At 38.2% G+C, this 52,393-nt stretch overlaps 5 protein-coding genes across 6 annotated transcripts; 3 read left to right on the top strand and 2 right to left on the bottom strand.

The window, feature by feature from the left end:
* Positions 1-6,130: 6,130 nt before the first annotated feature.
* LOC131316807 (pyruvate kinase isozyme A, chloroplastic) lies at positions 6,131-13,798 on the bottom strand. The gene is made up of 6 exons (XM_058346255.1): positions 13,098-13,798; positions 10,358-10,448; positions 10,044-10,237; positions 8,656-8,777; positions 7,578-8,056; positions 6,131-6,818 (listed from the first exon to the last, which is right to left on the bottom strand). Exons 1-6 carry the CDS (start codon positions 13,611-13,613, stop codon positions 6,517-6,519), a joined length of 1,704 nt encoding a protein of 567 aa, XP_058202238.1. The 5' UTR covers positions 13,614-13,798; the 3' UTR covers positions 6,131-6,516.
* A 6,836-nt stretch (positions 13,799-20,634) lies between these two features.
* Positions 20,635-23,692, top strand: LOC131316806 (uncharacterized). The gene is made up of 3 exons (XM_058346254.1): positions 20,635-20,952; positions 21,112-21,313; positions 23,163-23,692. Exons 2-3 carry the CDS (start codon positions 21,122-21,124, stop codon positions 23,520-23,522), a joined length of 552 nt encoding a protein of 183 aa, XP_058202237.1. The 5' UTR covers positions 20,635-20,952; positions 21,112-21,121; the 3' UTR covers positions 23,523-23,692.
* A 523-nt stretch (positions 23,693-24,215) lies between these two features.
* On the bottom strand, positions 24,216-27,677 carry LOC131316805 (guanine nucleotide-binding protein subunit gamma 2-like). Its single transcript, XM_058346253.1, has 4 exons — positions 27,275-27,677; positions 24,873-24,925; positions 24,715-24,759; positions 24,216-24,616 (listed from the first exon to the last, which is right to left on the bottom strand). The coding sequence occupies exons 1-4, from the start codon at positions 27,404-27,406 to the stop codon at positions 24,532-24,534; spliced, it is 315 nt and encodes a 104-aa protein (XP_058202236.1). The 5' UTR covers positions 27,407-27,677; the 3' UTR covers positions 24,216-24,531.
* Positions 27,678-32,044: 4,367 nt separating this feature from the next.
* Positions 32,045-34,286, top strand: LOC131316978 (vegetative cell wall protein gp1-like). Its single transcript, XM_058346558.1, has 4 exons — positions 32,045-32,414; positions 33,367-33,432; positions 33,605-33,828; positions 33,963-34,286. The coding sequence occupies exons 1-4, from the start codon at positions 32,045-32,047 to the stop codon at positions 34,284-34,286; spliced, it is 984 nt and encodes a 327-aa protein (XP_058202541.1).
* Positions 34,287-38,660: 4,374 nt separating this feature from the next.
* Positions 38,661-42,795, top strand: LOC131316804 (protein LIKE EARLY STARVATION, chloroplastic). Of its 2 annotated transcripts, XR_009197285.1 has the most exons (5): positions 38,666-39,233; positions 39,978-40,624; positions 41,228-41,418; positions 42,168-42,673; positions 42,765-42,795. XR_009197285.1 is itself a non-coding variant. In XM_058346252.1 (4 exons), exons 1-4 carry the CDS (start codon positions 38,705-38,707, stop codon positions 42,541-42,543), a joined length of 1,743 nt encoding a protein of 580 aa, XP_058202235.1. In that variant the 5' UTR covers positions 38,661-38,704; the 3' UTR covers positions 42,544-42,795. The 2 variants fall into 2 exon arrangements, 1 of the variants encoding a protein (XP_058202235.1); XM_058346252.1 differs by having other exon boundaries at positions 38,661-39,233; positions 42,168-42,795.
* Positions 42,796-52,393: the final 9,598 nt, after the last annotated feature.

The raw sequence follows: 52,393 nt of genomic DNA, 5'->3' as shown, positions 1-52,393 counted from the left end.
AAATATGCAGTCGTGGAAGTATGCAGCAGAGGTACATCTCTGCTGCACAGAACAATCCAGAATTCCAACGTCTCGATTCTACACAAGTTTTGTTTTGACATTGGAAACCATGTGCATCAAGATCACCGCAATCAAGCAATATCCTGCCTCCGTTAAAAAAAGAAAAAGAATGTACATATCCTGCCTCTCCCCTTCGGTGCCTATCCTCCATGTAAATTTTGAACTGTTATGGGCGCAACGGAGATCAGAACCAGCTAATGTGGATTCATTTTTGCAAATCAACTTGGTCGGACATCAATAGCTAACAATATCACACGTCGTTTGCATAAGAAGAAATACACTCCACAGCTACTACTATTTCAAACTTAAACCATCAACTTCTTTCCCGCAGATGTGATTCATTGTGTTCTGATAAGCTCGGTCCGAAAATGGTAAAAGACTCGCAAGACCAAAAAAAAAAAAAAGTTCATGGATATTAACAACAAAACAGAATCTGAGCAAAACAGTAGATTTTTATGGCGCATATAAGACTGCCCATAAAGTTGATCAATGTAGGTCTAACAACATATTATCGGCTGCTTAGCCTAGACTGCTTCCAGAGAAGCACGAGAGATCTGCCAAGAAAAAACAAAGGTTCGTGGACAATACTACTCTCCTTACAAGGACTATAGAAACTTTTCTGAGTCAAGCATCCAACCATCTATTCATCCTTGGGAGAAATGTCTGCTAGATCTATCACCAGTGTGCATAAAGATTTAACTACAAAGACTGCTTAATGTGTTACAGAACAGTTCACAGTAATCTCATCAACAAAAAGCATTACAATCTAGGACACACGAGTCTTCAGCTACATAAATTAAAGTTTAAGTACTGTTCTAATATCCATTAGTCCAACCAGAAGTGTCACTCAAGAACACAGTAGTCGTCCGTGATTCCTTTCCCTTGAAACAAGGACATCAAACAAAGGAAAACAATCAAAATAGGTTTTGCATTAATCCAAGCAATCACAAAGAAATGCGATTGAAACTGAACGGACACCAAAAGCACAAAATACTATTGAAACATCGTCTGTTCTCACCCCTCTGTAAACCAATTAAACAAAGTGTCCACCAATTTAAAAGGCATTATCAGATAAAGGCTTGTTTTTAACAAGCAGATTAAATTATATTAAAAAAACCCAACTGCACCTCTCAGTAGCTGTGGTGATCTCCTCCATGGCTGTGGCGATCTCCTCCAAGGCCTTAACCTGCCTCTCTTTCCTTTCTTTTGATTCTTTCAGTCACACAAAGAAATATACTGCACTACCAGTAATGGCCATGGTCTGCCAGTTCTGTGCCAAATTTTTTATGTCATTCTGGATTGCACCTGTCATTCCAGAACCGGAATCAAAGACAGTTTTCTCGTAGTGTGCATACGCATAGAAAGGGCGTGGGTAAACCTGTGGGATAAGTAGCTATAGCAGTCAAAATTAACATCTCTCCATTTTTACAACAAATATGCTTAAGGAATACATACATATGTTGATACTTTCAATTATAGGGTTCCTTCTTGTACAATCACTTCTGCTAGGGCATACAGTGAAATAGGTCAGGGGTTTTAGTCCATACTTACAGAAGTAAGAAAAACTGTAGTGTTCTAAGTCGAGCCAAAAAAAGATGCATTGAACCAGTGAACCGAAACCACCAAGAAGGATGTGACACCCCAACATAGGACTTTGATAGAAGCCAAAAAGGTTAGCTTCACAATCAAGGTAATGGTAGTACTTTGCCACCACTGTGGAAAGAAACATGAACTCAGATGCCTTAATACCTAGGAGAAGGCAACGGAAAATTCAGTAATTATAGAAGTTGAATAAGTAACTACGGCCGAGTGTCGACCATGGAAATGCTTGAAAGGAACACCGGAGTGTAGTATCCTCTACATTAAGAACCTTTATCATTAACCCAGCAAAATACTCCACGATATAGCGAAGGCAAGGGGGAAATTAATACAGTAGGTCCTGTGTATTTCTTTCTTATAGAAATCACCTCCACTCTTGGGTAGCCAGAAAATCATCTCTAAGAATATTGACCAAAAAAACAAGAAGCGTGAAAGAATCCTCAAAAGAAAAACAAGATTGAAAAAATTGTCAAGGAAATGCCAAGTGCTGGTGTCATTAGGCCCAGGGTTAGCCTTCTCTTCTCCTGTTTTACTAGTTAAAAAGGACAGCATGTTGCACATGTGGGTTGATTATAGAGAACTGAATAAGCTTACTATCAAGGACAACTTCCCAATTCCCGTTTTAGATGAGCTACTAGATGAATTGCATGGGGCAGTGGTTTTCTCTAAATTAGACCTCAGAGATGGGTATCATCAAATAAGAGTGGTGCTAGAAGACATAGCAAAGACAGCATTTACAACACATGATGGACATTATGAATTCCTGGTGATGCCTTTTGGCGTTACTAATGCCCCATCAACTTTTCAAAGCCTAATAAATGATGTGTTTAAACCCTACCTCAGAAAGTTTTTTTATGACATCCTCATATACATTATACAGCAAGTCTTGGTCTGACGACTCTGACCACCTAGATCACTTGAGGGAAACCTTGAGGTTATTAGAAACCAACCACCTGTTTGCAAAGCAGTCCAAATGTGTTTTTGGACAGAATTCTCTAGAGAATTTGGGACACATAATCTCAGATGAAGGTGTGAGTGCTGATCCAGTAAAGCTCAATGCCATGAAGAGATGGCCAAGGCCCACAAACATTAAGTCATTAAGGGGATTTTTGGGCCTAACAGGTTACTACAGACGTTTTGTACAAGGCATTAATGCAAACCATTAACTATTGGGAAATTTTTATAAATGGTCTCTCTAGTTTGCATGAATTTTCATTTTCGTCCCTCTAGTATCAATTGTGTTACTTTTAGTCCTCTAATTTGCATTCTGTCTCAATTTCGTCCCTCTCGCTTACGGCGTTAATGAAACAAATGGAATTGTCTTGGTCTTGTATTTTTTTTTTCAATTGAATTTTCACTATCGTTATTTTTTTTGTCACATGATTTAAAAGAAAAAGTTGTTCAGTAGTATTTAGAAATCTTATAATTGTGTTTAATTAAGCAATGAAACACTATTAAATATTAAGAGATCAAATACATTAAAATATGGGTATAAGTGTATTTATTTTGGGACTTACTCATAAGATCACTCATATAACAAATAAACATGGATTTTAAACATTTTTTTTATTGGGTGAAAAAATAAGAAGATTATAAGAACATGATACAAAGACATTAGCTAAGGGGTTGATTTGTGCATTTTCTAATATTTTTGTAATGTGTAATGAAATATAAATTTTTCAATATAGTTTGATTACCCAATAAAAAATAATTCAGTTGTCAAATACATTACTTATGGTCTTTTTTATTTTATTTGCAAAAAACGAAAGTAAAATGTAAAATTTTAAAAACAATCCCTCTGGTTTGCATAAAATTTCAATTTGGTCCCTCTGTGAGAGAAAATGATAATTTTGCCCTTCAATTCCGTTTGTTTCATGGACGGCGTCAGGGAGAAGGACGAAATTGAGATGGAATGAAAACTAAAGGGTTAAAATTGATAAAATTAATAGTAGAGGGACGAAAATGAGAACTCGTGCACACTAGAGGGACCATTTTTAAAAATTTCCCTTAACTATAACTTATTGAAGAAAGATGCAAGATGCCTTTGAAAGGTCTGAATCTGCTGAGTTGGCTTTCAAGGCATTAAAGGAGGCTATGTCTACCACACCAGTTTTGGCCATACCTGATTATAGCAAAGCATTTGTTCTGGAATGTGATGCTTCAGGGGTTGGAATAGGGGCAGTCTTAATGCAGGACGGGCTTCCTATTGTCTATATCAGCAAGGCATTGGCGCCTAAACGCCTGGGACTTTCAACTTATGAAAAGGAGTTACTAGCAGTGGTTTATGCTGTTCATAAATGGAGGCACTCCCTCTCGGGAAGGCACTTCGTCATCAAATCAGATCATTGTAGCCTCAAATACCTTCTGGACCAGAAATTTTCCAGCTTAATGCAACAGAAATGGCTAACTAAATTGATGGGTTATGAATATGAAATTGTGTTCAAGAATGGACAGGAGAACAAAGTGGCTGATGCTTTGACAAGGCAAGCGGTTGAACAAGAATGTAGTGTGGCAGCAATATCAGTAGTTCAAACAGATTGGCTAACAACAGCAGGTTTGGCAATCTGATGTGGAACTCAAAAAGCACATTGAAGGCCTGGAGTTATTTTTTCTTCTGTTGAGTCTTAGCTCGATGTATAAGAGAAAGAGGTGAGGGAGTAAAGGGCAAGTAATTTGTAATGAGAAAATAGGGACCAAACGTTCTCAGTTGTTCCAGATCCAATCTATCAATACAATTCCTCTTTCTCCTCTTCTTCTGTCTTCATTTCTGTTCTTGACTTCATTTCATTTCTATCACCAGGCTTATGAACACACACACACACACACACAGAGGTTGCAAAACACTTCGAATGTCTAATCTTATACATGATCATTTGAACTATGCATAAAATCATCATGCGAAGGTTGCAAAACACTATCAAATTGAGCTGATTCTCGCAAGGCCAATTTGGTTTTTTTTGTAGGTGCATGACCGGCTCATAGTAGTGCTCTAGTATCTAATGGGTTCAGATCACCTGTTTCCACTCTCCCTAACCCACTTTTCTGTACCAGTGCTGAAGATTAAATAAATTGACTTAAGGGGAAACGGTGGGATTTCCATCACCGGCGTTTTGGGCGTTTTGGGCCTTACAGCGTAGTATATGCTGTATATTCATGCAAAAAAATTAACTTAATTGAAAATCAATAGATATATTAAAATTTAAATTTTGGTTTATCTAATAGATGGTCATGGACGATTTCACTTAAAAGAATGAAACCTTCTTTTTTTTAAACTAAATTCAAATTTTGATAGATCTATCAATGTCCTATTAAGGCCCTGAGCTAAGTTCTTAGTATTTTCTAAATACATATTTTTTGATTTATGAGACAGGTCATTATCTCACAATACAATACCTTTAATTCAAAGAATCAGTACTTATTCGAAATCGAATAAGTACACGTATTTATTTTAGTTAGTGGAACACACCCTAAGCTTCTTCTTTTTTGGCGGGAAGATAAGTGGACTTTAAAAGACGAACGATTCGGATGATAATATTAAAAGTACGGTAGGACTCACAACGGCAGTTGTGAAAAACCCACCGTTTTTACCACCGGTAGAAAGACTCCAAGTGGTCGATGTGGTGAGAAACGGAAGGCGGCAACAAGTTTCCATTTTCGAAATCGTCGTAGGAGATGTTTAGCTTGAAGATTGGTGATCAAGTTCCAACTCGATAGATGGGTTGTTCATCGATGGGCACTCGTTGCTAATTGGTGAATCCAACATGATTGGGGAAAGTGACCACTTTGAAGTTGACCTAGATGTTGTTAGCCCGATAGATGGGTTGTTCATCGACGGGCACTCGTCATGATTGGGGAAAGCGACCACTTCGAAGTTAACCTTAACACAGAATCCATTCTTGTTCTCTCGTACCAAAGTATTCCGTATTTGTCAAAGATCGAAATGCTCACGCTGAGGTGTAGGTGGTCGCCGTTCGGCTTTGCGAATGAAATCTCTGATGTTCAAAAAATAAAACTAGGAAACCCAAAATCTAAAGTACTAAAGTATTTCTTACGTTTCCTTCCTAGCATCTTATAATAATAATTTCCCCAGTTTCTATATCGAATTCAGCTTAACTTTTAGCACTTCTTGTCCTTGCTCTTTTTTTTTTTTTTTTGCATTTTTTAGTTTGGTACAAAATTTTTGTAGATTATTGATTCGTCACAACGAAAAGAATAGAATAACCCAAGTTTTTTGACTTTTACCCCTTTTTTTTTTGAAATTATATCCCAGATTAAGCCAAGAAAGCCAACCTTTCGACATTTTTTTTTGGCTGAAAAGTAGATGTTTTCCAAAGGGTGAAGTATGGATTACCTCCTGAGTTTCATAAATCTCAATCCAAACATATCCTAATGGACTTCAACAGAGGTGGAAGTATATATTTCGAACATAGTTCTGCTGATTAGCTAAAGTTGGATAATGGACGCTGTAACGCAAGACAAAGCTTCAAGATGTTTTCAACTACTAAAATATTATTCCACAACAATGAAACCAACACTTCATAAACAAGAGATACTTACTAATCAAATTACATAATTGTAAGTTATATCCGAAAAAGCGTAACAAAATCCGAGAAAATTCAAGTCCATGCTTCTAGGGCAATATTCTGCAGGAGTATCACCCACCAATACGAAAGAGTCCCGTAAAAACCAATGCAGTAATGCCGATTGTGTCTCCGGGTCACTGAGCCAATGATTGAAAGTCGATAACAAGCGGGATGACTCGAGATTACTCTCTTTTTACTTTTCTAGCATGGACTAAATTGTTGAACTGAGGGCAGCAAAACTAAATAACTCGGAGCAGGGGGATAAATTTTGTTCTTATGGGACATTCATGACTTGAATGGATTGCAACATATCAGAGACAGCAATGACGAGGTCACCTGATTTGATCATTCCTCTGGCCTTGAGCAAGGCGAAAGTTCTATTGAGGTTGCTTTCCATATCGTCGGAGAAGCTCAGGCGGAATGGTATAAGACCCCACTGCAGGTTCAGACGCCTCCGAACAGTCGGTGCAGTTGTAAAAGCAAAGATTGGGCAGTCGGGACGGCAACGTGAGAGGAGAGATGCCATGTGTCCAGCCTTTGTGTAAACAAAGAGTGCGTCCACCTCTAGATTGTTAGCTGGAAATCAAAATCCACATTAGTAATTGTAAGTAAAGTGTTCTTCTATAAAAGAGAGAAGGATAACTTTAGCCACCATAGCAGAGTTACTAATAAGCCCTCAAAAACACGACCCAATAGTGCAAAATTGAAAGATACAGTACAAGGACATAACCAAATTCAATCTAATACCAGGTCACTCCAGACCATGCAAAAAAAAGAGAGGGTGCATCTGGCGCAACAAGTGGAACATTGGACTCGTGGGAGGGTCTCAAAGAGACATCCACACGTAGAAGAAACACAACCACAGTGGTTACATATAGAAAAACGTCCAACGCAATTGGGATTATAGGTCTGACATTTAAACCCCAGGTTGACCAATACTAATATGACATAAGTTCAAATTATGATTGAAACACCATATAATGGAACTTAGACTGCCAAAAAAGCGACAAAAGTTATCCAGGGAATGTGCAGAATTTATTACTTACACAAATGGAAATGTGCTTTACCATGAAGTCCACTCATACTGACTAGAAAACTGTCCGAGTACAAGATACATGTTTTATATGGAGCCCACACAGAATAGGTGCATGCAATACATTGAAATAGGCAGTGCAATCATTTCAGCTGACAATTAGCAAGTTCACCTAGCACAAATTCATCAAATTATACCTAGCATGTAATGAGGTGCAAGTTTTATTTATGTTGTCACATAAAGAAAGCAAAACTTGCAAGATTTACAATACTTCTCAGAAAATCAAGAACAAAACTTCTTACCCATCTTAGCGGCAGAATTGCAAATCTCCTCCGATATACTGTCCTGGAAAGAAGATGCTATATCTTGTAGTTCCATAGATTCGTGGCGTTTCTCGTCCCTCCACCACCGCTCAATTCTCAAACTCACACTTCTCAAAACTGACAATGCTTTATCAGGGAACTGGCCCATGGCTGACTCACCAGAGAGCATTAAAGCATCTGCACGTTGCCTAACTGCTTCAGAAACATCAGCCACTTCAGCCCTAGTGGGTGTGGGGTATTCAATCATAGATTCAAGAAGCTGAGAGGCTACAATAACAGGCTTATTCAACTGCCTGCATAGCTGAACAATCTCTTGTTGGGCTGATGGGACTTGTTCCAGGGGAATCTGAGCACCCAGATCCCCTCTTGCTACCATAATTCCATCTGATGCTTGAATAATCTCCTTCAAATTCTTCAATGAGTCAATACTCTCTATCTTTGCAATAACAGAAACATCGCTGCAACATCGCAGTAAAATGCAGATTCCAGGAAAATCAGAACGCAAGAAAAACTTATTTAAAACTTGAGTGAAGGATAAATGGAAGTTCTTTACTGTTTTGCTGGGATGATCTGAGAAGGCCTTGAATGATGATTCCTTGGCCTCCCAAGGGAATGGTCATTCACCTATATTGATGACTAATCATTCCTTTTATAGTGTGCATTGTATTGTCTTTTCAGCAAAACCAAAAAATCAAAAAGATATTCCAACAAAATGACTATTCTATTCTAGCTTCCCATTTCATTGAAGCAAACACTCTGTAGCAGTAGATCATGCACAATGGGATGATAAATAGCCTTGTGATCTCTCCATATAATCTGATCCTGCATTTTACTGATTTACAAAGAAATTGAAATGGTCCAGTTTTCCCAACTGGGCCCTAGCTTAGTCAATCCCAGCGTAGAGAGGATGCGTGAAAGACTATATGTTGAAGTTCTTGCAAAGGACTTCCTACTAGTACCCAGAAGAGGAGGAGAAGGAAAAAGAAAGGAACTAAAAGAATCACTTTGAATTATAACTATGGGCCACCGAGAACAAACATATAATAGATGTTCTTACCAATCGCGAGACCGTGCCTCAATATAGCTTTTAAGATGATTAATCACTTCAGCTGACTTGACAAAGGATATTGCAATGAAATCCACGCCCTCAGCAATCCCAAAATCAATGTCCAGCCAATCCTGGAGATACAGAATGCTTGAGAGTGACAGAATTCAAAACACTAGCCATTGAGAAAAATACTTGGCCCACAAAGCATTGATGCAGCACAAATGCCATCAACCATATGCAGACACAGTCACACAAGCACAATAACATCTTACACAAGAATGCACCAAGAGTATGTCCTTACAGATGCATCGCGCACCAAATACTGAGGCAAATGTTAAATAGACACCTGCTGCCAGTCAACCCAGCTAGATCAAGATAGGTTTGACTCCTTGTCCCATAGGAACAGGTACAACCCAATTACATTTTCTCAGCATGATTGAAGTTATTGTAAATGTGAAAAATTGCCAAACAAAAAAATTCCAAGCTGCACCAAAATTTTCCAAGAAAACAAATAGTGTAATGGTTATTACATCAGACATCCTGAGGAGAGAGGCTGAGAAGTTGATTAACGATCATCAGTTTTGACCACCCTAACCAGCAGTCCTAATCCAGCCTATTGCCCTCAACGCATACATAGTCACCACTCACCGCCAAATGCTAAGTAACAAAAAGGCTCCAACAGGAAACCTTGTTATAACTCATTACCATAGAGGAATTTAACTGTGCAAAATTTAAGTAATCCATATGCATGGCAGTGATTTAAACCTTCATTACTTCTTTTTGCCCCTAAACCTCTTCAAGAAGGCCTTACCATACCAAACCATGCAGCTCATTAAGTATCAAATTTGTAACTCCCCCTTAAAATTAGATTTGCGAATTGGTATCATGAATAAACTCCATATCCATATCTAACTTGCGATAGTATGGAAGACTCACACAAGATTAAAACCTGTAGTAGCAATATATACCATTCTCAAATGCCGCAACATAGAGACCTAACAATGTTACTCAAGTGCGACCAAATTAGAGGAGGATTGAACTTGATGATACATAAGAAGCCATCTCTTTTTTAGAAGACCACAAATACCAAAGGAATGATAGTGTCATGATGTGCTCTCCCTACGACCTAATCCCTAGCAAGTGAAACCATGTCCGGATGTCCCCTCCTTGACATCAAACATCGATAGGAAGTACTAAAGGCCTTTGTTGTACCTGCTATCTCAGGCTGTATGATCCAAGACAATTTAAAAGTAATACAACATTATTCACACTTCTTCATAACGATCAAGACACTAGATCGTGCCAGTTAGCTAAAAAGGTCAGTTTCAACTTTAAACGGGAAAACTTAACAGCTTGAGCAATAGAATCCCATTTTAGACAATGAAATAGGCACCAACCTTGGATGAAATAGTGGGAAGCATGGCATTACGTTCCCGCACCAAGCTCCCATCCCGCCAAAAAGTCAGATTGGCCCGAGGGAGCAAAAGTCCTGGATCAGTACACCTGCACTTGACATCTGGACCAATTTTCTCAATCACATCAAACCTCACCATTCCGCCATCCACTAGGAGTTCATCCCCCACTTTTACATCTGCCTCATAAAATTTGATTACGAAATCAGACCAAACTTAACATCTGTGCCAACATGTAATAGAAACCAAACAGTTGTTCACTCCTTGATTTTTACAACAGAATATGATAAAATTTTAACCTTCGGCAAAGCCATCATAGTTAACATTAATTGTGCGTTCTGGCAGAGGTGAATCAAGCGCACGAACAGTGAAAGTCCATATCTCACCATCCTGCATAAGAAGAGTGAATGATTGGAATAAGATTCATGATTGTGAACGAAGAATCAATATGCTACTGTAAAATGTGTGCCACATTGACAAAATTCCTATGTAAACTTTTACAGAAGAACAAGCCAGTACACATAGCCTCTTCAAGTTGATTACATAGATGTAAAAAGTTAAAATGAACGATTTTCCTTAATCTGGTAACCTTAGCACCCCCCTCCACTCTCCAAGCTTCTAAAAAAAGGAAGCAAAATGATGGACTTATATTTTCAGCATCATCTGTTTCCGAAGGATGAAAAGATGTCTAAAATACTGACTTCCACCGACCTCTTAAATTGTTTCCTATATGCTTCACTGTACCTTGGACTGTATATGGTTTCTCTCCAATGTGATTCCCGTCACTGGAGTAGATTCAACAATTTTTAGCGTACTCTCTATTCTTATTGGTGTTGGTAGGTTAAAAGGAACACAAGCTTCCTGGAGTACTAAAATCAAATTGAAACAAAGCACTAAATCATCAAACATCCTACGGACCTCCTGTAACAAATCAACTTTGTACAAACAAACAACATTTACAACCAAGCATAAATGCAGCATCTATCTACTCAGCTACAACAGAATTGCCTTGCTGATGATCACAACTGTCACACTAGTACTACCCCAACATTTGAAAGCAATCAGTATTTGACCAGCCAAAAGTTAGTTAACTTAGTTGTCCTATCTCTTTTGAAGTGGGTTAAGTGACTCCCAACTACGACTTATAAGAAGCAATAAAAGTAGTCCCTCTTAAACAAATACGTTCTTGAAGCACAACAGCCACTACACCTGTAGAAAATGACAAAATTTGCCTCACATAATTTTGAGGTAGTATGTTTCCAACAGAGCTCCCACTATGATTTCTGTAGGCCACCTTATTCAAAGACGATCACCAAGTGTTCAATCTTTTGCTACTTGGCTGGTGCATTTTTGGTGAAGAAGGAAAAACTCAAAACAACAAAAATCTTGGTGCAATTTGGATAATCATAATGTGTCAAAAAGGTATTCTACATGTTACAAACAAAACATGATTCTCTTCGAAATGTGCAACCTGTTCCAATACAATGCCTGCTGCCACTATGCTTCTAGACCAGTAAAAGCCGAAAAGGCATATTCTTTATATGCCAAATAAAATAAAATAAAATTCTTCTATCAGAACAAACCCAAATCAATCAAGGAACATCACAAATTGCAGCTAGCGTTTGCCAAAAATAACCATGCAGACGCTGAACAAGTCAAGAAAAGTCACAAATCAGCCTAATTTCAATCCACGGTTCAATTATCCATCAGGGCAGTGTTTGGTTAGCTGGAATGAAGCTCGAACAGAAAGTTATTGCGTTTGAATGCTCATCATTTCAACATTAGTTTCGAGGGAAATTGACAGAATGTTCATCACAAGTATACTTAATGTTGGCCAGTTTAGAGAAATGACCATTCCACTGGGGGCCAAAGAATGATCATTCCGTTCCTCCCAACATCATTCCACCAAACCAAACAGTATGCTTTAGTAATTTTTCTCAAGATTTAGACAAGAGAACAGTATTGCACCAGATTGTATCTCTAGTATTCTATGCCTTGGGCTTATAAACGAACCAAACCGCTCGAGTTCAAGTTCGTGTTCACTTTACAACGTAAACAACAATCCAAGCTGGAACATCTTTTGGAACTCGTTAAAAATTTCAAATTACTCATGATCGGCTCATCTAAAGCTTGTTTAAGATATCAGTTTGTCTATTAAACAAGCCAAGATCAAACATGTTTTGAAAGCTCGTTAAACCAAGCTTGAACAAACTACTGCTTGGCTTGTTCCACTTATGATGTTTAGAAATTCAAGCCACTCAAGATTGGTTCATGATCGGCTCGTTTAAAGTTCATTTGAGATCAGTTCATCTCAGAAACAAGCCAAGCTCGAAAAAGAAACTCATCTTACAGCAATGAAACTCATCTTACATCTATGAACCTATTTACATACATAATACAAACTTTATTGAGCTCAACCGCTCAAGCCTAGTCTAGCTCGTCTCATCAAATTTTCATTGGGCTAATGCTCGAGCTCGAATTCGCTAAAAATCCAACAAACAAACTCAACATTCTAAAGCTCGGCTATGCTAAACTCGTTTGCAGCCCTATCAGTAATTATTAAACTCGTACTTCTAAATCCAACAAACATTAACCAAATACTTCAACTACTAGCCTTATAAACAAACTAGGCTCGAAAATGTTTTCGAAGCTTGTTAAGTTTTTTCATATCAAGCTTGAACAACCACATGCTCTGTTTGTTCGGCTCGTTTATCACCCTACTTCTAAATCCAACATATATTAGCCAAATACTTCGACTCTGTCTTATAAAAAACTAGGCTCGAACATGTTTTCGAAGCTCTTTAAGTATTTCATGTCAAGCTTGAACAACCACCTACTCGGTTCATTTGGCTCGTTTTTCACCCTACTCCTAAATCCAACAAATATTAACCAAATACTTCGACTCATCTTATAAACAAACTAGACTCAAAGATCGTTAAGTTTTTCATATCAAGCTTGAACAACCACATGCTCGGTTCGTTTGGCTCGTTTATCACACTACTCCAAAATCCAGTTGATATTAAATTAACCAAATATCACCTCAGCTTTAGCCGATTGAGCTCCACCAAGGTCCCCCATGTGAATCTCACTCCCCTCCGTATCCATCATAACCGCAACCGCATACCCTTTCTCCTCGTTCAACCTCCTCACCCTCTCGATAACCATCTTGTGCCACTCCCTCGTCCCGTGACACATATTGATCCTCGCCACGTTCATCCCGCCCACCGCCAGCGCCTCCAGCTGCTCGAACCCGCACGTGGCAGGCCCGATGGTGCAGATAAGTTTCGTCCTCCTCGTGCTGCGGAACCCATTCTCCTTAAGCTCCGCCTCGGTCACCGAGTCCACCTCGATCGAGGTCGAGTCGGAGGGGGACCACTTCAATTGGGAGACGAGGGCGGAGAAGGAGGGTGAGTTGAGATCGGAGAGGGAGGCGGTGATGGGTTTTTTGGGGAATCTGAGGGAGAGGTGGGGAGTGGCGGAGGGCGCGATGTAGGGTTTGGAGTGGAAGAAGGGCTTTGAGATGGGAGAGGTGGTGAAATTGAGAGATTGCGACATGGTTGGGTGAAATGTGTGCAAGGGGGTGTGATAATCTGCGTGTGGTGATGTGAAGACGGAGAGAGAGAGAGGCGGAGAAAGCGAAGGAGAGGAGTGAGGTGAGCGGAGACGGAGCTTCGGAGTTGTCGCCCTGTGGAGTTAGGTGGCAACAGAGAAGAAGGGTTTGACAATGGAACCTTGTCTCTGTTTTGGTATACAAGTAGGGAGAGATTTTTAAGTGTCGAGCGGGTATATCCTACGTGGTACTCACTTGGCGCATCTGAGTAGTTTAATATATTTTTGGACGGCTCAGATTGAAACATTCTCGCTCCTTTCATTCCAACATTTTTCCTCTCCTTTTTCTCTCTTCAAATCTGAGCCGTTCAAACACGGAATGAACGGCTCAGATACGCGAGCATACACTACGTTGTATTCACTCAGCACTGAAATTTTTTTCACTAGTAGGAGTAATTTATTACTCTTGTCTAGGGAAAGGTATAATGGATCATTTAAACACACACACTACCCAAACTCCTAGTCAGCCCAGTTTACGCAAGCCTAAGAGTCTCACCACTAAAGAGTGGCACCACGACAGAGGGCCCAAGAGGCCTGCACGAGAGGTCAAGCACTCAAATCACAACAGGTAGGTGAGACTTGGTTGCTTTGGAGGATAGCAAGAGGGTAATTTTACATAGCAACTCACTTAGTAAATTGCTGACTAGATATTGCCTAGGTGACTTAGGGTGTTCGGATAAATAAGCCAAAACGGCTTATTTTTTGTCTTTATTCAAATTTTTTTCGTATCACTTGGCTTATTGTCATTTTTTTGGGGATTATTGCATCCTCATGACAAGAGGAATCTAAAAAGTAAAAAATTTTGACCGAAATCCAATTTTTTTTTAATAAAGACGAAAGTAGATCAATAAGCCAATTTTTTCGTCTTTATTCAAAAAAATTAGATTTCGGTCAAAATTTTTTACTTTTTAGATTCCTCTTGTCGTGAGGATGCAATAATCTCCAAAAAAATGACAATAAGCCAAGTGATACGAAAAAAATTTGAATAAGGACAAAAAATAAGCCACTGTGGCTTATTTATCCGAACGGGCCCTTAGTATGTAGAATTACCTTTTTGCCCTTCTCCAAAGTTTATTACTCCTGTCAAAACTAAAAAAGTGTTCCGCCCAAAGAGGCTGCAAACGAACCGAACACGAGCCGCTTGAAGTTTGACTTGTTAAGAGTTCGGCTCGGTTCGATGGCTTGGCTCGAGTTGGTGATCAATCCGAGCACGAGTTTTAAACGGATCGGATAAACGAGTCGAGTTCAACACTCTAATAAAACTCTGCTCGGCTCAAAAAAGCTTGACTCATTTATGATCGAGCTCGAGTTTTAGATTCATTTAGTAGACGAGTAGAACTCGAACACTATAAAGTTTAGCTCGGCTCATCTGCACACCTATGTGTACGGGTCACACCTTGATTACTAATTAGTTCCGGAGTAACAACTTCAGAGTCGGGAAGTCCATTTAAAATTGGCAAAAAATTCCTTATGAACGGCCCGGCTCCAAATCCAAAGAGGTTAATACTATTTAGAAGATTTTGAATTTAAATTTCAGAATAAATCTTTTAAGTCTTGACCACCGAACCAGCCAAATGTTAGTTGAGAAATTGGAGCTAGAACTAAAACAGGGGTATAATCGGATGGTGTAGTTTTTTTGCTTTTGTTAATTGCGTTTGGGTATTGGATTGGTTGAGGGAAGATTCTTTTTCCACAACCGAATGTTCTTCTCATGCGATCGGACCCCGCGTGAGTTCGAATTCCATTTTCAGTGAAATTACAGATCAGGACATTGAATAACTTGAACAAAAGCCTAACCGTATGCGTGTTTTTTTTTTAGCAAAGTTATTCACTCGCATCAAACAACTCTGAACGCAGTTATGTTTAGAGTTATATTTAAGATTATGTATGTCGACTCTTTGTTTCCTTTTAGTCCTAGGTAACTAGGTAAGATGGTGGTGAGTTAGTTTATTGTTAGTCGGATCAATGTCGATTCTTTTGCTTAATTAAAGATTCTACTATTGTGATTATATTGGATCGTTTAACCATGTATTCTTTAGTCTTTTAAGGATGTAAAATACAATTATTCAAGATCATTAAGGGGTGTTTTCAGTAATGAAAATTTATAAATTTTTATTTGTGATTGAGGTAGTGAATAAGTTGTTGAGAAATGTCAAAATGTTTCTGGTAATGAATAAATTGTTGATGGGTTTGTGAGTAGAGTTACTATAGCAAAAAAAGTTTTTATTGACAAATTTTATATTAATGGAAACGATATGGTAAAATGCTGAAACTTTTTTTTGTGAATGGAAATAAAATGGTAAAATGTGTTAAGTTTTTTGTAATTTTTGTTAGTGAAAACACCCCTAACTAATTAACTTGATTAATTTAGAGCCATTCATGATCATTTACTTGTTTTTCTTTTCTTTTCTTTCTTTGTGACGACTCATTATATTGTGCAAGACAATATCGAAATATTTATTGTGGTTTTTATGATGAGAAAAACCAATTCATGGGTTTATTGGCTGCTATTTGGCATTGGGTGTATTGAGATCAAAATCTTTCTTTTGGAAATGGTCCAACCCATTATGGACCGTCTTTTCAGATTGAGGAATCCAGGGTGTGAAACCAAAAAGTATGAAGAATAGGTTGTTGAAAGCCATGAAGAGAGAGAGAGAGAGAGAGAGAGAAGAGAATAGTACTTCAGAAGAAAAATAAACGAGAAAGTTGAACTGAACACAGCTGCTATTCCCCCCTTGACACACACCCCCGGCCCCACCTTCCCTTTTCCGGAATTACCCCCGCCTCTCTCTCTCTCTCTTCCTTTTCTTTCTTTCTTTCTTTTTTTTCCTTTTCTTTCCGGTTTGAATTTTTTTTTCATTTTATTTCATTTTATTTCTTTTTAGTTTGAATTTTTTTTCCTTTAATAATAGGTTCAAGTCTATTTCTAGGCTTTGTAAAGTAATTAAGAAAAAAAAAGTGTTTCAATTGATCATATTTATACGACTGTTTTATTTTTCTTTTTTTGTCCTTTATAGATTAAAAAATATAGTTACAAAAATAAGTGTTTCAATTTTCAATCCGTTTAAACCATTGCAAAGATGTTATTTTTTTGATCATTTCATCTTAAATGGTCGTAATAAATTTTTGGTTCCAATGTCTTTTCAATAGACATTCTAAGAGAGTCTTAAAACTAAAAAATAAGTCTTAGGGTGTTTTGTTGAAAGGCCTTAAAAAGATATGAGTAATTAAATAAAGAAATAAATTAAAATAATATGATCAGAATAAAAAAATCTTCACACCCGTTCAAACGCATTAAAAATTGAAGCACTTAATTTTTTAACCATATTTTTAATATATATAAACGGTCTAAAAAAATTAAGTGCTTAAATTTTCACTCCGTTTGAATCGGTGCAAAGATCTTGTCAATATAATCAGAATAACAAGATTTTTGCACCGATTAAAACGGAGTGAAAATTTGAGCACTTAAGTTTTTTTAGACCGTTTATATATATTAAAAAATATGGTTAAAAAATTAAGTACTTCAATTTTTAATACATTTGAACGGGTGTGAAGATCTTTTTATTTTGATCATATTATTCTAAAGAGACATAATCAAATTTTGTCTCTAGGACTCTCATAATTACATTTCTGCTCCATAGAATTGCAAATTGATGATGAGAATTTTTTTTTAACCCAAACGTTGCCATTTAGGGGTAGCAGAGCCCAGGGAATTAAAATGGCGGAGGGAGGTAATTAAAAGGGCTGAGGGAGGGTAAAAGCGGAAAAAGAGTGTGGGACCGGGAGGGGTGTGGTGTAGGGGGGGGGGGGGGGGGGGGGGTGGGAAAAGCAATTTACATACTCCAGCCGCGGATCAAAAAAAAAAACATATACTCTATCCATCCCAAATTCTTTATCCGATCCGCAAAACGGAGTGTTGAAAATAATACAATTTTTTCAAGAAAAAATTTAAACTTTTTTCACAAATTAAAAATACTCATTGATATCTAGTAAGTTGTTGGAAAACTTTTGATTTTTTTTTTTGCAAAAATTGTATTATTTTTAACACTCCGTTTTGCGGACCGGACAAAGAATTTGGGACAGATGGAGTATTTTACATATATCTTCTAATCTTTTTTATCTCTCTTTTCTTGAATTCCTAAAAGGAAAAAAGTGGAAGATGGAAATAAAATCAATCATTCTACCATCACTCGTTTCATACATAGTAAGAGCATCTCCAGCCTTGACCCATTATTTTGACCTTCAAAATTTTCTCTTCTCCAATGTTAAATCCTTATTTTTACCCAATTTTAATGTTTTTTTTTAATAATGTTTTTCCCTCAAACTTTGAATCAAAATGCCACGTTTGTTTGTAGATAGTAAAAAAAAGAAGGTGAAACGAAGTGTTGAGAAAAAAATGTTTTGATTTGGGTCTCTCCTCGTTTAGTTAAGAAATAAGGTAAAATTTAAAAAGCATAGACGAAAACAACGCTATTCGAGTTAAATTTTAGTGTTTTTATTCAAATTTTGAATTGAGTAGAAAGAATTGTATCTATTAGAGGTGTCCAATGGGTCGTGCCGTGCCAGCACGATCCGTTTAACTTCATACTAACTGTACTTCGTGCCGTGCCGTGCCAGTCCGTTTACTGTATTTACTTAAATCGTGTCGTGCTGTGCCGTGCCGTTTGTCAATCGTGTCGTGCCGTGCCGACCCATTTACTTAAATCGTGTCGTGCCATGCCATTTGCCAATCATGTCGTGTCGTGCCAGTCCATTTCTGAAATCGTGTCGTGTCGTGTCGGCTCATTTTCTGAAATCGTGTCGTGTCGTGCCGGCCCATTTTCTGAAATCGTGTCGTGTTGTGCCATTTTCAATCGTGTCGTGTCGTGCCGGCCCGTTTTCTTAAATCATGTCGTGTTGTGCCGACCCGTGTTCTTAAATCGTGTCGTGCCGTTTTCAATCGTGTTAAGATGTGCCGGCCCGTTTACTTAATCGTGTCGTGTCGGATCGAGCCATGCCGTTTTAGTCTGCCCTAACATGTGTGGGTTGATTTAAAGCATAACTAATCTTGCATCAGACATGCAACCATTGTATACATTTGGTTTTTTGACATATTGAAAACTCAGCGACATTGGGCAGGTGGTAGAGTTGGTCCATCATCATCCAAGTCAGGGTGTAAACCCTCGTTGTCAAAATGAATATTTTCAGGATTCATCTCCTATAAAAAATTGAAAACAAAACAGAACCTAGGGACTTAGGTTCAAGTTTGATGCCATTCAATGCGTTCATTTTATTGGATCCCATGATTAAAAACTAAGCACAATAAAATGAACGCATTGAATGGTATCAATCATCGTGATTGCGTTGCGATTGTGTAACTACTGCTTGATGGTTCCGTTTTTATATAATAGAACTATATATTATATACTAATTTTTCAAATATATAACTCAAGTTAATTGGTGGTATGGTGGTTTGTTTGTGTATGAAAGAACTTAGGGACTTAGGTTCAAGTTCTGGTCCAGCTAATCTCTTTTGTTTTTTTTCCCCTTTTATTTCTACTATGTATTTTTTTCTTATTTTTTGTTTGAGATTTTTTTTTCTTATTTCTCGAAAGATCTGATTATGAGGTAAATAATATACGACTCTTGCACATTTCCTTTCGTATTAAATTACTCTTGAACCAGAAATATTTTGATAAGTTTTTTTAATTTTACTTGTTATCTTGTAATTTTAAATTTACAAACCAGTTGTCCAAAAGTCTATTCACTAACAAAAACAAAAGAAATTTTTTTTACCAAATAAAATTTGATAAATCTTTAAAGGTAAAAAAATGATTTTTTAAAAACATGATTTTTTTAAGAATTTTTTTCTTAAAATTAAATATCTTAGTTGTTTACATTTAAATTAAATATTTTTTACCGAATAGAAATTGTTTACATATTTTAAATTATAAAAAAATGCCATTTGGTTCTTTTTTTTCAGTGCTGTGCCCGTGCTTGTGCTTGTGCAAGGCTAGAACCGTGTCGTGCCGTGCCGTTCCTGTCCACTTTTCGTACCCGTGCCCGTGTCGTGCCGTGCCATGCCAAGCCAACTTTTGTGTCGTGCCCGTGCTGTACTGCTCACTTCCGTGCCCGTGCCGTGCCGTGCCCCAGGCCCATTAAGACCGTGCTATGTCGTGCCGTGCCAGGCCAAGACCGTGCCTGTGACATGTCGTGCTGCCCCGTGCTGTGCCGGCACGACCCATTTGACACCTCTAGTATCTATTGAAGATGCTATAACGCACTCACGTAAGTGTAAGGGCGCATACGGTGCAATGTTTCGTATATGTTTAGGCCATATTCTGAGTTTGAATTTTTTCACCCTCTCTTAATTTGATGTGGGGGAACAGTACCGTTGTTGTGTTTGGCGAAAATAGTGTGAATCCCACCACAAAACAAGCCTTATTATACTACCAAAAAATGTGTTGAACCATGCTTTCTTTCACTAATTGGAATGACAGTAGTATTGCTCAGGCTCCGTTTTAGAAACCTTCTTAAAAAATAAACAGCTTATTTCACATTTTCAAACTCAAAAATTATGTAAATAAAAAATAATTTTTTAATTTTTTTTTTGCACCGTATTAAAAATTTTGATGAGATCTATTAAATAAGATCTATATTGGTAGAAAAATTATTTGCGTAAACACATTATTTTTGAGCTTGAAATTATCTTCTTAAAAAATAAATACTTTTTTTACGTTCCGGAACGGGCCTCACTCCATTTAATGAAGGTGAACACTTGTGTGAGGGCGTGTGCACTTCTTTTTGAATTGATCAGATTCCACTCCACTAAAGTAATTATTTTTCGATTTACGAAACGTTATCTCATAATAATAACTTTTAATTTTAAAAATACTTATATTTATTTTAATTAGCAGAACGATGCTCAGGAAAAAAAAATGGTACTCTAGGAGTATCTATTGAAGATGCTCTGCGTGCGTAGTTGGGGATGTATTCGTCAACAGCAGTTAGCTTTTTCCCTCACCCCATAAGTCATTGTGCCGCGGTGACGCCAAACAGCCCTCAAGCTTTTCTTTCCTTTTCATCTTCTTCCTCCAATAAAACCCTCAACAATCCCCCCCTCCACCCCCATTTTCTTCGCACCATCTTTCTCTGAAAATTTTAGGGTTTCCTGCCAAAATCTCTTAACAAGCATCTATCTTCCAACCTCTCTACCAAATCCAATCCAGTCCAGTCCAATACAAACCCAAATCCAATCGACAAGCCATCGGAATCGTCGATCTCCTCCGTTCAAATCCACTTCAAGGTTCGATTTTCTTTGTTTCTCCTTCAAAGTTCCTCCTCGCTTTACGACATTTCTTTAATACCCATGTCGCCGATTCGACATAAAGATTGTGAATTTAGCCGGTCTATGTTTATATTGATATAGGGTTTGTTTGCTTATTTTTCACTTTTGATTGTTTAGGGTAAAAGATATGGGGGCATTGATGTCAAAGTTCTGGTTCATGTTGTTCCCCGCAAAGGAGTATAAGATCGTTGTGGTTGGATTGGATAATGCTGGTAAGACGACGACGCTTTACAAATTACACTTGGGGGAGGTTGTCACTACGCATCCGACTGTTGGTAGCAACGTGGAAGAACTTGTTTACAAGAATATACGGTTTGAGGTGAGAATTTATTAAGTTTTCATTTTCTTGGCTCATTTTTATTCTTGTTGCCAACATGTCAGTACTTTCCCACGAGTTGATTATGGGTCTTTATAATCTTTCAGTTTAATTAACTGGAAATTGGCTCATTGTTATCCTTATTATCGATAGAAAATAATTTCCCACGAGTTGGGATTTGGGTCTTTAAGCTTGATTAACCGGCAACTAGTCAGGGGCAAGTTTATTATCTAGGTCTTCGGGAATAGTAGGGTTAACTAAGAATGAATCTTGGATAAGTATGTAATGTCCATCACCTAGTTTTGAGATTGCCCAAAAGTTAGTAAAGACCCAAAATGTAAGTAATTTTCCATGAGTTGGGATTGAGGGTCTTCAATCTTTCAGCCTAATTAACCGGAAATTGGCTCATTGCTATTCTTAGTGCCAAAACAAAGTAATTTTCCACGAATTGGCATTTTGGGTCTTTAATCTTTCAGCTTAATTAACCTGCAATTAGTAAATTTTCCACGAATTCGGATTTTGGGTCTTTAATCTTTAAGCTTGATTAACAGGCAATTGCTAATGGGTAAGTTCACTGTCTGGGTGTTTTGGGTCCACGAGTAGTGGGTTTTGGATAAATAAGAATGAATCTTGGATAATTATGTGATTTCCATTACCTAGTTTTAACCCAAAGTTTTGTATTTGGTCTGTTGTTTTCAAATGTGTACGAGCATAGATGAGTCTCAGTGTTTACTGGACGAGCATATGGACAGAGTTATTTGACTTACATGTTTTAGTGATGAGAACTAACTGTTTTGTATTGTTTAATTTGTTTTCTTGATATCTGTGTGGACTATGTGAACTTGTGTTGGCTATTTGTTTTTTATTGTGATGCCACATTTTGTGGGTGCTTACCATGGATGAACATATGGTTTGGTGTTGGTTTTGTAGCTATGTATTACCAATCTTTTCCTGCTTGTTTCAGTTATAGGAAAATTTTGCAATAGGTAGTCTCTTTTTTACTTTATCAGAGTTTTTGTCGATAAGATGCATACAATGGTTTCGGTGTTTAACCTTTAGGGAATTATGCAAACACTTGTGTTGTTCCCTTGAACTTTTGCAAACACTTGTGTTCTTCCCCTTTTGCTGTTTAGTGGAGTTATTTATTCACGGAAACAATACTAATGCAAGTCCGTGGAGAAAACTTGGAGGCTTTTATTGGCAGCATGATTTGTGTTTGGTGATCAACTAGTCTTATTTACGTTGTCTGTGAAGACTACAACTGTTGAATAACTGTGAGTATTTTGCTATTGAATATATGGGAAGACTGCCATAAACAAGTGGCTGGATCATATGGGGGTACATAAAAGGTAATTTGATTATTGGCTGGAGTAGAATGAGCATATGCTGGTGCAAGTACTTTGATGGATGATGAAATTTGTGTTTTGGCAAACCTTGTAGTAAATGAGGCTTCTTTGCAAAATGCGGGCCAATTGAAATAGATACCTAAACCAATGTTGATTGGTTAATGGCTTCATGTTTTGGCTTCCATTATCCATGCACTATCCACAGACGTGTTCTTTCTTTTAGTTCTAGCTAAATGAATGTCCTGTGCTTTTGATAAAGTATCTTATTGAACCTGGTAAGTACTTATGCGTACGGTGGATACATGATGTGTATACAGTTGTTCCCTGTACTGTTTCCTTAGCTGCAATGTCAAGGGTCACATTTTTGTGCATCCTAACTCAAGTTTTATGAAGTAGTTGTCGTCAGGAGTTGGAAATCTTCGTTTGGATTCTGATTCTTTTCCCTCTTCAAGATCTTTTTTGTGGCCGTGATTGATTTGATCACTTTGTTACTGTTGTATTACCAGGTCTGGGATCTTGGTGGACAAGACAGACTTAGAACATCATGGGCAACATATTATCGGGGAACTCATGCAGTTATCGTGGTGATAGACAGCACGGATAGAGCTCGGATCGGCATAATGAAGGATGAACTCTTCCGGCTGCTGCCACACGAGGATCTTCAAAATTCCATTGTGCTTGTTTTTGCGAACAAACAAGACATTAAGGATGCGATGACTCCAGCTGAGATAACCGATGCCCTTTCCCTGCATAGCATCAAGGATCATGATTGGCACATCCAAGCTTGCTGTGCCCTTACGGGAGAGGGGTTGTATGATGGTTTGGGATGGATTGCGTCACGAGTGAGTGGGAAACCAACAAGCTAGAAATGTTTTACACTGGGAAAAATTGTTTTCTATCATTTTCGTGGATTGAAGATGGATGTGTTTTGTGTAATATGTAACTTTCTGAGTCTTGTTCGATGTGATTCTGCAGTTGATAGCAAACAAGAAAATCTAACATTACGTCTAATAAGAATTGAGATCACAAATGTTTACACCGCCGGTGTGTATAATTTAATCTCATAAGAATTTATGGGTTTTCAAAAGCAAAAAGAGTAATGAAGAGCCTGAAAACACTCGTCTTGTCTCTCTTCATACCGCCCTCATTGTTATGCAAAACGGTACTTGAAAATTCAGCAAGCGAATTTTGGTTGTCCTGTAAAGTGGATTGTTTTCAGGAACAGTAAAACGAGCTTTCTATTTGTCCGGACGATGGAAACGTTAAACAGGGTAACAGATCAAGACACAAGGCTAAGTGTTAATCAGGAACTGGGCAACAGAGTCTTGACCCAACGTGAAGCATTAGCCTGTCAGTTAAATTGAAAATAATGGCAAGATTTATGTCAAAGCCGTCACCTCTCTCTCTCTCTCTCTCACACACACACACACACACACACACACCCACTCATGCGCAGGCTGAGTTAAGTTGGACCAGCCATTTAGGAGTGCCGTAATGTACTCTAATCCTCCCAAAAACCACATCACTCGGAAGGGTGCTTCTGCTCTTATATGCATTACTTGAAAGAACAGAAAATGTTTCATTCCACATTGCCTGTAATTAAAGAACATTGAATCATCCTTTGCACAAACAAGCGTCACAGTCGTAATGCAAACGTCAACTACTGCAAATAGAGAGAGAATTGCTCGCAATTTTGGAGTCTTTCATCTAAAGGGGAAAAACTATAATTTTCTGCACAAAGAGCAACTATTCCTTTGAAATTTGCCACAAACAAGGTTATTGCTCTCAACTTGTCACATGTTTACTTGTAACAATATGTAAGGTACCACTATTTGCCTCCAACAAATGTTAATGGAAGTCAACTCTCAAGAGAGATCACATTATCCAGCATCTGCAACCTTGAGAATCTTTGGGTCCTTCGAACCACCTATCCCATGACGGATTTGTCGGGCCATTTGTTCTGCGAAAAAAAGAAGAGCATTACCTTTTAAGACACAATAAAGGTAGCAGCAGGGTAATGTAGGAACACAGATTCTTGGGGTAGAGAAGTGACATTACACTGGAAGTAATGGATCTGGTTTGGTCTCCACCATACTCAGCATTCTGGTGGCATGAGTTAACAAACAATTAGCTAAATGTATAACGGTTCACATTTTGAGATACACATATTCTTGAATATCACATTTTTTGAGCAATCCAAATATTTTATTTCTTACTCATTGCACGAAGCCGAGGCTGAACCCATTTTCTCAAGTTGTTCCAGCTCCTCCTGTACCAAGGGTTTTGTTAAAGAAAATGACATCCCAAAAGTACCACAAGATATTAACCATATGTCTCTAAGGACCCATAGGCCATAGTAACCTCCCATATAAACCTTCCTCCTTTCCCTTTATAGGGGAACAAGCACGACAGAAAAGTGGCTTCAAAAGGCAAACCCAACACTTCCAACGACAAACACCTCCAACTAAAACATATTGGACGCATGCTTCTTAGTATTCTTCAGATTTAGGTGGGTCAATTTTCCAATCTTATCATGTGAGTATGGAGGATGATTCGTATCTTAAGCATGCTTGTCCCTACAGAACAACCGATTCTTTGCATCAACCTTCTTTGACCCACTACCGAAGTATGCAATTGCACTGTTACAGGCCTTGCATCATTATGATTCTGACTGATAGAGGAAAGGCCTACGGTATCATAAGTTCTCAAAACCAGTGGCAGGACAAGGCATTGTATTTCAGAAGTAGGCCCCTATCCAGTAACTAATCACTTGGCCCCCACACATCTGTTGGAAAAAATGCTAGACTATATAAGTGACACCTCCGTTACGAGCAATGATGTTGTGTTTTAAACTAGTTAGGTGCTAGCCCAAGGCAGAGACAATTGTTGTGGTTTCAGAGGGGATCTGCCCCTACTTTCCCCTTTTCTGTTAAATGTTTATATATTTGTCCTCAACACAAGGAATATAAAAATCCATAAACACCTAACCATGCATACCGTCCCAACTCCCACGTAACTTTGCTCATGCCAGTCTGACTCAACAAAATTAATCGTCTATATAAAAAGGAGCATAGTAGGCATCAGACATACCGTTAAACATCAATATTGCATTAAAGTGCAAGAGAATTTACTAATAACGATCAAACATGGTTAGGAAATAATTTGGAGATCAAGGTTGCCAAATCACCTCACCCTAAATCCATATACACAAGCTGAGATGGTGGCTCTATAGACAGGGAATACACTGCAATGCATCACAATGTAAGAGTAAACCATTTGGTAGCTCTAAGCATGAAACTTAAGGAAAAAAGTCTTTCCCAGCGAGAAGTTTTTTAAATGAGGCAAAAGATTAACTCTCAGCTGCAGGTTGAACCACTGGAAGTAAGGCATTGATCAAGTCCAAAATTTTAGTGACTAGGCATTGATCAAGTCCAAGTTTTTAAAGACTAGGCATTAATCAGGTCCATTCCATGATATTGGTGTCTAGGCATTAGTCAAGTCCAAGATTTTACTGTCTTCTCTAGTTCTCTTATCTTCGTGTCGTATTCTATTTTGACGTCTTCCTAAACTTCAAGAACTCAACTTTTCCTTTACATTCAACAACTGCATTATCTTAGCAAATATTCAAAAGCTAAGCCATCACTCCACACAGAATTCATCAATAGGTCACTATGACAAGATACTTCAAACTCCACCCTTTGAAATACCAGGAAGTGTTGGTCCTGCCAAATTAGGTTTTGGGCAGGAAAATGGGGCAACTTTTATTAACTTCCTTCACACTCAGAAACTTTCAAACTTTCCCTTAAACCCCAATCCTATATCACTTTAGTCTGGAACAAACATGCTACATTTGTACAAAGCCCTCATAAATTTTTGGGTCAATTGGAAATTTGTAAGCACCATAAAATTGCCATTTGCCTCCACTCAAACCTTCACACCATTCTTTCGAATAGCGGAAAACTTTTTAAAGAAAGGCATCAAAGAAATGTACTCAAAACTTCATTTCACCAATGTTCACAACTCACATGCCTCACAATTCACAACTACCAAACTTTCCAATGAATAGCCCTTCCATCCAATTCTAGTGCTCAACAAATACCCACTCCACTTAAGATATATACAGAATGCAAAACACATATAAAATCACGACCACGACTCAAAAAACTCACCAGGGCTTTCAAATTGGTCATCAAAATTACAACTTTAAAGAAGGTAGCAAATAGAACTAACCTCCAAGAACCTAATTCCTATCCAAGTGGTCAACAAATAAACAATCTACTCTCTTTGTTTTGCGGTTCGAAGGTCTGGGGTTTCTGGGCCAGCTTACGTATGCTCAACTCAACTAATTCCCTCCCCGGTCCAGTCAATGCATGCCAATTCACGCGAAATTACTTTCTTGTGACCTGACTCGACTCCAAGAATCGAACTTGGTCAATTGTGTTGGAGCAAAACCACCAACCAACCGAACTAACCTTGGGGTTAATATCCAATCTACCTAAGATATATACAAAACGCAAAACCCATATAAGAATCACTACTACAACTGCAACAATTCATCTGGGCAATCAACTTGATCATCAAAATCACAACTTTAAAAAAATTAACAAAGAGAACTAACCTCCAAGGACCTAGATTCCTGCTCAAGTCGCTTCAACTCGGCCGAAATCCGGTGCTTCCCTCGCGTGTCAGCCGCCGATTGGACCTGCTGGTTTCCCGTAGCCCCCGTTTCGGATTGCATCTCTCTCTGCATATACAAAGTCACCAAAAGAATCGTATCTTTTCTGTATGTGTCAAAAGCCAGAATAAGAGTCACAAAACAAGCCTGTATATGGTAGGTATCATAGGGACTGAGGGAGAGTATGCATTGACTGTCTAATCTTCTCCCTCTTGTGAGAGTGGGTTCAGAGTCTAGTCCATGGATCTATCAGACAGAGAGAGAGGGGTCGGGGAAAGAGTTCTAACTTTCTCTCACTGTTTTTTGGCCTTTTTGGCATGTGTGGTTTGAAGGTCTTATTTGTCCTGCGTTGGGGATTGGGGACAGAAAAGAGGGGCGTTTTATGAAAAAAACTATGGGTACATGTGGGCGTGTACATGTGGTTTTTGTGCAATACATCTTGGGTCGTACATAAATGATTTGAATAGTTCATTATTTTTAAAATATTTTTTATGAAATTCTGTAAAAAATCAGCTCAATCTAATATCGGTAAGGATTTTTTCGGAATTTCTAGGAGCAAAACTGAGCAGTTAAGTCCCTACAAATTCCAAAAAAATTCTTACCGATATTGGGTTGAAATGATTTTTTATAGAACTCTATAAAAAAATATTTTAAAAATAATGAACAGTTCGAATAATCTCTGTGGGACCCAAAGTGAACTCCACAAAACTTATATGTACATGATGTGTACCCATAGCAGTGCTTGCGTTTAATTAATGTTGGGGCCTGGGGGTTTCGTTTGTTTGAGAAATTTTTCAATCCCGATGGTATATTCCACGTGGTAGCCGCAATACACTTTTGAACGGCTTGAATTGAACCTCTCTCTCCTCTCATTCTAACACTTTTTCTCTCTCTAAATCTGAGTTGTCCAAAAACGCAACGGATGACTTGGATGCGCTGAGCGGGCACCACATGGTAACCGTTCGGCATTGAAATTTTTTCCCCTTTGTTGGATGGAGGTGAAAACTGGGTATTGGTGTTTTCTAAAGTGCTACTACTCTGAAATGGCAAAAAATATGTGTGGATCGAAGTCACATATGTTTTGCGTGTGCGTGTGAAAGCGGGAGTGCAAGCGTAAAAAACAATCAAAAACTACTAAAATTTGTAATTTGTAATTTGTAAGAGAGAAGATTAAAAGCGCGAGCGAAAGATATTTTGAGAAATCATGTGATAAGTATGTGGTGGACAAAGTTACCCCGTTCAACAAAGAAAAACAAAGTTACCCACCTTCCATCCAAAACGAGAAGTTACTCTCCTCTTTTTTCCTTCTGCTGCTGCCAAATTTCCTGCTCTTTGCTTTCCAACTTGGATATTGGATCCTCTCTAGCCCCTCAAAGAGTACTAGACAGTCTTGTCTGGTTTATTTTTTAGCCTTTCCTGGATCTATTTCAATGATCGAGACCGTTTATTCTAGATTTCATTGAGTACATCATTCACTCCGTGAATCATGTCAATTGAATATTATTTTATATGCTTTTAGAACATGGTATCTCATCAAACATTCTAAAAGTTTAGCGATTGTGATTACCAAAGTGATCGAGCCCAAAAAGGACCCGAAAATGGGTTGGACAAGACCGGGATTGAGAGGATTCATTGCCTTCCGAGTTCCAACTTTCTTTCCCTTGCATCAGAGCTTGAATCCTTAGTCGCAAAGATCTTCCAGTAAGCTTTTTTGGAGTTGTTTTTAGTTTTCGCTCTATGTTTACTCTCTCAATCTTTACTTTTGCAAATCTTAATAATTTAAAAGATGTTTTCACGCATGTGTCTACTATTGTTTATTTATGCAAATTCGGTAACTCATAAACCACTCTTGAGCTGCTCTCACCCATGCACACTCAAAAGAGAATTGTACGTGGTATTATTGAAAGCCAAAAGAAAGAAAGAAAAATGTACAGGAATTATTCCAGAGATTTGAGTAAATGAAATGGTGTAATTTAGAGAGCGTCCATTAACCACCTTTCGGACATGGCTACAGTATACACACTCTAAAAATGGGTGTTGAATTGCTGAACGAATGATCGAGATGGAGGCACAACACGGTGTTGTGCCCATCATCCGCCGTTCTCTGAAAATGGGACGTACGATATACCCTTTTGTATTTGGAGCCAAATTTTTTGATCAAGATGTTTGCATATTAGACCACAAAAATTAATAAACATCATAAATAACATCACAAAAATTTGTAACACCACCTCCAAAAATCACAAGTTTTGCGCCGTCATTCTTTGAACTCTCCGACTTTTTGAGCCACAAAATTCATTGATTGAACCAAAAAAATTCGCAAAAGTAACATCAAAAGTTCATATAAATATATTTGACCACAAAATCACACTATAGGAGTCACAAAAATTCGCAACTTATTTTTTACCGAAAACACCCCTAAAAAAAATTAAAAATTCCCCCATCTTTTAATAGTTGTCCAACTGGCGACTCCCCCGCTCCCCCATGAGTGAATGATTCTCTATCATTTGTTATTGCGAAGAAAAAAAGTTGACAGCAATTTATTGACAAAACACCAACAAACACTTGGAGTCAATGAACTGATGCAACTCCCAAATAAAAAAAGAAACAGGTGGCAAGTCGCTGTCTCCTCTAGAACGGAAAATTTTTCAGTGCGGGTGGTACCATGTGGTGCTCACTTGACATATCGGAGCGAGAAATGTTAGGTGCAAAGAAAATACCTTTAAAGCGTACATGACCGGCTCAAATTCACTGCACAGTGCATCTGAGCCGTTCATGTACGCATTAAGGGTATTTTCTTTCTCAATTTTCTTTGTCTCTAGCACTCTTTTGTTGGAGCCGTCCATTGTCTTTTTGAACGGCACGGATTTGAAGAGAGAAAGTGTTGGGATGAGAGGAAAAAAAAGTTTCAATCCGAGCCATCCGATAATATATTGGATGGTTCGAATATGCCGAGCAGATACTAAGTGAGATATTTACACCCGTCACCGAAAACTTTCTCACTTTACAACACATTGCACACGTTGTCGGTCAAACTAAGCGCGTCCTGGAGCGTTGTGGGTAACGTTTTGGTTACGTCTTGGTTACCTCATTTTTGCCGCGTTTTAGAAATTCAAATAAATATTTAAAAACTAAAAATTTATTTTTAAATTTAAAAATAATGGGCTTATGAAAATAGTTTTTCAATTTTTTTATAGGGTTTGATAGATCTCGATGAGAACTATCAAACAAGATTCATATTGCATATTTTTTGATTTTAATAAACATATTATTTTTAAACTTGAAAATTACAAATAAGTACTTATAGTATTTTTAAAGGGCCTTTCTGGAAGGGACAAACATTCCATGGCGAAGCCTTCGTACATTTCGGTGCATACCAAATGAACATCACATGGAGTGAGATCAATTTTAAGTCTCACGTCAATGATTATAATCGTTTAATTTGTTCCGAACATAAGAGTAATATCTTAAGAATTCTTGTAAAAACTCATTTCTCTTGAATATCAGTGATCGATCCATTCGATTTTTGTTCTGCAAATTCAAGAACGAAAACCGATCAAGATTAAATCACCGACAAAGGATAAATCGGTGGAAACTAGATCCTCGAAGCCTTTTCTTTTTCTTTCCACCCAAAATACAAGAAAAAAACTTACCTTTGACATTCCGCACCTGTGATCCTACTCACCAACCTTCTTTATGCAGGGTACCAATCGATCTCACGACGATGAGTCACCCATGTACTTAAAAGCATTTCAATACGAGAGCAACTAAATCAAGCTCTGTTACAACCCACTCTTATATATTCCAATGAGCTGATTTTTTTTCTAAAATTCTTAAGAACATGTTTGAAAAAAATTGAATAGTTCTGATCGGTAGTGTACATAATTTTTGGGCATGTTGTTTCCTAACTCCGGCCGAATTTAGTATCAAGAGGATTGATAAGGCAAACTCTAATTTTACTATATGTAATACTCTCTCCGTTCTAATTTTTTGGTCCCTTTTCGACATACTTGCTGCTTAAAAAATCGTATATATTCCACAATTTATATATTTAAATTATATTAAACAAAATTCTAACATAATTGATTGAGATTTACTATCAAACAAATATCCATATTGTTCATAAAAAAAAAATATTATAAATTTAAAAATACAATTTTTTTGAAAGCTCCATAGTAATAAAAGTGAACTATCAATATGAAACGGATGGAGTATATTCATTCTAGTTACGGTGGTGTAGTTACCAATTTGCACATTTGACTCATTGAATCCTCGTTAATTCTTAGGAGGATTGGTCATTGGGCTTTGTAGAAAGCCCCTTATTGTCCACTCACTTCATAGACCTTACAAGTTTTAAGCATTTGTAGAAAAATCATGAAGTTGATCGATCGGATGGATAGTGGTATTAGCAAACACCTACATACATGTAATCGGTGCTACCCCACCGCTTTGCTTCACCACTTCTCCATCGTAATGCTCAATTTCACGGTCCGTTCCGACAATCAATCGTCCGGATTTTAAAAAAATCTTCTCTAAGTGTTTAAAGTCTTCCGTGGAAGAAACTTTTTAAAATTCGGACCGTTTAAAATATTTTTTAGATGGTAAAATTGAGAGCGATGGGTGGAGTGACGAAACAGATCGGTAGACTTTTTGATAACCCAACGTCCAGAAATGAACTAAAAGTTCGAGAGTTTCCAACAAAATTCTCTTAAAATGTCTATTGTCACTGCAATCGCAATATCCACCCTTATGAAAAGAACAACTAGAGCTTCATTTCTATCGCCCACAAAAGCTCCACCGGCATGTCCCCCCCGAACCACCACAACCACGACCCTTATGGGCTCTGGCTCCACCAACAGCTGCCACGGACTCCCACTTTTTTCCGAATTCGGCCCGAATGATCCGCGGCAAGAGTTGGCGGATCCTTCACCGGTTGTGCCCGACCCGGTGCCGCACTTCCCCGACCCACCGATGCCGCCCCTGCCGGACATTCCTCGGGCTCCACCCCCCAATAGGGATAATACTCCACCGGGGCCGCCGGAGGTGTTCCCGCCACATGCACCGGATGTAATTCCAGCGTCTTGTGGGTGTTGGGAATCATTTGTTCTCAACGAATTTCGCTGGATATTTGGCGTTATTTTATTATGTTTTCTTAGTTGGATGCTTGTAATTAGGGTCATTTTTTTTTGGTTTACCGAGATGTCTGGACCAATTTACGCGCACTACAACTAATTTTTGGAAGAGATTAGCACAACAATCCACTGTCATGACCCTCCACTTAAATCATGATTTATTTCCGAGGGAATCCCTGTCATGTTACAGGCACAGATTTATCCTTATCACTGGGCCAACCCGATGGGTTTGTAATTAGCGTAATGTTTGAAACAAATTTGTATATTGTATGAAATTTAAGTGAATGCCCAAAGGGGTGATGAAAATGAAAAACTTCTTTACAGAAACTTAAAAGAAAGTTTACGGAAGTGAATCGCTGCCGTTTAAAAATGTTTTGGAAGGTCTAGATTTTAATGAAAATTTTTCCCGAAAAAATTAATTGTAACCAATTATAATTAAAAACGAATCTCAACCATTAATTACGCAAATAGATGGCTGAGATTGCGCCGCTCCGTTTACGGAGCAGTCGTGAAAAAGTCAATCTCCATGAAAATAAGAATATAGGTTTGTTAAGGAGTCAATCATTGGCTAGAATCGTACGAATCAAGGATCGTACTTGGTGCAAGTGCAGCTCCGCAGTGACAAAAATGGGAATATAATTACAGAAGTTCTAAGATTACAAATATTACACATAATTTTCGGTGTAATTTCTCCTTCAAACGAATAACAAGTAAAAGTGCACAAATGGGAATATAATTACAGAAGTTTTAAGATTACAAATAATTTTCGGTGTAATTTCTCCTTCAAACAAATAACAAGTAAAAGTGGAGTATCTCATGCTATGTAACAGCACATGCATCGAATAGTTCCGAACGCGCGCGACTGTATTTAGAGTCCTGATCAAGAATTGTGCATGTAATTAGGTTATACTTTGATTTCCGGTGGCCGATTCCCCGTGATGAAGTCATACGAAAGACAATCTGTTGCATGTACGTGCACGTTTCTTCTCCATGCTACATATACACATGCATGTGTCAAATAGCAACATATATATAGGGCAGCATCTTCTTTTGTGCCAAAAAAACCCATGCATGTGCCTATATAGAGGAGTTTTTTGACAGTTGAATTTAAATCATAATAAAAAAATCACACAATTTACAGCCGAAAAATTTCTCGGTACAAAAATACAGAAGTTTTTGGGACCGAAGAAATTGGACCCATGTATACCAAGACACCTATATTTCTTCGCTGCAATGTATGATGGTGCTATTCTCACTTCTCCGCACAATGTCCGGTACTGTCTCTTTTATCTCATCCCACCTCCTCAAGAAAACAGTCTCATTTTGAAAATATATCCCAAAGAGAATAAATTCTTTACACAGTCGGTATAAACAATTATTTCCTCCAAATTAATTGCATTGCGCCACGTGATTGGAGAAAACAAATATTTATACCGGCGGTGTAAATACAGTAATTTATTATGTGCAAATTCCCAAACCACATATCTGTTTCGGGGCAGTGGGTAGCACATGACCCGCCCGGACCTGACATCAAACCCTCTGTAATACCAGAGGTGCCTCGGACTCCCAACGTTCCGGATTACGACCCGATTCCACCGGAGAAGCCCACCGGTTCTCCACCGATATCACCCGGCCCAAACCCGGAGTTACCGGGCCCACCGACAGAGTTGCCGCTGCCTCCAGAAGCTCCTCCACCACCATCACCGCCAGGTCCGGAAGTGGTTCTGCCGCGTGGGCCGGAGATTATTCCGCCGAAGCCCCCGGAGGTGGGGCTGCCGCATTCGTTGGATCCGGAGATCCCGCCTCCTGTATCGGATTATTGAGTTATGTAAATGGGTTCGGGTCGTGCCCACCCGTTTGGACATGATGGTTTTCATGTGCTGTAGTTTTTTTTCCGTCACTATGTAATTGAGCAAGAGGTGATGATGATATTAGGTGGGCTTACGTATAAGTTTTATGAATTCCACAAAGTGATCCTACTATTATGTTCTATTAATCCTTTCAGTATGTTGGTTACTTTCTGCAACTGCAAAGAAGGATAATAACAAGGTAAATGACAATTTGGCATTTGTTTCCGTTAAATGTTACTCCTTCTGGACACCCTTAAATAAGTGTTCGACACGTTTATTGGGACTGGACTAGTAGACTACGCCTCACAGCATTTGACCCGTAATATGAGAAGACAATAAAACAGGAAATGAATAAGGTGAATAGAAATGTACCCTAGTCTCAAGGCGAGAGCGAGTGGACTCGAGGGTAGTTGCTTTTGAAAGCTAATCTTTTAAGGCTTGTTCATTTTGGGATTTTGAATTTGTAGGTAATGAGTCTAGTAAGAAATAGAGTAATGATTGAAAATATGAGTAATGATTGGAGAGAGATATAGAAAAAAATGAGAGTAATTATTAAAGATAGGGATAAAGAGTGGAGAGAGGATCCAAAATTCAAATCCCAAATCCCACAACCGAACAAGGTTTTAGTGGTTGAAGTTCGAGTGCTAGCGAGGGTTGAAACTTGTAAGCAAGCATTAAGGCGAGTCCTTTGACCTTGTAGGACTTCGGGTTGGTGCTGTGCAGTCAGGTGCACACCTCTGAGCCGTCGGATTGTGCATTTAACAGCTCGGATCTCATCTCGGCAACCAACGATCGAGAGCTGTTCGTTGCTAAGATGAGATCCGAGTCATCGGATGCACGATCCGACGTTTCAAATGTGCGCACCACGGTGCTGCACGCACCACTGCATAACACGATCCCCAGTCGGCTCTTGGCAGTCATCTTTATGACAAATTTCACTAAACCTACGTCTTTAAAATTTAAGTTTAATTTTTGTTTACAAATTATTAGGTATCAATAAATTCTTTTGAGTTGTGAAAAAAGATGTGATATAACTTGTGATTCCAGAAGCTTTTAGACCCTATAATTCCTTGTGATTCCATTTACGAGGTACTCGTGTAAGATTGTAAAATCCAAGGAAGTCGGCCCATGAGAACGCTCTTGCTATGGATCCCACTTCTTTAATTAGAGTGTGATTGTGAGTGTAAGTTTTGTATGTAATGATTCTATACTTGTATCTATAAGACTGACATACAATACCAGCCTAACAAAAGAATTACTAAATTGAGAATTACTTTTAGTGAAGTTGGTTGCGCATTTTGTCCTTCAAATGTGATCAAAGTTCGAGTCTCACGGGAGATGGGGTTTTGGGGGCTAGAATTATGGATAGTTTCTGGACCCTTGTGCTAACTCTCATATTTTTTCCTAACCCCCGTTGATGTATACAATTTTGACAAAAGAAAAAGAAAGAACGACAATATTGGTAATCAAGCAATGTTACAATGATTATATTTTGTGATCACATACTACCTATATAAGGTGTTATTAATGCATTTGTGATACAAGTATTCTACCGATACATGAGCGACTCATTTCATAATATATCTACAGCATAATCACTCGTGTATTAATCAAAACAATGCTATATGTACGTATACAAATTTATGTGCATATGAATTATCGAATACGGAATCGCCCATTAAACATGAGCCGTAAAGTTGTACGATGAGGTACTATTCGACTTGCATAGAATGTTTGTTAACGTATCCGTGTCGGCATTTATGCCCACAATTTTTTTTGTACGCAATTTGTTTTAAGTTAAAGCGGCGACCCAAGAATGGCAGGTGTCACATTCATACTATATATGGTACGCTACCACTTTGAAAAAAAATGATTTTTTGAACTACGAAAACACGGCTCTCATTCATCCCATTATTATTGTAATCTTTTTTGATTTTTCCACTTTCCCCTCGGTCCGTCCATCTGTCGATTCAGAATGGTTATGAAACATATGTGGAGGAAATTGAGTGAACCATAGGGCGGATTCGGGCCATCCGTATCGGCAAACGACGGCTCGGATTTTAATCCAACAATGACGATTTGAATCAATAGAAGTTCGGATTAAATACGAGTCATCGATGACAAAATGGACAGTCGAATTGGCCACCCTACACGCTCTACAATGCATGCCGCACTGCAGGAATCCCCAATCCGACCACAGTGCCTAACTTATCTGAACTTGGGGGCTGCTGTCTACAATATTTAGTAACGCTCAATCTTACCATCCGTCTCAGCAATTAATGGTTCAAATTTTAAAAGCACTCTTTTCGAAAAGAGTTAACTCTAAGACGAAGATAGAAGCCACGACCACCTGCGATGATTCTTTTGAAGACCAAGGTATACACAAAGAGATTTGTTTCATTGCATTACTTAAAGGGTAGTGATTTTTACACTATTTTTTATTTTTGATAAATGAACTCAATTTTTGTACTTAGTGAAACTTTTATGTGTAATTTTTTTACTAAAAAACAAGAAGTGAAAGTGCATTTATCCGTTAAAAAGAAGAAGAAAACGAAGTGCATTTATAAAAAAAAATAGTGTGAAAATATTTTCCTACTTGAAAACAAATCGTATTGATCCATAAAGGATATGGATACACACAGGAAACTGAGCTCGAACAAAATTTGGCTCGTTTGCTGTGCTAGTTGGAATGGGGCCAACTGCAACAATTCTGTGGGGAGTTGGGGGAGCTTGCTGTCCCTCCTGCTGTCTCGGCCAAGGGGGCCATGCTCCGGTCTTGCTCCAATGATCGGAAACATTCACTTCGTAGAGCTCGTCGAGTTGAATATGTACAATAAAAATCAGCTCGATCAGATATTATTATATGTCTAATTGAAACCTTTTTGTCTTGAAAAGAATGGATCCGAAACACTGGATCAAATCTACTAAAACCCATTATTGGTAAGTTATATGTGTTCTGATCAGATACTTTCTGGTATCCGATCAAACTGATTTTTTGCATACTTGTTCAACTCGATGAGCTCTACGAAGTGAACGTTTTCGATCATCGGAATAAGACTGGAGCGGGCCTCCTCGGCCGGGACAGCAGCTCCCCCCCAGTCCATTCTATGGTGGCCCTATCCGGCAGCCACCTGAACTTTAGGCCGCTCATTTTACCATCAACTTTTCCGTACCTAACGTGCCACCTGTGAGAAACCCAGCCCTCCTATTTCCCTACATTCTTTTCTTTTCTTTTGGGGGATCGTTATTTTACTTTATTTCCCTTTGGTTGAAACCTGGGAGTGGGATCAATCCCAAACTCCAATACAAAGGAAGCATCGCAACCTTCCTTCCAATTTAAGCAAAATTCATTCTACTACTACTACTTCATCAACATTAAAACAAAAAAAAAAAAAACCAAAAAAACAGTTGTAAATTGCACTGATCACCCATTAGATATCTGAGAAACATTGATTTTCCCCTTATATTTCTCGATATTACGCTAATTTCCTTATTAGAGATTCCTTCCTAACTAGGCTAAAAGTAAAGTTACATCATCACTACCTTTGCGGGTCAAATAGAAAACATACCTAGTCTCCCCATTTATATTCTCACAATATTAAGTCTCATTCAAAAACCATTGAATTATTATTAGGCATGAACTATAGTATGGATTGCCCAACTACCAAATCTCAGATTCACCTCCCATTTTTGCCACTGTTCAAACCACTGTCTTAAAGTCACCTTGATTGGCCATCTTCCATGGCACTACTAAAGACAAAGACAAAGAAAGATGATAGATTGATAGGAAAATAGAAAGGTAGAGATAGTATTCACCCATGACTCCTACTACAACCAAAGTTGTGGTAGAATGTATCGTCATCAAAGTTTGTGATGGCTAGTTGTGGAGATGGTTGCGCCATGTCCTGTTAATATTACATGCTATTTTAAACTATTTAGTGTGTAAACTTGTACTGATATCCAGACAAATAAAAGAATCAGCGAAGTTATTGCTGAAAGAGACCTTATAGTAAAATGTAAATGCTAATGTCAAGGAGTTTTTTAGTTGGACGAAGGTAGGTAATAAGATAGATAAGCGTAAATGAATGAAAAGTTTCCCAAAGTCATGAAGACTATGTGTGCTTTAGATCTTTAGACTCAATCCCTCTATTTATGCACAGTTTTCAATAAGTTCTTATTTCTCTATCTATCTATTTCCGATTATTACCCTGAAAGCCTTCCTTAAAACCAAAACCACGCAACCTCAAGGGTACAAATGTATCTGTCAGAAACCTCAGGGGGAGATCAGTGTAGTTTAACCAAATTTTATTACTTATATTAACTACCACCGGAAGTCACTCAACTTCACTCACAGTCTCTGCAACTTCAAATATATCTCTCTCTCTCATCAAATGGCGTCCCACGTCGGCGCCAGCCCACGCGCCGCCCTTCGAACTCCCCACACCCACAAACACCCCCTCATTTCCACCACAGAACTCGCCAAACACTACAAACCCACAACCAGAGCCAAAAAACAGAGCACGATTATAATAACTAGGGTTTCTTCCAATGGCGGCGGCGAGTCGTACCTCGACATGTGGCAGAGCGCCATGGAGCGAGAGAGGAAGGCGGTGGAATTCCAGAGAATCGCCGAGAAATCGGCCGAAACGGAAGGAGGGGGAGGGGGAGGGGGAAGAGGAGAGAGTGGGGAGGCCTTGGAGAGGAAGAGCAGTGAGTTCCAGAAGATTCTGGAAGTGTCAAAGGAGGAGAGGGATAGGGTCCAGAGATTGCAGGTGATCGATCGGGCCGCGGCGGCGATTGCCGCGGCCAGGGCGATTCTGAAGGAGGATGGTTTGTCGGGGCCGGCTGAGATGGCCCGTGAGTTGGGCAGCGGTGGATTTTCTGGTGAGGGTGGTGGAGATGGGGAGGGTGATCGGAAAGGTAAATGGGAAACAATTGAAGCTCTAATTTACTCCCTTTTTAGAGGCTTTTTTTTTTTTAATAATTATTTCATGTCAATTAGTCAAAGAAATACATTTAAAGAGTTACAATAATAGTACATTTGTTTTTTGTTTTTTTTGGGAGCGAAGAGTGACCCAATGAACCGGACTAATCTCTCCGGTCCCTCCCACATCCTTTTAAACATGTTTGTGTTGGGCGGGCCCTAAGGACAAATCGTTTTGAGAGGAATTGACCCTGCAACCTTTGGGTGGTATAATCGACCCTGCAACCTTTGGGCGGTAAGCCCGCCCAGGCAAGTCGATTAACCACCGCGACAACCCCTTGGGGTTAATAGTGCACATTTGTTGAGTTATGTGTAGTGCTGCAAACGATTCACCGTGCTGTTCGCGAGCTAGAAAATGAGCATCAGATGTTAGGTACTAAGAAATTGTTATCTGACCATGCGATTGTTCGATATTGCCCTTCTTGCTGTTCGAAGCTCATTGCTGACGTGGATTAGTAATTGAAGAACTTGCTCTAGTCTGTATTAGTAAATTTAAAGCAAGTATCCTGACTTATGGAAGATATGTCTGATGTTTCAAAATTTTAACCAGTATGTCATCTAATTTCAATATTTTGGTGATGTCATTAATTGTTGGCATTTATTTCCGTGTAATTCCTGAATCTATAAATCCTTCGTTTGGGTGCAAATGTTTGAAGGTTCATAATGTTGAAATCTGACAGGACTCGAGAGTGAGAGTTCTATTATTTCTCTATCAGCTGATACTGGAAGTGGAACACCTGGTACTAACTTTTGGTCATGGACACCTCCTCCAGATACAAATATCAATGGTGAAAGTAACCTGAACTTAGCTAGACAAGCTTATCCATATCCTAGCAAAACAGACCCTATACTAGAGAAAGAACAATCTGTAGATTTCCTGCCAATCCCCCTCGAGAGCAAACTTTTCCAAAGCAACCACTACCCTCCGCTTCCACCCCTTGAATCCATAATAGATGTTGAGAAAGTGGAGATTTCGAGTCAAGAGACGGCTCACGAAGAAGAGAAACGTGAACTTGGTGTTCAATTTTCAGCACATGCAGCAGAAGCAGCTCAAGCTCTCGATAAGGCGGATGAGGCAGTAACCCAAGGAGTCAATCCTGATGGATCAAGGTGGTGGAAGGAGACGGGAGTTGAACAAAGACCTGATGGTATTGTTTGCAGGTGGACTTTGACAAGGGGTGTTAGTGCTGACCAGGCCCTTGAGTGGGAGGAAAAGTATTGGGAGGCTGCTAACGAATTTGAGCATAAGGAGCTTGGTTCTGAGAAATCAGGACGTGATTGTTTTGGAAATGTTTGGCGTGAGTTTTGGAAGGAATCCATGTGGCAGGTCAGTGTCCATTGCATAGTTGAACGTTATACGATCCATGTTTAACATGAAAATGGATTTCCCCTTTCCCTTTTTATGCCTGTGATTTTAGTACATAGAGGAATATTTTTGCTGAGATCTGCGACTGTTTTCCTAAATGTAGTCTCCTCGACTTTGTTTATAATGCTATGGATAGGAGCTTTGCCGCCGAATTTTAACATTTTTCTCGTGGTGTTGTAATTGTGGAAATTAGCATGATGTGGCACAGGCCGCAGTTCGTAAAAGAGACAGTTTTCATGGAAAAATAATGGGGTTTGTGGATTAAAAAGGAACGCTGTAGATTCTGATTGTTTATGATTATTTTGGCTATGGTTGTGGACCTGTTTAAAAGATTTTTGGGAGTAATTTACAGCTCCTTCTAAGAGGGGAACTTATTTTTCTGTAACTTCAGTTATACGCCTTTCCTTGGTGATACGGAAATGATCTCACTCATCTCTTGCCTTCCTAAATAACACCACGGTACAAGCAATAATGGAATGATGTATCATGTATGGATGAAGATTTATACAAAAATTTTACGAATTCAATATGCTTAGCATCTGGTTGTATTGTGGCTTTTTGCAGGATTGTGGAGTTACGCACTTTGAGAAAACAGCCGACAAGTGGGGAAAGAACGGACAAGGCGATGAGTGGCATGAGAAATGGTGGGAACACTATGATGCCTCTGGCAAAGCAGAGAAATGGGCACATAAGTGGTGCAGCATTGACCCCAACACACTCCTCGAGCCTGGCCATGCTCATGTTTGGCACGAAAGGTATTGAATTTTAACATTTTCATACTGCATTAATGTAGGATTCCTAGTTAGTTCTTGTTCGGATGTGGTTCTAGAGAATGTTCCAAATTAGTGTTTTTTCTCAAAATCTAACATGTGAATTAGGTTGTGGCATGAAGCATCGATCCTTGTTCTGTCTGCTGCTTAACTGAGTAACCGACACAAAGTTCTATTGCTACATCTTTCTGTAATTTTCTCCTACGTACTAGCATGATTCCAATCAATTGTCTTTATTACTGCCCTTCACCCTTTTTTTTGTTGATTTTTTCATTGTTCCCATTGTCCTGATAAATGGTCTTTAAAGTTTGAACATCATCCTTTTCAGTTATTTACTCACGACACCATTCTTAGGATTTCTTTTATCGTCCTGTAAGATTTAGATGAGAAGTTGAACCTTCGAGTTGCAATTACACTAAGGTTCCATTTGGGATAGATGTGAATTTTCTAAATGATGAGTGGGAGATTTTTTAGAAATAGATTATTTTGATGAGATTCTTGTATGGCTACAATCTTTAGGTGAAAGATTTTGAATCACTCATTTAATATGGTCAATTCAAATCCATCACGATAATTCTCCCAAACTCAATGCCGAACTCGCAAACCTAAATTTCAAAGTGAGCTTGTCTCATAGTATAATAATTTGAATACTCGTTCATTTGAAGACCACGTCTATTCAACCGAGACTAGTTGTATCACTCCTGCAAGTTTACCCAAGTTTATCTGTTTGACAGGTGGGGCGAGAAGTATGACGGGACGGGCAGCAGCACGAAATACACGGACAAATGGGCCGAGCGCTCCGAGGGTGATGGCTGGTCAAAATGGGGTGACAAATGGGATGAGAACTTCGATTCAAATGCTCATGGTGTCAAACAAGGGGAGACATGGTGGCAAGGAAAATATGGAGAGCGCTGGAACCGCACTTGGGGTGAGGGTCACAACGGATCTGGATGGGTGCATAAGTATGGAAAGAGCAGCTGTGGCGAGCACTGGGATACTCATGCGGAGCAAGATACGTGGTACGAGAGGTATCCCCATTTTGGGTTCGAACATTGCTTCGAGAATTCAGTCCAGTTACGTGAAGTTCGGAAACCATCTGAGTACTCATGAGACTTGAAAATTGTTCCGTTTTCATATGACCATGGTGCATACAGAAGGGCATACACGGGATATATAGTAGCTTACGTAACTTGAAGAGGAGCAGATCTGTTTTCTGAAGTTCTGTTGTATCCTTGCAAGTGTAACAGTTTACATGCAATAAGAGTTGGTCTTATTTCTGTCTTTTCCTTTTTCAGCCAAAAAAGTAGGCATTATGTAAATTATATCAGTAGTCACTGTATTGAGATACCGTATTCAGATAAAGGGTAGTGTGAAAATCGCTTCCTTAGCGCTTTTCAAAGCTCGATGATGAAAGAACTTGAAAAAGTATGTCACTGCTAGTGCAGGGGAACCGACAGGTTTGTTTTTTGAGCGGAGGGAAAGAGGGTGATTCTACTTAACCCACTCAACTAGGCGGTTGCTGGCTAGTGAGAGACAAGAGTACCATTTTAACAGAGTAATGCACACGAACCCTAACTTCCCAATGTGGAAAGCCAGCCCATGACCAAGGCCCGAAAGCCGCACCCATCCTTCGGACGGGACCAACGGCATGAAATGATTGGCCCCCTTTTCATGGTTGAAGTTGGGCCAGGGAATTGGTTTTTCTGAGCACATTTAATTCACTCAACTAGGCAATTGCTGGCTAGTGAGGGGCAAGAGGATCCTTTTAACGAACAGACAAACCCGGTCCCACAAACCCAAACTTCCTAATTTCCAACGTACCAAAAAAAACCCCAAACTTCCTGATATGGGAAGCCACCGACAGGCTTGTTTAGTTATACTTATCATTTTGTAAAAACAAAAATGAGGAGCGCTTTAAATTCAGAAAAACAATATGGTATGTGGGATTAAACCATTGCTCTAACCGACTAATTTGGATTGCTTATCCTTTCTTTTATCTAATTCCAAACGAACGAGCTTCAATAGAGTGGGCTGTTTTGGTTTACATAGAATGCAGAAACGAGTTCGTTGATCTGGGTTCGAGCAGGACTCAGATAAATTCCAGAGGTTCAAAATTTATTTTGAATCCGCGTATTTAAGTATAAACTCTTTTTTTTTGATTACAAGTATAAACTCTCTTGACCACGGGTTTCTAGTTAGTCGATTATGCGTCGAGCTCGACTGAATTTATGTGAAGGCATATGAAAATTACAATTTATGATAATTCGGGTGTTCGAGTTAGCCTTGACTAGTTTGGGGGGCCATGATTAGAGTCAGGGCAAGGTTCCGTATGAACTAACCCCAAAAGAATTGATAGCACATGAGAGGTTTTGAATCTGAGACCACTAGTGTGAGAGCCCCAAATGGTCCACATCAGGAATTTGTGGGAAATGGATGTGAAATATAAGGGATTCCGATTGTATAACCTGAGGTTAACTTTTTGAGCTATGTGTTTAGGCTAAGGGTAAGCAGGTCAACTGGTACGGGTCGTTACAACAAGCCAACCGTGGCGCGGGTTGTTACTGTTAGACTTGTCTCACATCGCTCATCCAAGTCACCCAAGCTTGGTTAATAAATTCTAGAGGCTACTCCACCTATTACCGATTGATTTTAGGTTGGAACCCTCCAAGAAATCTAACGGTTACAACAAGCCAACCCCTCCGGGTCATATTTCAACCACAATTCCTTGAAGAATTGTATCTATTCCAGTGATATCATCTCACCACCCTACTAATAACTTGTTGACTGTAGCATTGTTCTCTATTCTCCTACATTCATTCCTACGTTATGTTTTCTCTTTTCCATGCAAATTTCTTCTTCTTCAACAAGTCTTTAAATAGGGAAAAATTCAAAATACCCCCCAACCTTTAATCTAAATTTCAATTAGACTCTCAACCTTTAAATAAAACCAATTTTACTCCCAACGTTATCTTCCGTTACTCAAAACGACCCCTTCCATCCAAATGACTGATGGATTTCGTTAAAGACTCCGTTAAATAGCGTCCCGATTGAATTTTGATGATCCGAGCCGTTCAATGTTTTCAGATAGTGATTTTTAAGGGTACTCCAAGAAAACAACAAAAAAAAGGACCAAGAAGGGCTTCATTTGAATAGTTTTTTATCTGAATAGTTTTTTTATCAGTAGTCATTGTATTGAGAGACTGTATTTAGATACAGGGTAGTGTGAAAATCGCTTCCTTAGCAATCTTCAAAGCTTGATGATGAAAGGACTAGAAAAAAGTGTCACTGCCAATGCTGGGGAATCGACATGCTTGTTTTTTGAGCGGAGAGAAATAGGGTAATTCTACTTAACCCATTCAACTAAACAATTGCTGGGCTAGTGAGGGGCAAGTGGACCATTTTAATGCAGTAATGCACACAAACCCTAGCTTTCCGATGTGGGAAGTCAGCCCATGACGTAGGTCCGAAAGCCCACCCATCATTTGGATGGGCCGAACGGCATGAAACAATTGGCCCCTTTTTATGATTGAAGTTGGGCCTAGGAAATTGGTTTTTTTTTTGAGCAGATGGCAAGATAGTAATTTCATTTAACCCACTCAACTAGGCAATTGTTGACTAGGGAGAGACATGGTGATCCTTTTAACACACACATATCCAAACTTCCTAATTTCCGATGCACCAAAAAAAAAAAAAAAAAAAAACCGAACTTCCTGATGGGGAAGCCACCGACAGGCATGTCTAGTTATACTTATCATTTTGCAATTTACTTAATCTCAAAGAGCATTTATAATTTCCTAAAACAAAAATGAGAAGAGCGCTTTAAGTTCAGAAAAACAATATGGTCACGATGTGGGATTAAACCATTGACTCTGTAACTGACTAATGTGTTTAGTTGATTGCTTCGTTTTCGTATAAAAAATAATTAATAAAGCAGAATAATTACGACTACCTGAAAGATAGCGGCAAGTATTCCGAGTGTTTGTTCTCAAGGATTATGAAGGCTGAGTTGCAGTTATTTCAACCGATTTCTAAATTAATTCGGAAAAGGATTTGATTGTTGAATTTTGAAATTATTAAAAGCTAAATTAAATTAAAGCAAATAAGAAATAACGAGAGTTTATGAGAGAAAAGATCTAGGGTTTCGAATCCACTCGACCCGTTGTAACAATTTCTATATGATGATAAAGGTCTATTATTCGAATAAATCCAGATATCGTTAGAGTTCGCAGACTCTCACGGTATCGCCAAAAGATTTTTATGAATCACCAAATAGCATGGGGTATCGCTGCCTAGAACGAACCGTCTTACTAGTACGATCCGTCTCTATGGCACAGATCGTCTAATAGTACGCCACGTCTTATGGAGTATAACCCATCTTACTCAGTTATCACAAACAATTAAGAACTGTTGTATGAATGTGTATAAAACCCAAGAATTCATACACAAGATGTGATTGGAAAAATTAATACCGCAAACAAATCCTCAAGTCATACAATCACGATTCGAATAATAAAACACTAAATCAAAATATAAACATCATTACTCAGTGTTCGAGCTTCATTTACACTCTAAAAACGAGTTTAGCCGGACATCAAAAAGAAGAACATCGCGCTGATCTTTTTGTTGACTGCTGTGACTGACTGCCGCGGTGCTTTCGATTTGTATATGCGCAGCCCTCTGTTTTTCTCCAGTAATGCGTGCCTTTTAATTCCGGAACCCCGTTTAGGCCCCACCTCTTTTAATTGATCCAAGACTCAGTCAAACTAAGTAGCAATAAAAAGTAGCCCTTTTAGGCCCCACCGAGCCATGTACAACTTGGATTGTGCTGCTACCAATAGCCCATCCAAAACAATGCACAGTAAGAATATTTTCAAGGCCTAATTCTTGTAGCTCTAACCATGATTTGGAATGTATTCCAAAATACCTCCAACACAAAAATCAAGTATTAAGTTCCGGAGCAACAATATAAAAGGATTTAGTAAGGATAAATTAGGGAGCGCATATGTGAACATTTACGCGCCTATCATTAGTCACAAATTTGGATTGCTTATCCTTTCTTTTATCGAATTCCAAACGAGCTTCAATCGAGTAGGCTGTTTTGGTTTACAAAGAATGCAGATATGAGTCCGTTGATCTGGGTTCGAGCAAGACTCTCATAATTCATAAATTGCTGAGCTTCCAAATGTAAATTGGCGTATTTTTTTTTTAAGTAAAAACTCTCTTAACCACGGGTTTCTAATTAGTCGATTATGCGTCGAGCTCGACTGAATTTATGTGAAAAAAAATATCAAAACCACAATTTAAGATAACTCAAGTGTCCGGAGCCAGCTTCTGTGCACCTTGACTAGTTTGGAGGACAAATCTCACCGTTGACTAGTAGAGGCCCTGATTAAAATTAGAGCAAGATTCCGTATAAATTAACTCCAAAAATATTGATAGAACTTGAGAAATTTTTAACCTGAGACCACCACCAGCCAACTCCTTGGGGGTCATATCACAACCACAATTACTTGAAAAATTGTACATCTATTCCAGTGATCTCACCACCCTACTAACTTGTTGACTGTGGCATTGAATCATTCTACAACCACATTCATTCACACCCAATTACATACCCATACTCATAACAAGGGTAGAGCCCGCATACACTGCATACTCAGTGTGTGTGGGTCCCATCCTTATTGTGAGTGTGAGTGTATGAGAGGCCGTTCCGGTTTCTAAAAAAAAGTACTTTTTGAAAAAGAAGGTAATTTCAAGTTCAAAAATCATGTATTTATGCAAATAATTTTCCTACCAATATGGATCTTGTTTGATAGATCTCATTAAGATCTTTTAAACGGTGCAAAAAAAATTGAAAAAATAATTTTCATTTTCATTATATTTGAGTTTGAAATTCAAACATTTTGAAAAAAAAATACTTTTTCTTAAAGTGGAACACAATAGATGTATAAATGGGTGTGGTGTTAGAATTTTCCTTGTCTTTTCCATGCAAATTTCTTCTTCTTCAACAAGTCTTTAAATTATAGTATACTGAAAAGAAATCTCAGACCCCAGTTATCATTTTACCATTGACTAAAGTAGAAGACACTTTATGTTGAGGTCTTAAATTGCAGTATGTTCTACCAATGTTACCAAACCCACGTTCAGGGGCGGAGTTATATGGGGCCGGACCTGAGTTTTAAAATTTTATCTTGTATATGTCTAATTTTGGATATTATAGATAATTATTCGTGTATCTTATAATATTAATAATTTTGGTTTTGATTTGATTAAAAGTCGGTTATTTTACATTTTCATTTGTCAATTTTTTTCATAAATAAAAAATAGGCATGTGACTGATGAAGTAGCCTAGAGAAAAAAATAAAATGATCGGTATACTTTAACTGGATTAGGCTAGAATCATTTCACTTTACAAATATAATGTAATGTATTCAAAAAGAAAAACTATATTACATAACATGCATATGTTGCGAAAAAAAATAAGTCTATTAAGTTGGCCCCTGTTCAAAATCCTTGCTCCGCCTTTGAATTGTTTAATAAGATATTTACATGATCCTTATCCAAATACAGAGTACCTTTTACTAATTGAGACTCGTTTAAAATTCAAACAATCAACCACCTTAATTTGCCCTTTGGGCATTTTTGTGGATTAAAAAAAAAAAAAAAACCACCTTCATTTTCCAAGCAGTGCGTTATTGAGGAAAAAGTGTGAAAAAATACTAGAAAGTTACAATCACAATGAACTCCGGCCATTGCCATTGGATCTCAAGAGTTGGTGAATGAAAATTTCCACATTGAACATTCTTAAGTAGGAGATATACCAAGAACCTAGAGAAATTCATTAATTGGTGTATGAAGTCATCGTGCTTACGAATTAACCCTTACATATGGGTTTTCGTCTCGGATGACGCTTTCAAATAAAGACTCGAATGATGTGCGCTGCCGTGTTTGATTATCTCATTTTGAGTGCAATTCTACAAAATAAAGAGTGATGCTACAGACCACGATATCAGCCCATGCTCCAACCCATGCTTACTGTGATTGGTTCAAGTTATTATCCTGTGTGGTGTAACTTGGTTACACGTGGTGCATCTGTATGTACTAATTACTCCCTTTTCCCTAGACTTCTTATAATTACAGTTTAATCTTAATTGTGATATGGTTTTGCTCTGAGATACTAGCCCTGTGCTTCTGTTAACTGTTGTTCTAAATTCCTAAGCTTATCCTGTTCTTTTTCTATGAATCTAATAAGAGTGGTACTATATCGAGGTCTGTTGATATATAAGGGTGTATTTAAAAGTCTATTTATCAAAAGATTCTGAGTAAATATTTCTTCTCCTAGTCTGCGAATATGAATTAAAATATGCTCCTTCTTGTTCATACGTGCAAAGATATAAACTTGTAATCAATTATTTGTAAATCCTACTTGGTACTTACCACCACATGATCCAGATAAACTGTTTAAAATAAATTGGATATTGTAAATGGAATGATATATCTGATTACCCATTAATTAATCTTTTCTTTTTATTATCACTCTACTTCATGTGCCAAAATCTCTTCAAAGGAATTCCTTACTTTTCTTCTTAACCTACCTCCGAATACTATGTTCCCTCAACGCCACTCTCTGGCAAAAACGGGTTTAAGACTCAAGAAGGCTTTATGATTTAACGGCCTGAAGTCATTTCTTCTTTAAAATTTTGGATTTTAAAATACCGATGATAATAAAAACTGGATTAAAATCTTTGGGTAATACAGACATATAACTCATACAATATTCACTTTATTTATGATCATAGGGGTGTTCCCTTTCGGGAGTCCCTAAAGAACAATAAAGAACTGGAGTATTACTGAAGAGAAACTTACTATATTACAGGCTGCTGATTACAAAGCTGAAGATTGACTCGACAAATTACAATTGCCACAAATGCTTACAGATAGCAAGTGTTCAAATGCTAGGAGAGTCGTAAATACAACTGAAAGACTCCATTCTATTTATAGACTAACTCAAAATAAAAATGACCGGCAACCTATTAAGAAAAGGGATCCGGTTTTTCAAAGAGAATAGTAGATGCCGCGTGATCACTGGCCCGCATCGTCACATCTTTCAACTTTTCTTTTGAAAAAGAAGACCTTTTATTATTGTTACCAAGACTGTTGCAAAGACAGATATCCAAAAGTAGCTGGGCTCATTATTTCTCTGGCCGGTGAAGAGTGGTTGAAACAGTAAAAGTGGTTGATTATTTCTCTGGTTGGTGAAGAGTGGTTGAGACTGTCTGGCAGAGAGTGGTAAAGTACTCTGCTTTCGGCGAATACTTCCAAATTACTTAAAGTATCGACCCACGTGATGACAGGTTGCTGTTTATCATGGTAGGATACTTTTGACTTTGTTTCTCATCCTTCCTTGGCATTGTTGAGATTATGGATGGCTTTATCATCAAAATCATAATCTTCGTCTCCTTTATGATCAGATGGATTGGATAAATTTTCTCCTGTTAGCATGGCTCTTTGCTGGTCTTTCTGCTTCAAATAATACCTGACTAAATTATCATATCCTGTTTCAAAATGAAATTTTAATTCTGGAATGTGATCATTGGACCTAATTTTTTGAAATAGGTCTTCACATACTAATGGTGCCTTCCCATAATCATATAAACTATCATAATGAAAACCTTCAGCTATGGTGAAGGCAATGGCATGCCTGATCTGCTTTCTTATAGAATTTGCCTCACAAACCCATGGAGCATCATTATCACAATGATAAATTCTTCTGAGAATGGTATTTGCAGGATTTGTGTTGATGTGGATATTGTGGTAAGCAGGGATAAGCTGTCCAGTAGATGTCCATTCTGGAAGCTTTGATTCTACTACTACTTCGACTGCTGTGCCTTGATCTGCCATGGAGTTGAGAACACATGCTGCAATTTTTCTTCCAAATCTGTTGGTGTCTTCTGGGTCATGGATTATAATTTGTTGAATATATCCAAAATCCAAAAGAGTTACTTCTGTAATTTCCACCTTTTTATCCTTGAAACTAAGATAAAAGGGTTTGAAGTGCTTCATGTCTATGTTGGCCATAGGGATGCTGTAAACAAGTTGACATGTACAAGTCATCCGTTCCAAAGGCGTCTGAATACAAGTTGATTTAACCTTTGGACATGGAACCACATCTTTTTCTTGTAAATAAAGAGTTTTCCAGGAGATAGTGAGTCCTGGAATACAACCTTCATTCTGGTTGATCTTGATCAGTTCTGAGAATAAGTATTCTTGAAAATGAATTCTATCTTGTCTGGCTAAGTACTGAATATGATTGATAACATCTGGGGGAAATTTTGAAAGAATAGTGGTTGCTTTTGGTTGCAAAAGCTCTATTGGATCATATTCCTTACTCCACTCATTCTTTTCCTCATCTTCCAGTGGGGAAGACTGCTTTCTCACTTTTACCAGTGGGGTAAAAGGGCTTCTAATTTTCTTGAGCTCCTTCTCTGATTCTAACAACTTCTTTTTGAGAGTTGTTATTTATTCTTCAAGCTTTTGTTGATTATTGATCAACTGTTGATTAGCCTGTTCAAAATCTTGGTTTCTTCTATTTAAAAGTCTAAAATTTTTTGTCATTGTTTCGCAATGACCACAAAATCTTATTTGTTGAGAAAATGACTGGTTAAAAGATGGTTGATTGAAACCCTGGTTATTTTCAAAATCTGCAGTCTCAAGAGCTACCTGAGTATTTATTCTTCTAGAAGACTCTGAAATGTAAAAATTATTTCCAATGGTGCGATTTGCCCATTGATTTGCTTCTGCAAAGGTATGAAAGCCTTTCCATGTTGAGGAAGGGATTCCGTCTACCTGTTTTAAAACTTCTGGCCAATAGGAATAAATCCCTGGGACACGGCCTATGGCTACGCAATAAAATGAAAATCTTTTTGTTGGATTTGACCCATTTTGTTGATTAAAGAAAATATTTAAAGCATTTAAACAAGCTAAGAATCTAGGGACATCTTTGTGAGAATCCCAAAGATTATCTAAAAGACATTTCTGTTCCTCACTGATATTGTGGATGAGGTACCCGAATTTGGATCTGGATTGTTTAGGGAAAACTCTGAGAGTCACACTCCCAAAGGTTAAGAACTTTTGATCTGTTCTGGTTGAACTGGCTACATTGCTGGAAGATGCCATCTGAAAAATTGGAAATGTTAGTATTTATTTCTCTGGATAAATAATCTGCTAAAGTGTTTTCTTTACCTTTTATATGTTCAAACTCTACTGTGTAACCATTACCTGTTATTGTATCAACAAAATTAAGCCATCTACGAGTACTAATCTTTTTCTCATTAAGAAGCTTATGAAATTTAACAATTGCTTCGCAATCTGTTCTGACTGTAAAGGGTTTGAATAACCATAACTTGAAGCTATTAATGGCGTTAATAACTCCTAATATTTCACAATCTATACTGGCTAAATTTCCCTTTTCTTTATATTTTCCACTGGAGTATCTACAAATCTTTTTTGTGGATTTTGCTGAATATTTAGTGAGTTTACTAAGGAGTATTGCTCCCCATCCTTTCTCACTTGCGTCTACTTCTATTACTATGTAATCTGATTCTAATGGTAATTCTAGCTCTGGTAGATTTCTACAAATCTCTTTGATTTTTCTGACAAGATCAACATCTTGCTGGTTGAAGTATTTTTGACCGGTTGGGGTCGTTTTACTATACAAGGGTCCTATGATTTTGCTAAGATCTTTTATGTAAGGTCTGGCATAATTCAAGGTTCCTAAGAATGACTGGAGTTTTTTCTTATCTTCTATTTTATCTGAAAATTCTAAATTTTTTTGTGCAATATGTGGTTGTAACTGTATTTTTTCATTCCCTATCCTTACTCCTAAGTATTCTATATATTCTTTATTCAACTCCATTTTCTTTTTACTAATGATTAAACCATTATCTATAAACAACTGAAA

This window comes from Rhododendron vialii, chromosome 2a (assembly GCF_030253575.1).
Source record: "Rhododendron vialii isolate Sample 1 chromosome 2a, ASM3025357v1".
In the NCBI taxonomy this organism is placed as follows: domain Eukaryota; kingdom Viridiplantae; phylum Streptophyta; class Magnoliopsida; order Ericales; family Ericaceae; genus Rhododendron; species Rhododendron vialii.
This window is presented reverse-complemented; position numbering and strand designations above follow the sequence as displayed.

Excerpts from the sequence above, each read along its gene's own strand:
- LOC131316806 (XM_058346254.1), top strand. The coding sequence starts at position 21,122 with ATGGGGGCATTGATGTCAAAGTTCTGGTTCATGTTGTTCCCCGCAAAG. Across the intron at positions 21,314-23,162 it reads ACAAGAATATACGGTTTGAG|GTCTGGGATCTTGGTGGACA; the intron begins GTGAGAATTTAT and ends TTGTATTACCAG.
- LOC131316805 (XM_058346253.1), bottom strand. The coding sequence starts at position 27,406 with ATGCAGAGAGAGATGCAATCCGAAACGGGGGCTACGGGAAACCAGCAG. Across the intron at positions 24,926-27,274 it reads AGGAATCTAGGTCCTTGGAG|GAGGAGCTGGAACAACTTGA; the intron begins GTTAGTTCTCTT and ends CCCTTGGTACAG. Across the intron at positions 24,617-24,714 it reads CCAGATCCATTACTTCCAGT|AACAAATGGCCCGACAAATC; the intron begins GTAATGTCACTT and ends TTTTTTTCGCAG.
- LOC131316804 (XM_058346252.1), top strand. The coding sequence starts at position 38,705 with ATGGCGTCCCACGTCGGCGCCAGCCCACGCGCCGCCCTTCGAACTCCC. Across the intron at positions 39,234-39,977 it reads TGGGGAGGGTGATCGGAAAG|GACTCGAGAGTGAGAGTTCT; the intron begins GTAAATGGGAAA and ends GAAATCTGACAG. Across the intron at positions 41,419-42,167 it reads GCTCATGTTTGGCACGAAAG|GTGGGGCGAGAAGTATGACG; the intron begins GTATTGAATTTT and ends TCTGTTTGACAG.
- LOC131316978 (XM_058346558.1), top strand. The coding sequence starts at position 32,045 with ATGTCTATTGTCACTGCAATCGCAATATCCACCCTTATGAAAAGAACA. Across the intron at positions 33,433-33,604 it reads CGAAAGACAATCTGTTGCAT|CCGAAAAATTTCTCGGTACA; the intron begins GTACGTGCACGT and ends CACAATTTACAG. Across the intron at positions 33,829-33,962 it reads ATAAATTCTTTACACAGTCG|TGGGTAGCACATGACCCGCC; the intron begins GTATAAACAATT and ends GTTTCGGGGCAG.
- LOC131316807 (XM_058346255.1), bottom strand. The coding sequence starts at position 13,613 with ATGTCGCAATCTCTCAATTTCACCACCTCTCCCATCTCAAAGCCCTTC. Across the intron at positions 10,238-10,357 it reads CTATGATGGCTTTGCCGAAG|ATGTAAAAGTGGGGGATGAA; the intron begins GTTAAAATTTTA and ends TTTATGAGGCAG. Across the intron at positions 8,057-8,655 it reads GAGGCACGGTCTCGCGATTG|CGATGTTTCTGTTATTGCAA; the intron begins GTAAGAACATCT and ends GCGATGTTGCAG.